Genomic DNA, 51,648 nt, shown 5'->3' with positions numbered 1-51,648 from the left:
AACCCCGCGCGAAGGGGCAGAGAAACGGAGCCGTTTGGTGTTTTGCCGAGTCGGAATCGGAGAAGGCCATTTTGGGGAAGGCAAACAGCAAAAGCAGGTTCTGGATAAGTACGCGGGACCCGCGGGAGGACCAAAGGCCCTGACCCCGGGGAGGTCCAAGCAAATCTTTTCTTGTGGTCGCAGGGCAGCAGCCAAATAAGGATCGGTTATGTCTGTGTCCATATCCAGACCGGATTGGACGTGCAGGATCCCGATCTGAACATATTGGCACGTGTGTGCAAGAAAAAACGGAAAAAACCAAACTAACATCATTGACAAGTAAAAATATAAAATTTAATTAATATAACTTAATTCCAAAATATTTGTATTATTATGATACAATTTATTTATTTGGATCTCCGTCTAAAAAAATCTATTTACTTGGGCCTTTGTTTGTAATGCAAAACCTTCTTGCTATCTCCGGAAGGAGACTGTTCCATTGGCCGAGTTATGTACAATACTGGAAGGACTGAATTATGCTATTCTGACTCCGAAGATAACCCATATTTATTTGGAGGAAGATTCAATTATAGTTATTAGATGACTTTCAAAATCATCGTTTAATGAAACTAATTTCTATCATCTTCTTTAAAATTATTGGCGAATGATGCGCACATTCTATTATATTAAGATTTTTCATGCTTACAGAGAAGTTAATAGTACAATTGACTGAGTAGTGTCTTATATAAGGGGAGTCTTAATCTCCTTCTCCTTTCTTTCCTTGTTCACTAGCCTCACCTCCGGCCGAGTTTTCGCCAGAAAAATTCGAAAATAAGGGGCTCTATTTTTAGATTCGACAAACCCCTATTTTTTTCGATTTGAAATGCCTTTTTTTCGGCCTCCTCCGCTACCGGAGCTTGTTGTCGGAGATGGGGACTTGTCCTCTATGCCACTCTGGGCTATCACACGAGGCCCATCATTGAGGAATCATGAAGGAAAGGAAAAGGACTGAAATCCTTGCTTTCGGCCATCTCTTTCCTTTTTTTCATTGTCGACCGCCCTGTCGTCAGTCGCCCTACTGGCGGGTGCCGATTTTCTGGCTGTCAACCACCTCGGCCACCTAAACGTGGTCATCTCCCTCTTTCTCTTTCTTCTCTTCTTATTCCCCTTCTTCCTCTATTTCCTCTTCTTTCCTTCTTCCTTTCTTCTTATTTTTCTATATTATTTCTCATTCCTCTTATTCTTTGTAAGCACTCCTAGGGATCTTAATGTAATCCCTATCTTCCTTTTTGTTCAGATCCTAATTGACCCCAATGTGGAGGCCTCGAATTGCCCCGGTACCCAGGTAGTAGGCCGACTCGTTATCTCAGCCTTTGTCAAGTTCTTTTGAAATTCGGTTATTATTAACCAACATTGAGTCACTCAAATCATATCTGATCTTGACTAGTTCAGTTCATCTTGTTCAGATCGATTGTCACGCCTCGAACCCAACATCCGGGTCCGGAATGCGATACGACCGCACACTTCCTAGGGCAAAGCCCTAGAGAATATGCTAAGCTTGAAAAATTTATCACAACCTCAATATCCGTGAACAGTAATGATCTCAATTCATAACGAACAATAAAACTGATCCAATTACCGAATTTAATCATGCAACCAATATCGGTGATGCTCTATCTATTCATTCTTTTCACTTGTGATCTCAACCATAGCTAAGTACTACGCAACCTGCAATTTAAAAAAAAAAAAGATGAATGGGGCTGTGAGCTTTACAGCCCAATAAAAATTCCAAACCGCTACACTATAAGTAATAAAAAAAAATCAACTAGCAATATAAAATGAATATCATATCAATACTCGCCAAGTTTATATAAATAACATGCACATATGTTCTCATTATCATTTTTTCGAAGAAGCATACACACACACACATAAATATATATCTCAAATGTAACCAATTATTCAACAATAATTTTTTTTATATTATTTCATCCGTTTCTCATTAATTATGAGGACCTGTGCGGGCATGTGTTTAGTCCCACATCAGTTATTCGTCGAGAAGATCTTGAATATTTATACAGAATTGAGGAACTCAAATAATATCTTTCGGCTAGTATTTTTGGGTAAGATCCTACATTGCTACAAAATAGTATCAGAACGGACTCGGCCTATAGCCTAGATGGACTAGAGAACACTGCAGTATGAATTCATGGAGACTGACCACGAGCTGGTTGCGGTGCTTAATTAGATTTGAATGGATATAGATTTTTAGCCTAACGAGAACGTCAGGGCTTAAACGAAAAGAGTATAAGAGGATCCATGCAAGCGTGTATTTAGTCCTATATTGATTATTTGCCTGAAAGATCTTGGATACTTATACAAGACTAAGGAATCCAGAAAATATCTTCCGACTAGCCTTTTTGGGTGAGGTCCTGCATTGTTACACCAACCCATGCAGTCGGGTATTGCCGGCTGACCGACCTTGCTTTTTTTTTAACCCTAATTTGGGCATGAGACTGTACCCCCAATATTATCTTAATTTTTAATTTTGTTTGGCTTCTAAGATAATGATAAAATTAATTATATTTTAATGATAATAACGTAGGTGAACCTGATTCATCTAAGTGAAGTAAAATTTTGAAGCAAGAAGATGTAAGTAACTTAATGCTTCAAAGTGTGTTTTCGAATTTTTGGTAAAATGATAATTAGTTTATTAAATTTGATTGTGATATCTGTTAAACGGGTCAGGCATGCTATTATTACAATAGTAATTATTTTAAAACATGTTATGTTATGAAATTTGGAAAATATGTTTGGACAAATTATGAAATTTGTTTTATATGTATATATTCTTAGCACACTTTGATCTAGCCCCACCAATAGGAATTATTTGTTGGCCTTGTCAACTTATAATCTGAGAAATTAGTTTCGACATTGAGCTATTAGTGATTAGAATAGTGGTATCTATTATCTGGCACTTTGTGCATCCTATATCTGCAATTTGACCCATGCTACTAGGTTATGTGGCCATAGCCTGATGTTGGATTTATAGCATCAGTTTATGAAAAATAAATTTTGAAAGAAATATATGTATTATTCGAGATTTGATTTATTCCTAGTCAGTATGATGTTATTCGATTATTTATTTGCTTAGCATGCTTAAACCCTACTTGGATGTGTTGTTACCGGACTAGTATAGCTCATTATTCTGTCTTTTTTCTATTTTTCAGATCTTGACCAATGATTGCTCGAGATTTGAAGGAGTATGCTAGATCTTCTGAAGATATTCACAATTATTGGAGTTCCGGTTAGACTAGCTAGACTAGTTTAGTTTGAACATTTTATTCAAATTAAATCATAATAATTAGTCAGCATAATTTGACTTATGGAACAATTGATTATGAGGATGATTTGTTTAGATCTTAATTAAATTAATTTTCAAGAATCAAAGAATTACTATTATTCCTTTGAAATTATATGATTTGTAGCTTTGCATGTTTGTATGGTCCACCATGCAGGTATTCTGTTGTGCTTTGGATTCGAGACATGACATAAAGTCACTGTGTTCTCTTCCGGCATGAAAAGGGGCTCATACTTAATGGGTAGGCAAGGACTGTATCCTCGGGGAGGTGGTGGCTTAAGTAACCCGAAGCTTTTGAAGGACCTCTGGTGATTTAGAGATGTGATAAAGAGCCCACATTGTGGCAAGGGCAGTAGATTTATACCCAGCAATGACAAACTTGATCATATTATCTACCACCTCATCATCACTAAGTTACACCTCTTTCACCTTGGAATCTTATCCATAAATCCCTTTTTCAACTATAAGAATTATTGACTAAAGGGAGATTGCACGATGAAACAACTTCTTAAAAACTGACTTTATCGACTTATAAGTATGTGAATAAAAGTGGAGAATCTATACCCCCGACTTACCTAACAGAGGGACGAGGGCTTTCTCTCTCTGCTTCACCTCCGGGCAGAAGTGGCAGTTGTTCCGGACAATGACAGAGCAGATGGAGATATAGTAAATTCAGCAGGCTTAGCAAGGGCTGACGATTCTGCTAATTCAAAAAAGGAAGAGGCCGCCTCTGAAGAAAGAAAAACATTATTTCCAGAAAAACATTACATTGGGATTTTGGCATATCCTCGTTGCTTTGCCTTTCGAGAGGGGGGGAATATAGTATTCTAAATAAGTATCATTGTTTTCCTCAGTTTCACACTTACTTTGCTTTCTCTCCTCCAATTCTACCTTCAACGGAGGTCAGCTTCATCTGACACTGCCGGACAGCAAAACAGGTAATTCGTGTCCTTTAAATGTAATAGTAAGATGAATACATGCAACAAGGGGGGGAAGGATGAAATCTGAATGTTTCCAAACCGAAGAGCATGGTGAAATGGTGTTCCAGGGAAATTGACTGGATATGCTCTGAAACCTGCAACTAGGTCTTCAAAATACTTGTGGATCTCATCCAAGCGTGGCCCAGGTTCCATACTCACAGACATGCTGCATATGTTCTCGAATGTCACCTGAAATATATACCACAGGTCTTAACATTTAGTATCTGTCTTTTTCAAAACTTTAGAGCTATGTTTTTCTTAAGAGCCGGACCATAATATATTTAAGCAATTTGCTAATCAAGAATGCATTACGAAAACTAGCGCAGACCAAACCAACTTGCACTGCAGTCCAGTGCTAGTTAGGAGTAAAAGTAGATTGGATAATATCCGTTCAGATCTATTTTCGTATTTGAAACTATCAGAATGTGGATAGAAATTTAAGCATCCAGCTGATATCCTTGATTGCATTCATATCCATCAAAGAATAAGGGCTCGTTTGGTTCGCGGGAAAAGAAGGGGGGAAAGTGTGGTCAACGGAAAAGTAATGAGATGCCTCTTGTTTGGTTGGAGTTTTCAAAGGAGAGAGAAGGGAAAGTTGAATTCCCATGGGAATATGATTCCCACATTTTATGGGAAAGTCTTTCCCATGAGAAACATGGGAAAGTTACTTTTCCATGAGGCAGGAATTACTCCATTTTTACTTTTTCCCAAAAAGTCCCTTCAGCATTAAAGAAGCATTAAAGAGACATTAAAAACCTAATTTTTATTAAGGGCATAATAGGAATTATACATAACTTTCCTAGGACAGTGGATGGCCAACCAAACATAAGCACTTTGAAAATTTGTCACTTTCCCATGGTCAACCAAACATGCCAAAAGTACTTTCCTAGACATCCTTTTCCTAGGAATTTGTTTCCCAGGAATCATATTCCTAGGAGGGAAAATGCTTCCTGCGAACCAAACGAGCCCTAAGATGTGAATATGGATGGACAACTATACAATCCGTATCCGAATATCCGATTCCATTTGTAACCCTATTTAATTTTATGTAGCACTCATAAATCCACTTAGTAATATTTTTGAGTTTGTGGTCATAAAGTTTAATTATCCGATTATATCCGTATTTATATGCATACTTTTAGTATCCGAATTGCATCCGTATCCGTTTAAACTAAATATGGATACAAATTTTTGCATCCTACTAACATCCGTATCTATATGTATATTAGTTAATCAAAATAAATATAGATATTGATATACTAGTATTCGATCCGATTTCAACCTTAGCACCGGTGCCTTACGAAAAGATGACCAAACCACTACTTCTGCAAGACGCTTTCATCAACTAGTTCCTCGAAGATATAAACTTGTATGATAGCTTTATTTAATCATCCCAATAAATTCAAATCATCTTATGAACAATTTTTCATAAGTCAATATGATGGGGAACCTAGCTAATTCATTGACAAAGAACGAACTCTGAAATACAAATCGGAGTGCAACAGGCAGACTCTGCTGGTTTCTAACAGTGCATTAACGGTGCGCTTCTCTGCCCAGCACTGAAGCGCGGAGACCATCCGCGGCTGCACCATTCTGGCAATCCGCCGGAGTGAGTCGGGCTGGTTGATGGCATCGAGCATAAATTCCCTGAGCCTCGCATGCTGTTTCCCCTCCATATATTGATGATAGAATCATGGACAGCAAGCTCAGGTGCCGGCCATCTGATGCGAAAAACCTCAGATGACTGCAGCACAAACTTGTTGCTAGCTGGAGAGCATGCGATGATGGTGGGAGACCCCAAACAGATATAGTTCTTATGCATCCCCACTCCCTCCCCACACCTACGTACAAGTGGGTACATAAACTAACAGCAACAGTGACGATAGGAGGGTGGTGACGGAGAACTTGCCAACCTGCTTTTTTTTTTTTTTTTTTTTTGGTACAATGGTGGTTCACAAGTATCGGGTGTGAGTGTAGCCCATAAAGTCAAAAAGGATAAGAGCATACAACAAAGACAGAACTAAGACATAGTTGTTCCAAATAAAATTTCTGGAGTACTGAGCCACAAAGAAAGCCACCCCGCACTGTTCGCCTCTCGGTAGACATGAGTGATCTGGTAGGAGACGCACTCATCCAATAGTCTGCGGATGTCGTAAATCAACCGCATCCCACCGGCCCCATGGCCCAACTCCTGAATCGACTCGATTACCTGGTTGAGTCTCCCTCAAGGACGATGCAGTCCGTGCCTAGCATACGCTTCACATAGGAGACTCCCTCCTACGCGGCTCTGGCCTCGGCACCAACTACAATTTGATTGGAAATCCGTCAGCCCCTAATTGCTACCAATTTGGCCTCTTGATCTCCGATGACAAATCTGGCGCCACCACTGCCACCTCTCTCATTGACACCGCCATCGAAGTTCATCTTGAGAAGTCATCGGGCCGGCGAAGGATCTTGTAGTACCGGAGGAAGCTGAGGGTCTTTCCAAGGAAGGGCTTTCCTTCACCTTGTTTGATGTTATTACCACAGCCTGATCTCAGTTTCAGGGAAGCTCAGAAACGAACGTCGTTCCAATACCAGATGGCCTGGACCAGTAACGGAGTGGCGCCCGGCAGCAGGCCAAGCCACCAAGCAAGCACTGAGACGTACATCGCCGGTTACTCCTTCCTTCCTCTCTCTTCTCGCTACTCTCGTCAGCGTTTGATTCCTTCTCTACGATTATCGAGGTGCTCGCAGGGAGAGCTGGGATTTATGCAATGGGAACAGGTTGGGGACAGCTTGGGGTCAACTGGTTGGCGATCGAGGTTGGCCGGATTAAGCCATGGGGAATGGACGATGTATAAAAAAATGACCACACTTGCAAGACCCGATCTCATGCACCACCTTAGTTTAAGTGGAGCCACCCCTGATCTTACGTTACTTGTTAGCGGAGCACAGAAAAATGTGCCAATTATCATGCAGTGCTAATGACCGATTGATGTACTTGACTGCGGATCTAAAAAATTTACAAACAAGCATAAATTGAACCCAAGTTTGACATTATCGAAAGTGTTCACGAGTTCAAATGCATGACCTAAAGACACAACATCAGATTTTAAGTTCAGCTTTGACTTAGGAAATAGAGCAGCTGGAACGAGGACCAAGAAGAAATGTTGTCGTGGCAGGTGAATCATGGGCACGGTAAGCCTGATACATTGTTCCATCTATTTTTAATGATCTTGAGCTTATGAGATTGAGTGCTGTCTATGTTTTGGTTGAGAGGGTTTCAGGTCACCAAAGGAGCTAGGGCTGTGCAAGGAGGCCTCATCTACCAAAAAATTAAATGAAAAGAAAGAAAGAAGGAAGACAGAGAGAGAGAGAGAGCAGGGGGGTAAGGAAAGCTTACCTTGCATAATGATTTTTATTCAATCATCAACAACTAAGTTTATACACATCAAGACGAACTAGCGTTCAATCTCCATACAAATCCACGTACATAAGAAGCTCGACCCTAGATCTTACTTACTGGTGAAGGAAACCATCATATGATAAGAACCTAATCAACTTTCTTGGTATTGCCCATCTTAGAACTTCCCTATTCTCGAATCAGAACAGCTGAAACGGGCTACTCAATTTGCAGTAGATATGGCTCAGTAGAGAAGGCGTTCTCAAAGCGAGCTGAATGCCATGGCGGCCCCATCAACTGGACTTTGATGAGGAAGGTATGTCATCTTTGCATAAGGATTCAGTAACTCCCACCTAAAAAAATCGACAGCAAAAAATGTCGAGGTACCACCGATAGGAATTAAGCATTTTGATATCTTTTTGGTTGTTCTCATGAAACTGAGTTGTATAAAGCATTACCTATAGCCCAGAGAGAGATGGTGAAGAATTACTGCAAGCTGTACTCGCGCAAGCATATTCCCAGCACAGATCCTATGCCCCCCTCCAAACACTTGGAATGTTCCAGGCTTTGCAGGTTGCTTCAAGTGTTAAAAGCTCCAATTAGTCACAATTAAAACAGCTTTCTTGTTTGTAAACTAAAAACTGGTGCGTTCTTGGTTATGCCAACTTACATTCCAGCGGTCGGGATTGAAACTCAGTGGATTGTCAAAATTCTTTGGATCTGTATGAAGGGATCGGAGCCAGACAACAACTTGCCAATCCTTTGGTATTCTATAACCTGCACCCCTTATTTGTTTAATTGCATTCCAAGATGAAACATTATAGCACACATATCCAATACAGGGCAGGGGGAGGTAAAAAATCTCATTTTCATTTACCTCCGTATTCAACATCTCTGTTGGTGACGCGGTAAAGAGTGGCAACAATATTCGCCAATCTTATTGTTTCTTCCACTACCTATTTTTTTGAAAAAAAAAAGGAATAGTTAACCTATTTTTATGTTTAGATTTGCACGAAATATGATCCATAGTGAATCCCAGACCTTAGCTGTGTACTTCATTTGTGATATATCATCCAAAGTAATGAACTCCCCTTGCTTCCCCTTGCTTATTATCCTGTTCTCTTCCTGCATGAAAAGAAACAACTACGTGCCTGATTTAGAAGTTCAGCAATAAGTAGAAGAGGAATATTTCTCAGGAAGTGTCTTCAATTACCCGAAGCTTTTGAAGAACCTCTGGTGATTTAGAGATGTGATAAAGAGCCCACATTGAAGCGAGCGCTGTAGACTTATACCCTCCGACGACTAAAGAGACTATGTTATCTACCACCTCATCATCAGTCAGCGGCTTCCCCTCCTCATCCTTAATTTGCATCAGACCATCCATTAAGTCACTGTTTTCATGGATCTCATTCTTTCTTCCCTTCCTCCTCTCCAGTTCTTCTCTGAACACTGCGGTCAGCTTTCTCCGACACTGTCACACGCAAATTCAATTCATCATACCACGACCAGTACCGGTCTTTGAAAAAACAGAAGAAAAATTGAAGAGCATATGTGGTAGTCGAATTAATAACTAGAAAATAGCAATGAGAGTATCCAACCTTGAGAGCATGGTGCAATGCTGACCCTGGAAAATTTATCGGGTATGCTCTCAAGCCTTTGAGTAGGCCGTCAAACAACTGATCTATCTCATCTGTGACCGGGCTGGGATCCATGCTTACAAACATCTTACATATATTCTCGAATGTCACCTGAAATCTATGCCATAAATTTTACCATATGTTTCATGTCAGAACTATGAGTATCATGGCTTTTTCCATTGCTAAGAAGATCAAACCTTTTTGGTTTCGAGCTCGGCATTGATGGTGCCCTTCTCTGCCCAAGAGCGGAGCGCAGAAACGACACGTGGCTGCACCATGCGGGCGATTCGCCGGAGTGCTTGGGGCTCATTGATCGCATTAACTACGAAGCTCCTCAGCCTTGCATGCTGCTTTCCCTCCACGTTGACGATGGACGAGAAGCCGACGAGCTCAGGCTCCGGCCAGCAGATACGGAAGTCCTCAGCGGACTTCAGCACAAACTTGTTGCTGGCCGGAGAGCATGTGAGGATGGTGGGAGATCCAAAGAGATGGGTCCTATACATCCCCACTCCTTCCCCATATCTACCAACAAATCGTTACATATATCAATAGCAGCAAAAGCAGTGGTGGTTTGGACCAGCTGAGATTTGTGCAGCCTCGTCTTTAAAAAGTTTTGTAGTGCCATCAGGAATCATTTCCATACATTAATAATCAATTTCCATTAATCACAATTTGTTCTGCTTTAAAAGTAGCAATCTAACCAAGATTTCTTTGATTTGTTTTCTCCTTTCTTTTTTTTAATTTTGGAAGACCAAGAAATCGGTAAGTTGGCTTGGCCTATAATGACACTAATGGGGATACAACCGCACGTAGAAGCCTGGAGAGTACATCCTGTTTCTCAAATTAAGGGTGTGACATGAATAAATCTGGAGTGAAAAATTTTCCATTCATCATTTAGGATCTTCTCTCATAGAGATATTTTATTGTAAATATATTTGTTTATCTTTCTATCATAAAAAAATGAAAGAGAGACCTTAGATAAAAAAAAAAAGCTTACTACTGCATGTTCTGGAGGGAGAACAAAGAAAATGGATTATTTTGATTAGTGGTTTTAAGTACTCCGAGGTTTCTTGCATGACATCCACAAGTTGTTAATCTCTAACTTAATAATGCTGTACAATAACAAGCAATCTTCCCATGTAATTCTTATAAAACAGGCTCAGCTTTTTTGAGAATTCTGCAGGCAGTTCCTAACCGCAAATGCCAGGGCGCTTATCGTGTTGTCCATGAGAGTTGTCTACTTTGGCATTATTGTCCAATCAAGGAGATTAAAACATAAAAAAATCTATAAAAATAAACTACAATAATCAAAACGTACCTTGAGAGCCCCAACAGCTATTGATCATGGTGGGATCTCCTGAAAGAAGAAAGTACAAAAAAAAAAAAGGGATAGAGTTTCCTCTCCTTCTCCTCCTAAATGCTTGTCTCTCAATGGGACAGGTGCCTTTAGAGACGTAGAGATCTTTTATGCCCTAGAGATTCTCAACAAACATATATATATATATATATATATATATATATATATATATATATATATATATATATATATATATATATATATATATATGGATTGGAGCATTAGACTAATTAGTAATATTAATTGGTCCACCTATTATAGAGCCCATTAACTAAATCAGGCATACACTAATACTTAGTATACCACATAGCTAAGACAATGTGGCCCAAACTAAACATATGATCATAAATCAATTATGGCTCCTTAAATATTCATTCAGACGACAACTTAGTCTTTTTTTTATGTAATAAATCAAAATAAAATCAGTCCATTATCAATAGAAGCCCACTTTATGGGAAATTCCAATGTTCTCCCACTTGGGCAACATTAATTAAGACTTTAACTTTTTTAAAACATTATTTATTACATATATATAGTTTGAAAATAACTCTGAAGCTAAGTTCATCTTATGCAGCCACATATGTAAATGTCCTGAATGAACAACATCTTAAGTCCGGTCCAACAAAACTACTGACATCGAGTAATAGCAGTCTTCATATCATTTATTGACATAAGGCCCTTCTATGGTTATAGATGTTAATAATTTCATTGACATGGATCTCAATGATGTTGCATGTGTACCCTTAGGTGATCAAAACAAAAAATATAAAGTTCATCGTCAGTCCACTTTATGGTCTCAAATGAAATCTCTTTATGCTTTCAAATAAAGGTTGCTATAATTATAACATTTCAAGCTTATGTCACAATTTCATCTTTATGTCTCAAGACGACTCATGATGTCAGTTATAACATAAGTAATACCTTCATGCTTATGCAATACCTGTACGCTTAAAACTTTCATTTATCGCGGTCCACGCTCAGAGGAGGACCACGATGTTGCGGTCCACGTTGAGAGTTGGACTGCGATGTCGCAGTCCTCCATCACCCAATCTCTCCCTCTTTATCCTTTTCTCTTTATTTTTCTAAATGCTGACCTCTTAGTGTGGACCACAGCATTAGAGATGAAGAGAAAGTTTTGGAAGGAGAGAAAGAGAGATCGATGGAAGAGAGGGACGATGACGAGACTTCATCACGGATTGTTTTAGAAAAAATGGAGAACAAAGCTATTTTTTTTCTCAAACAAAAATCAAAATGATGGATAAATAAATAGAAAAAAAAGGAATACCTTAATCACGTGAAAACCAAAGCCGATTAAGGCTCCTTGTTTTCTTTGTTGGGACTCCTACAAGATTTCTATAATATAAAGGGATATTTTCTATAATTATAATATTTTATCATTGGTATTTTAGTTCAAAAAAATTTATAAATCAAAATAGCTTTTCGACTCATGCTAAAAGTGCTTTTCCAAAGCAGCTCCATTTTAGAGCTTCTCCCAAGAAGCTATTTTAGATTTCTAGCAAAGCTAAAATATCTTTCCGATTATTTTTACCAAATATCCCTATGCCATCTAAAAGTACTTTTGGAGGGTCAGAAAGTGCTTTTTAACCCACCAAAAGCTCTGCCAGACGTAGCCCTAATCCAATTAGTAATACTACTGGATCAATTCATTATAAAGTCCATTAACCAAATCAGGCCTATATTGATAGTTACTACACCAATAGAGCCCAAGCTAATCATATGATTACAAATTAATTATGGACTCTTTGAATATTTATTCAGATAACAACTTAGCCTGTATTACATAATAAATCAAAGTAAAATCAGTCATCTAAAAATTCCAATAAGGTGCTCATCCCGTTATCCACGAGAGTTGTTATACTTTTACGTCATTCTCGGATCAAATTAGTCCTATTTTTAAGTGCTAGCATTTTAATTAACTGGAATGTGAAACAACGGAGAGATCCTTTTAAAGAGCCGGCAGGATGTTACCACTGTTGCTAACGTTCCAACATGAAACATGGGAGATATCGAGTTCGATCTAGTAGTTCAAGCTTCTCATGAAACATGGGTGGATCCCTCTCGAGAGGAGAAAATTTTTATGAAAAAGAAAGGAAAGAAGAAAAAAGGAAGGAGAGTCTGTACAAACTTTTGCTTTTTGGCTTTGATGAAGTCGTCGGGCCGGCGAAGGATCTTGAAGTACCAGAGAAAGGCGAGGGTCTCCCCAAGGAACGGCAGCCCCATGTGACCCGGTGGAAGCTTAGCCCAGCCTTGTTTGCCATTGCTACGGGTTGGTCTCAGCCTGAGGGAAGCCAAGAAGAAGGCATCGTTCAAGTACCACAATGCTTGTAGCAGCAGCGGGACTGCACCCATAACCAGGCCACACCACCAAGCCAACGCCAAGACATCCATGCCTGAAAAACTAGTAGCTCGCCCTCTCCTCTCTTGTGGATCTAAGGAGAGGTCTCTCTATATTAAGGGATGCCTTTGATTCCTCACAGTGGATTCCTTGGGCGTTGCTGTCCACAAACAGACAAGATGGCAAGATTTGGAAAGAAGGACCCAAGCTGGTCGGCAAGGCGTCCTACTCGATGTTACCCTCAGAGTTACAATCCAACGTAGTGCTTGTCACGCCCCCGCCTGCACCCGGCACGTGCGGCAGTGCCCACGTAGGGGCCACATGAGGGAGGAACACGGGGCTCTCCTGCCAGATATTGTCCGATTCCGGGGGTTGACGCAAGCGTCCTTCATCCCTCTCCGGTTTTGTTTTCCTCCCAAAATGCGTCTGCGGGATTAGGAGACACCCGCCTCATATGCCCAGACTTTGGAATGAGTCTTTCCGATGCGGGACTATTGGGCCTTACATCCTTCCCACCATCGGATAAGGTGACGATTTGAGGCTCAATAGTCCCACATCGGAAAGACTCGTTACAGAGCTTGGTCATATGAGGCGGGTGTCTCCAAATCCTGCAGGCGCATTTTAAGAAAAAAATAAAACCGGAAAGGGGTGGAGGACGCTTGCGTGAAGCTCCGGAATCGGACAATATCCGGCAGAAAAGCCCATGTTTCTCCCCTCATGTGGTCCCCACGTGGGCACTGGGTGCCTCTCGTGCTCCACGAATGCGGAGGCATGACAGTGTTGATGTGTCACCCAGTGGTTGCACGAACCTCATGAATTGCACCGATCTGCTCCTGCCACGGTGAATTGGCAAGGGGCCGGGGTATTAAAGAGTGGTGGCACTGGAGCTTCATTAGCTCGCCAGGAGTTGGATCCTCCTGCACCGTATCTGACTTTGCTCCAAAACAGCATGGCAATGTCTTCATCTGGAGATCGATACCTCACACCAACTCTACTAGCCATGTGTCATGCACCAGACACGACAGTGATCTCACTTATACTGATGGCGTTGGGTTATGGTATGCATCTGAACAAAATAAAGGAAAAGGCAAGCCATGTAAGTAGGAGCAGAGGAGGTGAGGTTTTATGACGCCATGGAATTACATGTTTTAAAATACTGGGTTTCTCCAATACTCGGTCGGTCATTGCAAGCGCTGAGACGGTTGCTAGCTTCAATCTACTTTGGCCAAGATTAATCCAGGCGTTAGCTAGTCTTCAACGTACTCTGTTTTGATCCTTGCTCATGTCTTGCTTTCTTTCATTAGAATAAAACACTAGTCGTATCCTTGGATAAATCCTAATATTTTTGGTTGTCAATCCCTTCCTTTGTTTCAGGAAAATAAGAAAGAAAGGAGGAAAATAAAAGAAATACTAATTTCTAAAAAGTTGATAATTGCTAGAGTAAGTTTCGTTGCCTGTAGAACGAAAAATTATACATAAATTGCCATGTTTTTCACTAAATTTGTAACTGTAATGCCCAAAAAAAATAATTTATTCTGAAAATTCTTTTTTTGACTTTAAAAAATAAAAACTTTAACTGAAACCAAAAATTTGAAAACCATTAATTTCTTATTCATTTCAAAATTTTCATATATAAATAACCAAATTAAAGGTATGATTCATAATTTTTATAATATATTCAATAATCTAACCAAATTTATAATATAACTTTTTGGGATTTACACAAAGTATAAAAGAAGTTAATGGTATTAAATATCAGATATGTTCGGTTTTAGTTTTGGTTTTGGATTCTGCGTTAGATTTAGTTTTAGGTTGGAGAATCATCAAAACCTTAATTGAAACGAAAACCAGATAATTTTTAATTTTTAAATCCATCACCGAAACCATCCTCGTCTAATTTTGGTTAAAACCATTCCGATGGGTAAAATACTCAGATATCCATCCCCATTGGCATCCTCAGGTCTGTATTGCATCCTTAGAACTGAGTGCTATTTCATTTGTGCCTCTCTTCCTTGCTTATAGATTGTTTTTTTCCTGCATGAAAAATGTAAATTGAGATTGCTGAGGGGAAGACAGAGTATATTCTAGAGCAGCACTTTAAATTACCCCAAGCATTCGAAGAACCTCTAATGATCTAAAGATGTGATATAGAGCCCACATTGCAGCAAGGGCAGTAAATTTCATGCCCTGCAATGACGGATATTATATTATCCACCACCTCATGATCACTGGCTTCCCCTCCTTATCCTTAATCTGCATCAAACCATCCACTAAATTACCGTTCTGATGGTTCTCATTCTTTCTTTCCTTCCTCTTCTCCACTTCTTCTCTAACCACCGCTGTCAGCACAAATATGTTGACGGCCGAATAGCATGTGAGGATTGTCGAAGACCCAGAAAGGTGGAAGCTTAGTTCTGCCTTGTTTGCTGTTACTACTACTGGTTGGTCTTACTTAGATTTGAGGGAAGCAAAGAAGAACGCATCGTTTTGCACCAGAATGCTTGTAATAGAAGTGGGATGCACTGAGAGTCCACATCTTACCAGTAGATTTATTGCTCTGGTGGTAGACCTTGCAAGGTTGTGAGGTCTATGTACAATTTACAGGCAAGCAAGTTTAGTGATACGCCAAAACTGCACTCTTCTATTATAAGCACTCATTCGTGGTGCTAAGAGGACCCATGCAGGCATATATTTAGTCCCACATCGGCTATACAATATGTAGATTTTGGATATTTATGCAGAACTAAGAAATCCAAATAACATCTTCTAGTTAGGCTTTTTTTGAATGAGATCTTAGATTGTTGTAATGGAATCAAAGCAGACCAAGCCTATGCGATATATATGGACTAAAGAATATCGCAGCATGGACTCATCTGGGTTGACCATGGGAAATCATGGTATTTGACTTAAATGGAGGAAGTATGTAAGGCCTTGTTGCTATGCAATGGGTAAATTTTGGGTAGTTATATAGGACCGAGGAGGACCAAAGAGTCCAAATTACATCTTCCATCTAGCTTTTTTTAACTGAGATCATGGGTTGTTATAGATGCCCAATTCCATTATTCAACTCTTTTTCTCTTTTTTTTGGGTTTTTTAAAGGGTTAAGAAGACTATAAGCCCACCAATTTATTAAAAACAACCAACAAATACAATCTGAGACTGCCAGAAGTTACAAATCTGAAAGAGATTACCTCAGCCAGACCTTAAACAGTATAAACAACAGTATGCAACTCTCTCACAACTACTAGAAACTTTGCTGGTGCAGCACACCTTTCAGTCATTGATGAGAATCAAAATTTGATTCAATAATCCACTTGGCAAAGAAGACGCGTCAAGGAAGACTTATTTCTTTCCCCCTGCAAGCACCAGCAAACTGCAAGCATCTGTGGATCTCAACCAGCTCGCAGAGCGAATGAAGCTCTCTTCCTACGCCATTGTCACGCCCCAAGCCAAGCTCGGAGCACGGCAGATGCCGCAAGCCCGCACAGCAAACCATACAAGCATGTAAGACTGCAGATCATATCAAAACAATGACAAATTTTTAAATTTTCTTTTTCTTTAATCAATAATTTATTTCAAAGCAATCTTCCAAAGTTTCACAATAACATGACAACATAAATCAATTACTCTAACTAATCTAACTAAAATACCAATAATCGAATAAAATCTTCAAAATCTAATGCACTCCCCATGTCCCGTGAGATTATGTATCTTCATCTGAAAATTAAAAAATTATGATAATGAGCTACACTAGCCTAGTAAGCAACATAATACCCCAGAGTGAGGTCAAAACATACTAGATCTTTAATTAAAATACAAAATAATGACTGAAAAATAAATCATAAATAACATTTTTTTTTGTAATTTATTAAGCATTTTCTTAAAAACTTTGATACCAAAATTCCAACATCAATAGGCTATGGCCACGTAACCCAGTAGCATGGGCTATATAAAGTACCAAATCCACTATTATTAACTATCGATGGCAACGGTGTCCAAATCTACTATTATTAACCACCTGTGGCAACGGTGTCCAAATCCACTATTCTAACCACTGGTGGCGTAGTATCAAAACCAGTTTCTCAAAGAATAGAACCATGATACAAGATACAGCTGTAGTAAACTTCAGCATGGCAAAAAATATAAAAGCTGCAGTACAAAATTTAACACATCCACTGTAAAAATATAGACCTGTATCTTTTGCAAAACAAGGGAGATGTTCTGGGACTTGTTAAGGCCTTCGAGCGATTTAAGCCTTTCCTTTCTGAATGCAGAAATGTTTCCAGATACCCGTTTATTAGTGCATCCATCTCCTAACTCATTGCAGCTAGCTCATGATATGGGGGATCCTAAAGCTAATTTCAGTCGATGTGTCCTGTTTATGAGCCATCTTACTGTACCACATGCTATCTTTAATATCATCAAGACAACATTATTTCATTGGATGTGTGTATGCATGCTTGAGAGAGTACTCCATAAGTCATTTATATAAAATAATTATAAGAACCAAAATTTCATAACAGAAGCTGACACTGATACTTGAACCATAGAGTTACAGAATGAAAACAAATTTTCGGAATATCTTTAGTCTACTTTCGCCACAATAGTAAATCCACTGCCACAGTAAATCCCTAGTTGAGCAGAAGCACTTGATCCCTTGTAGTCTATATTAACTCTCTGGGGGCAAGTTTGATCATACGTGTTCCCCAGTCCAAGCTGGCCATGTTCTCCCCAGCCCCATGTCATGATTGTTCCTTTCTCTGAAAATAAATAATTTCCAAGTGAAAAATCACAACTTAGACTGTTTTTAGCAGAATAAATATAATATCTACTGTATTAGCTTACCTGTTATAAGAGCGGAATGCTCGGCACCAGCTGCAATGCGCACAACATTTTCATCAAGACAAGGTACCCTCTCCAGAGTCCGTGCTGTAAAAATGCCAAGTCAAATACACCTTAGATGACTTAGTAGGGTAAAATAAGTACTGAATAGACACAAAGAGAAGGTACCAAATAACTTGCCTCACAAAATATTCCATTTTGTGTTACACATTTGCAAACTTCTATAACCAAATAAATTGCATGAGGTGTTGGAAAAGTTACTATTTTAGCCTTTTTTTACTCATGCCAACATGAATGATCCAAAGAACTTTCATCATGACATGTCCCCCTCCCTAAGGAAGAAAAAAAACATGCATGCACCACAAAAAAAAAAGGGGGGGGAAAAAGAGAAGAAAAAAAACCACCTTGGAACAGACATCAAATATGCTTCCAATAGTGCTTCAGTTCTTGCTCATTATTAGAATTTTAATATTCATGCATACAATTTCCCTTACCAATGCATTTTTTTCCCAAGAAGCTTATGAATATACCTTCCATTTGTCAGAAAATAATTATGTAAAAAAAACCAATTTGGCATTCCATTTTCAGACCTTTAAGTCTGCTGCTTAGTGGCAAATTTGAGGTCTAGGAATAAAAAAAATTTGAGCAGGATACATATAATATATGTTTATTGGCAGTCAAGACAGTTTTCTTTCTTTTTTTCTTCTTCTAAAAGACAGATATCCGTTGGCCTTAGAAGAAACAGTTAACAATAATCAGAGACGACTTGATGACAACAAATTGCCTCTTCTTGCACTAAAAGGCACAAGCTTCAATCTCGCAGCATTTCATAGTTCTAGTTTTGGTCAGAGACCAGAAATTGAAAATACCAGAGAGTTGCCATCTGAGCTAATACCTTGAGCACATGGAACCAGTGTCTGCTGCATTGGGCTCATCTGGGGAGAACCACTGAGCATCCCATGGCGATACCCACCAAACATATACAGTTCATTATCTGCACCATAATCAAGAAAGTTCAGACATGCCACATGCTACAATATAGAGCTTAATAATATCGATTTTTCTTGACTTATGTACCAGTTAATACTAAAGCATGATTCCATCCCAGAGCAACTTGAGTGATCCTCGAAGGTGAAGGCGAAATTTGAGGAGTGTGATCATCCGATCTTCCACTGAATCTTCTGCCCCAAATGTATAACCGACCATCAGCTGATACAAAAGCAGAATAATTTCAAGTAATACCACAAGAAAAATATATGAATATTATACAAACAAAAACAATCTGCAGAATTTACCAGACAATGCAGCACTATGGTCTCCATTGGCATATATACTAACAACTTCACAATTCTCAAATCCTTCAATAACTTTGGGAAAATTATGTGATCTCTGGGTTCCAGATTCAAACATACCGATCTGCCCATGTCTCCCAGAACCAAAACCGTAGATTGAACTGCCCGATGATCCTGCATCTGATTACCACATGCTGTAAGTACGTACAAATCCACAGAATCAATTTCTGATTCTTGAGATACAGCACTTATGGTCAAAGATCCAAAAATTATGTAATCTCAATTCAGCCAAATAGCTGTTCCTGCTGTAAATATAGCAGAACAATATTAGAAGTTTGAATTATGACTAGACTTTTGGAAACTAATTTACACAAATCTTTAAATGATGAAGTCATCTAGTTTACTCTCATAAAACCAAGCATCCACAATTTGAGTTACAGCATTTTCAGAAATGCCAATCATGAAATTATATGCTCTAGTCAATATTTTCTAAGTCACTAGTTTGTGTGTGTTTCCATGCCACCATCTGAAACTTGGGTCGAGATTTATATCCACATGATAATCTGACATTCTTTTTGGATGTATCATCCACATATACAGCATTACAGTTGCCGTCAAGGAAAGGTAACTGAACTGAGGGCATTACAACACATGCACATAAGCTAGCAATGAATTGGAGTTCTCAAGCACACAAACTCAGGTTTAGTCTTTCAACAAGCTTTATCCCATTTACATGTGATCTACTTTCAGGATCAAAGTGTTTTTAGCCAGGACTTGATATAACATCCACCCTCACAATGACTTGGTGTCTTATTCTTGGCCAAGGCAACTTTGGTAAGAGAGAGAGGAATGCCATGAAATTCCCAAGGTAAGTCGGTGAGTACAGAGATATGAGATTATTAACATAATACAAGGGTTGCCTTAACAAAGAATGAGACAATGATTCGTGGCATGCCTCGTTATTTAGTATTTTCGGTGCAAGGTTTTAGGTACTAAGACCGCTACACATACTAGCACTCAACCGGTACAGGTGTACCAAGAGTTAATACAACACACCCATCTGGATTCCAAGTCAGTACAGGGGGCATACCAAGTATTGGTTCCTTATCAGTCTGGAATGGTCCCTTCAGGTTTGAATCAGTACATGGTTAGTAAACAAAAGATCGAGGAATTGGAGGAAAAAGCTAAGGTTGGGGAGTCTCTCTCTGGCACAAGAATCCACAATTTAGGGGTCTGGTGGTCCTGCTTCTTTATAAAAAATCATAAAAACTTTATTTTCTCTGTATACACTCGTTGAGTATCACAAGGCCCTAGGTCCAAGTCTCGCTGCTACCTCTCTTGTGATAGTTGACATATGACCTATCCATGTTTGAACAGCTTCAGTTAAACCTATCTTTCTTTGATAAGAAGATCTCTATAGGGTTCCCCCTCTGAATGAAATTCAATGGGGTCCATAGAGACCATATCTTCATCCATAAGATCTCAAGTCCCGGATCAATCGAAAGTTCGATTCTATCTGAGTTGTTCATTTTCAAATGATATCCACACTGTTCACAAATATTCCAGTACCTAAAACCTTGGGTTTGTTCTTCTAATTACTAGAACAAGAGAGAGGCATGCCATTATCCTGCCAAACCTTTGACAACCACAAGCACTATGTGCAAAACTTTAAACTTTGATTTTAATAGTGTTTCCCCCTTGGTTGTAGTCTACTAATAATTACATAGCATAAAACAGTCTAACTGACACTCTTTTGGCAATATACTAATTGACACTTTAATCCTCAATTTATATAGAGCATTGCATCTAAGCGTTTTAGCCAAATCGAAGCAACATCCAATGTCCATCAGATCAGAACTCAAATGATTAATGTGTTACTTACGTTTTAACATAATTGATACTCATGGAACTCCATCCGGATGTGAAATTACAACTACTTTCTCAATGATCTAGTGCTTGGGCTTATGCTAGTAACATTGAAATACTCCAATCTAATCTTACGTGAGGAAACTAATTAATCATTCTATGTGGCATGATAGATTTTGACTATTCCCCATTTAATGTTACTTTTCAATATCACCAATTTGTTCTGTCCTCGCATATAATCGTTTTGAGTTTAGCATGTGACATATGAGAATGCATATATAGCATTTGTTTCAGTTTAGCATATATTACATACGTGTATGCATGTGCATGATAGAATCATGTCAGCTGTGTCATTTCTTTGTTTTGAAATTTTGAAACTCTTCCATTTGTGACATATAAGTTTATTTAGTTTTATGATGTTAAAGTATCAACCAGGAACATGATATATCGATGGATGGTTATCAGATTATTATAATTAAATACAGAACAAGGATGAAGTGTAACTTGTACTCGACACAAGTTACATTACAACTTTTTTGTAGTGGTATGGTATGAAAAGCTATATTTGAAGCTCAAAATGGAAACTGGGGGAAAAAACAGCTTATGTGAGGCTAAATATATGTTAAAATAGACATTGGTGCCAAAATCACTAATCAATGTCCAGATACATCCATATCAGACAATCGTGACAAGATAGACAGACATGTAGGATTTCATGAAAATAAATCTTGAATATTGCTTCTTCAAGTTCATTTTCTCAAACTTCTGCCAGAAAAAAAAATGAATTTAATAAAAGAATAATTTAGTATCCATTGAATTTCGTGGCTTTCTTTTCAGGCTTTGCAAGGGAAGCTGATAAATAAAGCAAATTAAGCTTGTCAACATTCAACTGAAACAGAATTAGCATTATCAATTTTAAATTCATGAATAGGCATAAATCATTAATATTTTTACCAGACACCAGTGCAAGAGAATGGCGCATCCCACATGCTATTTGCTCAACATGCTTTGAAGAAAAAAATAAGACTTCAACAGGGGAACCATGTGATTGATGATCTCCATTTCCAAGCTGCCCAAATGAGCCATCCCCACACATAAAGAGTTGTCCTGTATCTGAGAAGCAGGAAAAAGAAACAGAGGGAGAACCATCACGGCAAAGATCAAAAGCAACATTGAAAGTGGGCAGACAACATGCACTGATGACACAGTAACATACTAACAGTAAGAATGAAAAGCTGCCTTATCAAATGCACATTCAGCATTAAAAATAGCACATGATATACCAGAGCTGAGAATTGAACTTCAATATGATGGCTTTATACTTTACCGCCACATGAATATGCACCAGTAATCAGTATCCTAGTAATAGTATCTTGCCAGTCGTATCTGTAGTGCATATAATGCTAACTTCTAAAATTTTACGTTTTCTGTCTAATTTATATTTTTTAATTTCATATTCCCTTTGTCACATTAAAGCATCAAAATAAAACTGAACTTTAATCTCTGTATCAGGTAAAGAAGAGTAAGTAATTGTTCCAGCATTTAGAAACCTGTAACAAAGCCAGAGTGATTCCATCCAGCAGAGACATAGGTTATAGTAAAGCTTTCAAGGAACTTTACAGGCTTTGGCAGCAAGCAGTTTGACAGCTCTTGGTGACCGAGTTGACCACATGTACCCCTCCCCCATGTCAGTGCCCTACCATCACCTATAAAACTGTCAGTGAAGTAGACACCATTTCATTTTAGCATAAAACATATTATTTTTCATCCATATCAAAGTGTTATGGTAATTATGAGGGAAATGCCAAGCAGCATTCCAAGATTATAAACATGAAAGGAAATACTGAAGGATCACTACAAGTAGAAAAATCAATCTGATGAAGTTTCTCAACATAAAAACATGGCCATATAAATTGAATGCAGAGCTTATAAAAGGTGATCCAAAGTCACTAGCAGAGTTTCAAAGTGACTAAGCAGTAACAGCCAGATGGAAACTTGAAATCATAAAGTCGGCATCATTAACAAGTTGTGGCACTTCAATAACAAAAACATTCTTCCCCAAAAAAAAAATGAATAACATTCAGCGACGAATTTTAAGAACGAAGAAGAAACTAGCCATAAAATCAAATTCATTGTAAGGAAATAATTATAACTTCCAAAACAATTTAAATATATCTGCATATGTCATTAAAGGGCATTCATCCTCTAATTACAGAAGGTAGCTTTCTTGCCCACACTTGATCATAATCTGAAATCAATTTCAGACAAAGTTTATAGTCAAGGTGGACTAGAGATTTGCACATAGAACAAGGCAGTAACTTTCCCAAAAAAAACCAAAAGTGTCTCACAGATGATTCTATGCGTTCCTGAATATATCCTATATACATCAGAGATGATTGTATTTGTACTGCATGCTATCTGAAAGTAATTTATAACAAAATGCAAGGTCCTATTAGAACAAAAGTTTTAATTGCCATACGTTAAATAACTGATACGCTGAATTACGTCTAACAAGGTTAGTTTAAAATTACTTGCTGACTAAAATAGACATGTTTTGAACCCTCTGACATACATACGCTCTGATGCATCTAAACAATTTAGCAATCTAGATTACCCATATATGTGTATTGCCAAAATCCTTAATACATCGACAATGCAGTCTACTGGCATTCCACCTTTAAATCTAAGCTTTCCATGATAAAAAGTGTTAGCCTACAGGAAGATATCCACCAAAACCCTAGCTAATCCACCCCACCCTGCTTCTAAACTAAGCAAAGATAATCTCATATCAAGACGGGAAAATCACTAAGACCAACAGTTCCAAACCCTCGAAACACTTAAAGATTCAATTTTTAGCTAAAAGCTGAGAGCTTGTGTGTGATTAACACACAACAGTATCGAATTCCGAGTTGAAGTGGTGAAGATGGAATCTTGGAGCGAAGGATTTCTTGGTCGTTACCGGTTAAGGCGATTGAATGGGCGCCACCGCAAGCTATTTGGGCGATGCGACGTGCGGCGGCGGCGGAGGAGAGGGGTGGGAAGTTGAGGAGGGGCTGGGGGAAAAGCTGGTCCTCGAGGGTGCCCGTCCCGAGCTGGCCATCGGAGGCCGCGCCCCAGCTCCAGGCTCGGACCTCCTCGTCGTACCTGTCCTCTTCCCCCATGGCCACGGCCGCCTTCTCTTCCAAGAAGTCTCCTTCCATGCTCAACTTCCCACCCGATATAAATCTCCTCCGCTGCAAACTAGGCTGCATTAATAGCTAGGATTGTGGCTTTCTGCCGATTTTTTCTTTTCTTTTTAATTACCCTTTTCCTTTTCTTTTACGCCAACCAAAACTTGTCACGTGCCATGCACGTGATAGATGGATCATTATGGCTTGGTTTGATTGAGGATTTTAGTTCTTCCATACCACCTGAATAGCTAAATTCACTTTATTTTTCATGGTGCATTTATCTTTGTTCTATTTTTAATAAAGAGAGATATTTGAATAGAAATGTTTTTTTCCATCTTAAGAAAAGTATATTTGCAGATGAAAGCGACGGATGGCTCTAGGGCTTTTGCGTAATAGTTAACAAGAATGATATCTATGCTATGTGCAAGGAGATAATGAAAAGTATTATTTGATAGAAAGGTGAAGGTATGAATCGGCTCCATATTAACAATTCCTATGCTAATAAATTATATATTAATTATATATTTAACCTCTTTATTAAATAAGTATTAATATGAATAAGTTATATATTAATTTTATATTAATAATAATATTAATTTGTTCATAAATACTAAATATTTTTGAGTACAATTTGAACATTAAATTAACTTCTATTAATAGTAAATATTAATATTTATTAAATTTTGATAATAAATTAAGTATTTAATATTTATATAAACCTAAATATTAAGTAAATCTTTATATATAAATCTTTATTAAAATTTAAAGAGAAAGATTTTTGACCAAAGCATGAAGCCCAATAAGTAGCGGGCTCACACTTCCGGATCCAAGCCTAAAAAAAATGAAGGGACACCTTAGGCTGAGCAAACTGCCCAACTCGCCCGTTGAGCAGGTCTACTGGCCCTTATTGTTGATTTGATCGCCTATGCACGGCTGCCAATTCAATTGTAGAAAGAAATAGAGGCAAGGTTAACAAAGCAAAATGAAATTAGATTTAGTCTTTGATACATAAGACTACTATTATATTAAGATATTATAGTGGATTAGTTACCTTGATTAATATCCCTTTCTTATCGTAGGTTTGATAGTTCACCAAATTCTCCTACAATTCTTGGAAACGGATTCGGTCTGAATTCACCTACTTCATATCATTTAGGCAAATTAATGTTGCTATTATTAATACAGTATCGTGATCATCAATATCGAATATACGAGGATTAACCTCAGAATAGACAATAAGAGTTATGTCCACTTTTACCCATCACATCTTTTCTTTTCCTCTTTATCTCTTTGCTCAACAACTAATGGCAACGAATAATTGAAGAAATTACAAGAAGAGAAAAATAAAATTTATTTTTATAAAATAAAAAATTTAAGATAAAGTTAAAATAATAGAAATAATCAATGGAGTAATTTGAAAAAATTGTAGTACTAACCAAGAGGCAAGATTTTTTTTTTTTGATTTTCTGTTACTTTCTATTGCTATAATACTAAATGCGAGGTTGCAATTCGAACACTACCTTTATATAATAAAAAAGAAACAAACAAAAGAATTACATATTAATAGAAGTTAATATTTATTAAATTTTAATGGATGTGTATGCATAAATTAATATAACTAGAATAATCAAAGAAGTAATCCAAAGGATTAATGGATGTTAATATTTAATTAAAAAATAATATAAAAATACTGAAAGAAATACTGGGAAATGCTGATTTTTTGTGTGAATACTGAAAGAAAACTCTTTGAGGTCGTATGTAGCACAAAGGACACCAAAGCAATCCCTTACTATTCGCAGCATCAGCTTGGTCTTGGCTGCCAAATAACAACCAAAAATTATAAGTCACATGCAAGATAAACATAGAAAGAAACAAACCATCAGCAAAAGAACAATACAGAGGACGTCTCATTTTATTGCTATGGAATAGAGGATTTGGAGCATCCGGCATGGTGGATGCTTCATCCTCAACTAAGTTTTGAAAATCTATTCATTGATTGGAGGATGAACCATTTTACAAAATATGCACAGTCTGTCATTCTCATGTTGATTGCGAGTATATATTGGACCTGTTAGAAGGAGCGGAACACAAGAATGTTCCTAAAAAAAAGATCTTTAGTTGCCTCAAATACGGCAAAGAGACTTAATTTTTTTAATGCTTGGTTGGGGCTATGCGATTCTATTATGCAGATAGAGCTAAGAAATATTTGGTCCAAAAAAGTGAAGAATACTGCCTTTAAGCTCGTGGATGACTAATGCAATTGATTTTTTTTTTCTATTTTTTTCAAGAAATGCTCTTATTTTAGATTGCTTGAGCAGTGGATCATGTTTTTCCTTGTCAGCATGGTTCTGCCTTGGTTACATATGTTGGAGTTTCAGCCAACTACATCTGCTCTGAGGCCTTTCAGTAGATTGTATTATACTTCAAAGGAGGTACCAGACATATCTCATTCGGATGTGGGAAGGAGTACAACAGCTTAATCTTTTGAGATAAACAAAACAGAGCTCTTCATGTTCAAAAGAAGATGGTATAGCAGGAAAGTGTTGGACTGAAATTTTTTGAGAAATTGTTTGAAACTTTCAGGCAATGAATGCTCCTACTTATAGGTCCGAATGAGATCCTTTCCTTCATTGCTTCTTCTTACGAGGATCAACATTTTCTATCCTGATTATTAGATACTTGGTTTGGGGCCATTTAGCTTCTTTTTCTAGCATTTGTTCCTTTATTCCCTCGATAATGTAACTCATTTCTATTGTGAATATAATTAATCTTCAATAAAAGTTGGGCCGCTTCTTTTTGCCTCCTTTTATACAAAAAAAAAAAAATCAGTGAAGAGGTTTTCAGATCTTAGAAAAGAGATAGGAGGTGGGAAAATGCTGGGATTTTCTTTGGGGTGATTCTTAGTTAGAAAACTAACTCCATTGGTTTTCTTTAATTCCGGAATTTCTGTCAAATTTTATAGCGGAATAAATAGATGCATGAAAAAATATACAAATTTCGCTGATTTTCCTTGCTTTTAATGATTTTTTTTTTCTACTTAGGATTCGTGATGTATACGAATAAATAGAAAAGAAAAAAAAAAACGTACCAATGTAAACAATTGTGGGGTTTGCCATGGAATCAAAGATTGGATGGTTTCAGGAATGTGGAAAAAGGATATCCTATCAAAAAGAGAGAGAGAGCGAGCGAGCGAGCGAGAGAGATTGACCGCTTTGGTCAGAATGGCGTTGCTGAGAAGCATACGTTTTCCTTGCGACATGCTGAGCTCATGATTTCTTCCCCTTTATCCCCATCTCTCGCATGGCTTCACGCTGCACCCCCGAGAAAGGTTAGCCCGGAAAGAAATATTTCTATTTTCATTTTTTAACTGTAGCCGAGAGGCAACAAATTTGGTCAGGATGAAAACAAAAGGAAACCAGTTCGAGAAGGATAAAAAGAAAAGGAAACCAATTCGAATATTTTTTTCTTCCACCTAGGAGTCAGCATTTTTTTTTTTCTCTCCCATGGATTTTCTTAAGTTTGAAGATCAAATATTTTTTTTTTTCAGTAGAGTCTTTTATTTTCTTTTTTTTTGATTTTTTCTATGATTTTTTTAATTTTATTTTGGAATTTTGAAGAGGGTTTTGACATTCCCTTTTCTTTCCATGTAATAAGTATAGAGATTATATTGAGATTTTTTTGGATCTATAATCCTATCTACTATATTATCTCTCTATTTCTATCTATATATATAGGGCTCGTTTGGTTCATGGAGAAAAAAGAAAAAAAAGTATGGTCAACGGAAAATAATGAGATGTCTCTTGTTTGGTTGGAGTTTTCAAATGAGAGAGAAGAGAAAGTTGTATTTACATGGGAATCATTGAAAAGTCTTTTCCATGAGAAACATGGAAAAGTTACTTTTCCATGAGCCGAGAATTATTTCGTTTTTATTTTTTTCCAAAAAAGTCCTTTAGCATTAAAGAGGCATTAAAGACCTAATTTTTATTAAGAGTATAATAGGAATACACATAAATTTTTCAGGAAAGTGGATGGTCAACCAAACATAAGCAAAATCTGTCATTTTTTCATTGTCAACCAAACATGCCAAAAGTATTTTTTCAGGCATCCTCTTACAAGGAATCTGCTTCGTAGAAATCATATTCTTAGAAGAAAAAATGCTTCTCGCGAACCAAACGAGCATATATATAATTTTTTTGAAGAGTTCAAATATATATTTTTTCAATAGAGTCTTTTTTTGATTTTTTTATGATTTTTTTAAATTTTATTTTGGAGTTTTGAAGAGGGTTTTGACATTCTCTTTACTTTCCTTGTAATAAGTATAGAGGTTATACCGAGATTTTTTTGGATCTATAATCCTATCTACTATATTATCTACAGCACTGTCTCTATTTCTATCTATATATATATAAAGACAAGTTCAAAAGTTTAGATAACACCAATGCCCAACTCCATGATAGGGAAACTCTAACATGATCATTGTGTTTTATATTTCTTAAAGGGGTCTATATTAATAAAAAGAAAGGGGGGATGACAAGTAGAAGCCAATAGTTTGCTTCAAGTTTTGAGTTTATCATAGATATCGCATTTCTCATATGCATTACACGTGGCAAGATACTGATAACAAGATTCTTAAAGTTAGACGCACCAAGTTACTCTAAAAGATAAAATCTTTACCAGAAGAAAATTGTGGGCCTTGTGCTCAAGATACGTAAGAGAAAAAAATCAATGATACATTTCATCATATTTCTCCTCTTTTCTTGTTTTGTGAGCATAGCATATGGGAGAAAGTTTCCAATCCTAGCTCCCCAACTGAAGTAGCACCCTTTGCATACTAAGAAATATAGAAATGCATGAGTGGAGTGCCTGCCCTATAATTTGCCATTAAAAAGATCAAGTAGCATGTTGCTAGTCAAGTTTTAAGGGGTGAGCGCAGGATGTTGCTCCTTGTCCTTTTATAAATTATAATTCAACAAGCATTACTAAACGTGTTATGTCGGCAAATTTGTTCAAAATCTTATAGTTATAGCCAAATAATTAAGTGGTTCAAAGGTACAGAATTTACATTTGACACTCTTAGGATCTGGGGCTTCTAACGAAGGTGATGATGCGACATAGGGCAAGGTTTTACGATCTCATGGAAAGGAATCCAAGTAGTTGATTTTAGAATTAGAGATTTGTTTAATATTTAAAATATATTATTCCATGTATATATATACACACACACATATTTTGTTGCAGTAAGAGCGATTTTTTTAAAAATTGATTCTTATTTTTGAAGTTGTAACATAGCTCTTGCTTAGTTAGCTATTGTCACGCCCTCGCCTCCTCGGGGCACGTGAGGCACCCAGTGCTCATGTGGGGGCCACATGAGGAGGGACCGCGGAACTCCCCTGCCAGATATTGTCCGATTCCGGGGCTTCACGCAAGCGTCCTTCACCCCTCCCCGGTTTTGTTTTCCTCCCAAAATACGTCTGTAGGATTAGGAGACACCCGCCTCATATGCCCAGGCTCTAGAACGAGTCTTTCCGATGTGGGACTATTGGGCCTCACACCCTTTCCACCATCGAACAAGAGTCGTCCTCGGCTCTGATACCAAATGTCAAGCCCCCGCCTCCTTGGGGCATGTGAGGCACCCAGTGCCCACGTGGGGGCCACATGAGGAGGGACCGCGGAGCTCCCCTGCCAGATATTGTTCGGTTTCGGAGCTTCATGCAAGCGTCCCTCACTCCTCCCCGGTTTTGTTTTCCTTCCAAAACGCGTCTGCGGGATTAGGAGATACCCACCTCATATGCCCAGGCTCTAAAACGAGTCTTTTCGATGTGGAACTATTGGGCTTCCGATGCGGTGCCGCCAGCCTTGGGGTCGGCCCCTCCCGAGAACTCCATCACCCTCTCTTGATTGCGGGAGAAGATGGGGAAGGGAAAGCTTCGGGAAGGAGATGAAAAGAAGAGAAGAAGAATAAGAAAGAAGAGAGAAGGAGAAGAAGTTTCGGGAAGGAAAAAAAAAAGGAGAAAGAGAAGAAAAGAAACAGGGGAGAAAAGAAAAAGAAAAGAAAAAGAAAGAAAAAAAAAGAAAAAAAAGAAAAGACCCTAACGGATCTGGCCTAACAGGTTGGATCTGGGTTCGGATCCGAAACTAGTTAAGCCCAAATTGATTTGAGTCCGAACCCAATTAAGCTGGGTTAGTTCCAGCAGATCCAATTGAATATGAATCAGGCCCAATTCAAGCCCAATTCAACTAATTTGAGACTAAATTGGCCTCGGGCTGATCCTGACTCAAGCCTAATCCTTTAATTAAAAGCCCAATTGACATACGTGAACCCAATTTGGTTCTAAATCGAGCCCAAGGGCTCCAAATTGGGTAAATTGGACTTGAGATCTAGCAAGTAAATTTATGTTATGATAAATTAGAAAATTATGAAATAAATAGGGATTAATGTGACCCTTATGTGATTAATTTAGGTGATCAAGAATTTGTCACCCGGACGTAAGAAATTGGAAAGCAAATTGCAGTAAGTAACCCTGGCACAATCTTATTGATTTCAAATTGTTTAATTGTAAGTATGAAATTATGAAATTGTATTTGATATGATGTATTTTCTCAAAATTAGGATCAAGTATATGATTGCATATGATCCATGAATTTGATTAAAGAGCATCCTTCATGAATATTTGATGGTGTATGAGTTATGAAATTATGATTATGATAAACTGCATGAAAAATGATATTTGAGGCATATTTATGCATTTTAAATTATATGATGTCATTTATCATTTTCCAACCTATTATGATGATTATGATTTATGAAAAAAAAGAATAATGATTTATGAACTCTCAGATTGCTATGTACGGCCCTCGCCAGCGGGTTATAATAGCTCGGCAGATGGCCCTTGCCAGCGGGTTATAATAGCTCGGCATACGGCCCTCGCCAGCGGGTTTAATAGCTTGGTGTAGACCCTGCCAATGGGGAATAATACTTGGCAAAGATTATGGCCCTCGCCAGCGGGTTATAATAGCTCGGCATATGGCCCCGCCAACTAGTAATAGTAGTTGGTAAAATTACGGCCCTGTCATGGGTAATAATAGTGACCATAGCTGAACTACCATCTGAGAGCATGGTTTTCAAAGCATGAATAATGGCAATTATGGATTTCAAAGCATGAATAATGGCAAGAATTTTATATGATGCATATTCATATTTATGAACTTTCATTGATAGAACATGCATTGCTTTATAACCTGATTTGTGTATATCATCTATAAAATGCTTTATTTTGCCATAACTGTTAGCTTCTTAAACACTGCATTGGCATAATTATGCTTGATCCAATAAGATAGTACTTGGTTACTTACTGAGCTGTGTAGCTCATATCTTTTTATTTACTTTTTCTACAGAGGAATAAGACTACTAGGAGCAGGAAGCTTGGTGTTATTCAGGGTTGGGGTAACTGAAAACGTTATGTAATAATTAAATTTTAGAAGCTCTGTATTGTTCCAACTTCATGAATAATGTTATAACATTAGTAAATGAAACTATTTATTTTTATTATGAAATTTTAAGTGGCTTCGTGTTATTGTGTGCATAAGATTGCAATAGCACGACCGTGTCATGATCCGGATTTGGGGCGTGACATTTAGTGGTATCAGAGCCGAAGACGGCTCTTGTCCGATGGTGAAAAAGGTATGAGGCTCAATAGTCTCACATCGGAAAGACTCGTTCTAGAGCCTGGGCATATGAGGCGGGTGTCTCCTAATCCTGCAGACGCGTTTTTGGGAGGAAAACAAAATCGAAGAGGGGTGAAGGACGCTTGCGTGAAGCTCCGGAACCGGACAATATCTGGCAAGGGAGCACCGCGGTCCCTCATCATGTGGCCCCCACATGGGCACTGCGTGCCTCACGTGCCCCGAGGAGGCGGGGGCGTGACATTTGGTATCAGAGCCGAGGACGACTCTTGTCCGATGGTGGAAAGGGTGTGAGGCCCAATAGTCCCACATCGGAAAGACTCGTTCTAGAGCCTGGGCATATGAGGCGGGTGTCTCCTAATCCTGCAGACGTATTTTGGGAGGAAAACAAAACCGAAAGGGTGAAGGACGCTTGCGTGAAGCTCCGGAACCGGACAATATCTGGCAGGGGAGCCCCGCGATCCCTCCTCATGGGGCTCCCACATGGGCACTGAGGAGGCGGGGGCGTGACAGCTATGACATAGAAAAGTTTGGGTGGAAGAAAACCAATAGGAGTGCGACAAAATTGTTAAACTATCCAAGTATAATTATCGCAAAGAAGAATCTTATCAAGCATACATAACTGAAGGAGACAAGCTGCCTCATTTTCTGCTAGGGATAGAAAAGTTTGGCAAGCATTAGGCTTCCAAGAATCTATTTCTCCAAATCCAGCAATTAAAATAAATTTATTTTTATGAGAAAATAAAAAGGAGAACTAGTAAATGCAGCTTTGTTTATCCAAATGCAAAATAAAACTGAATTTATCAACTCTCTTTATTAGATAATTGCAATGTTTGTGAGTCAAAATGATACATGACTAAAGAGGAGAGAGCAATTATAAAATGCTACTGAAGTCTCGAGTCCTGCTCACCATGATGCATATCAATTATGCAAGACCATGGCTCTTCATCATCCACATGCGCGCGGTCCATCATTCCGGTGCTAGTTACAACGAGACATTATTTTCTCACGTGCAGGGCACGTGCCTCCGAGTAGAGACGGCACTAGCCGGCAGAACCCCTGATCTCCGGCTCTACCCCTTGGTCCCTTCCCACGGGCGAGTGCTGGAGGGGTGGGAGACTCTTTTGAAATCTTTAATGCAACGGCTACTTCTTTCAGATAAAACCGCACGCTTGCCGAGAAATGCCTCCCCTGTCCCTTTATACCCCTCTCTCTCTCTCTCTCTCTCTCTCTCTCTCTCTCTAACCCCTCTCTCTCTCTCTCTCTCTCTCTCTCTCTCGTGTTCGTCTTCATAATTAAAGGACAATTCCCGTAACCCCCACCATTATAGCTCTTATCTGTTCCTCTTTTCCTCCTCCTCTCTCTCTCTCTCTCTCTCTCTCCCCCTTTGTTCTACATTGCTCATCTCTACCTCTGGCCTCCCCTGCAAGCAAGAAGAGTCCGTGGTGAGGGAGACAAATGTCTTTGCGGATTTGGGCTCTCTCTGCATCGCTTTGCTTCGTTCTTCTGGTCTCTTCCGCTTCGGCCTTGACTCCTGATGGTACCAAAATATTTCAATCTTGGGCAAAGATCTTTCCTTTTGCCTCCTCTATTCACTGTAGTTAATCCATTGCCTTCTGGGAAACTTAGGAGAAGCACTGCTGGAGCTAAAGGCGGCGTTCAATGACACGAAGCGGATCCTGCGGAGCTGGCGGCGGGCTGACCCAAACCCCTGTGGCTGGACCGGCATCACCTGCCATTTCCCCGACCTTAGAGTTCGGTCCATGTCTGTAATCCTAGCTCTTTCTTCTCTTCCTCTACTCTCCTTTTCTCTTCGTCTCTTATATCAACTCTACTCCGCCGCAGAAATCTACCTTACATGCAGCTCGGAGGCATCATCTCGCCAAGCATCGGCAAGCTCCAGAGGCTGCAGAGACTGTAAGACTTTAAGCCTTTCCAATTTTTCCCTCCGTCTCCCGAGCATGCCTGGATGGTTGAAGGAAGAGATGGTTAAAATACTTAAAGGTCTCATCTTTCTTGTGAAAATGAGCTAAAGGCCTCATCTTTCTACTGGTTTTGTTAACGAGACTTTGCAGAGCTCTTCATCAGAATAGCTTGCATGGACCTATTCCGGCTGAGATCAGAAACTGCACCGAGCTAAGAGCACTGTATTTTTTTTCTATCTCTTTCCTATTTTTGTAGTATTTATTTGCGCTTAGTATTTCTCATTTGATTGTTTGCAAAAACTGTATTCCCCTGTTTGTGAAGGTATCTGAGAGCTAATTACCTACAAGGCAGTATTCCTCCGGAGATTGGAGAGCTTACTCATCTTTCCATCATGTATGTTCTCTAACTTCTGGGCCCTTTTTTTTGTTCTGCTTTAATATCTTTTCTCTTAATTTCTGTTGATTGGATGTTAAATGCAGGGATTTGTCGAGCAATCTACTGAGGGGAACAATACCTCCCTCAATCGGTCGTCTCACCCATTTGCGTTTTCTGTAAGTTTAGAAAACGATCTCATTTAATCTTATTCTATGTTAGCCGATCTAGAATAATACTATATGTGCTAGCTTTGCATTTTGATTGTGGAATCTTGTGGTTCCTTCTGTTGCAGAAACTTATCCACCAACTTCTTTTCTGGCGAAATTCCAGATGTTGGAATACTAGGCACTTTCAGGAATACCTCGTAAGTTGCATCCCTGCTCTCCCACTTGCCTAGCAACATAGATGATGAGTGCCTTTTTATGCATTCATATAAGATTGATCATCATTTTCAATAGGTCATAAAGTAATTTCGATATGCGAGGGATTGGATGTATGTTAGTCCTTAATACCTCCTTGGAGTTGTTATAATGGTGCAAAGTTGATGCAGGTTCGTTGGAAATTTAGAGCTATGTGGCTTGCCAATCCAGAAACTATGTCGTGGTTCAATGGGCTTTCCTGCAGTGCTTCCGCACCCGGATTCTTTTGCTTCACCAGGCAAGTTTTGATTTGGAGTTTATTAACAGTTGAGAATGACGATAGAGAACGGTTCTAACTTTATTATGAGTAGAGAAGGATGAAGTACCTTGTTATTTAATATACTGATTGCAGTTTCCGATCTTTCTTGGAGTTAAATCATCAGGGATCCCACAGATTGCTCCAAAACGAACGACACATTTTCTTAATGGGATTATAATAGGTGCTATGTCTACAATGGCCCTGGCATTAGTTGCAGTCCTTGGTTTCCTTTGGATCTGTTTACTGTCAAGAAAGGGAAAGGTAGGAGGCAAATACTCAAAAGTGGATAAACAACTTGTTCAAGATATTGGTAAGCTATATAATCTCCTCTGTCCCTTCTTCCCTCAGTCTCCTACGAGCTCCCTAAGTTATTTGATATTCTTTCAAAGTAGGTACCAAGCTTATCACTTTCCATGGAAACCTTCCATATTCATCCGGGGAGATCATAAAAAAGCTGGAGCTACTCGATGAAGAGGATATTGTTGGATCAGGTGGATTTGGTACTGTCTACAAGATGGTGATGGATGATAATAATGTATTTGCTGTCAAGAGGATTGATCGGAACCGTGATGGATCTGATCAGATTTTTGAGAGGGAACTCGAGATTCTGGGCAGCATCAAACACATCAACCTTGCTAATCTGCGAGGCTATTGCAGGCTCCCTTCAGCCAAACTCCTCATATATGATTATTTGGCTTTGGGCAGCTTAGACCACTATCTGCATGGTAGGTTCCATGACTGAAGCATTAGTTTTATTTTTCAGAACAATTACCTGTTTTTAGTTATTTTTAGTGTAAAAGTAATACTAATAGACAACCTGAGATTACTATACATGCATCAGTAACTATATACATTTTCCATTGGTGATCAAAACCTTCATAATATTTATATCACTTCCACCTATCCTCTATTACCTATGTCTGCATGAAAATCAGCAGTCAACCATATAGAGAGCTTGGCGAAATTTATTCCCTTCTATTACTAACTTGTGCTTTACATTTCTATACATTCAGAACATGGGCAAGATGAACAGCCCTTGAACTGGAATGCACGGATGAAAATTGCCCTTGGCTCCGCCAGAGGGCTGGAATATTTGCACCATGATTGCTCTCCTGGGATAGTGCATAGAGACATAAAATCCAGCAATATTCTACTAGATAGAAGCCTGGAGCCTCATGTGTCAGATTTTGGTCTTTCCAAGCTTCTTGTAGACGATGATGCACACATTACGACGGTTGTGGCTGGTACTTTTGGCTATCTGGCACCAGGTTTGTTAACAACTTTCATAAATTTATCTACCTGCACCATTACTCTGTCTCACATATCAAATTTTGCCGGTGATGTCAAGTTCTCAAAACAATCTACTTAGTACATCCAAAATTATTATTGAACCTATGGACATTAAAAAAAAAAAAGCTCCTATCTCACTGATCAGTTCGTAGGTTCATCTAGTGATTGTGGACATTCATATTACATTATGTGCAACAGAATACCTGCAAAATGGACATGCAACGGAGAAATCAGATGTCTATAGCTTTGGCGTGCTCTTGTTAGAGTTAGTCACTGGAAGGAGGCCTATAGATCCATCCTTCGTCAGAAGGGGCCTGAATATTGTTGGCTGGGTGAGTAATCCCTACATTTCTCATATATTTTTTTTCCATTGTATTTCTTTCTTTCTTCCATCTTTTAATGTTCCAAGTGTTGCAGCTGAACACGTTATCAGGAGAGCATCGGTTGGAAGAAATTGTTGACGAGAGGTGTGGTAATGTGGATGCCGAAGCAGTCGAAGCAATTCTCGATATAGCTGCAATGTGCACCGAGGCAAATCCAGATGATCGACCTTCTATGAACAGGGTATTAAAAATGCTGGAGGAGGAGATTATGTCGCCCTGCCTGAGTGATTACTACGAGCCTCACTTGGACATTTAAGCCGGTGGAGCGGGGTTCTGTAGATATACACCGCTTGTGAATTAAGGCCATTTCCTTCCCATCCCACCTAGGGGGAGTTTTGTACTTCGGGGATGTGTTTCTTCTTCCCAGAACTGTGGTTGTTAAGCAGGGTATATTGTTTTGGGTGCATGCATAGATGACAAACATTGCAGTTGTCTTCCTGTCTGCGTTGATTGCAGACTATTTCAGTTTATCAAGCTTGGCCTGATGAAAAAGAATGGTTTTTTGGTAACAAGAAATCAGAAGTGCTTGTCATGCGACCTTCAATATCAGATACTACTAGCATTCTCAACAAAACACAAATACCAGTAGGAAGTGCTATGCTGAGTTCAACTAGAATTCCTGGAAAGGGCGTTTAGGCCTTTAAGGCTGAGGTATAATGTGACGTGGAACTGTTTTACATCATAAGCCTAGGTCCTTAAAACTATTCTAGATCTTGCTTTACCAAGGTGCAGTTTATAGTAGTTTCGAGCATCATCTTTGCTTTGTTATGAGTAGTAAGATGACTCACCTTTACACTTTTCATCACCAGCATTTTATTCCTTTCTTCAGAAGCATTGATTCTAATTTAGTGGTGGCTTTATTATGTTGGCCCTGGGTCACCTTGTTACAGCACACCCACTTCATTTCTGAAGCATGATTAAGATGGGGTACCTTAGTCTGGGACGAACTCAACCATGGAAACAAACCAAAACAAGAGAGGACCGCAGTATCCATCACCGAACCTCACCCAAAATGGCTAGTCGGAAGTTATTATTTGAGTTCGTTGATCCTATATAAGTACCCAAAATCTATCCAGTAAATAACCGATGTGGGACTAAATACACGTCCGCACGGATCCTCACATATACTCTCTTTTTAAGTCTTGGCGTCCTCGTCAAGCTAAAAGTCAAATCCATTCAAATCTAATCACAAATACCACGATCGGCTCATGATCAGCCCTCATGGATTCATGCTGCAGTGTTTCTTAATCCACATAGGTTATGAGTCGGGTTCGCTCTGATACTATTTGTAACAATTCAGGACCTTATCCAAAATGACTAGCCAAAAGGTATTATTTGAATTCATTGATTCTATATAAGTATCCAAGATCTACCCAGCAAATAATCGATGTGGAACTAAAAATATATTTGTACGAGTTCTCACAAAAATGACGAGCCAATGACCAACCCCACCATCCAAGGCCTTGGATGCCTGGAAATTGGGTCCGAGCTTGTTTCTCCGTGCCTTGTGCAAAGCCAAGATGGTACAACCCACATCCCAATAAATAGTTTTTATAGCTAGAGCATAGGGAAGGCCCACTTCGTCACACCAAGCTTGTGAGTCTCGGTTGGACGGGCCCTGCCCATTTAAACGTTTTAAGGCAGTACGGAGGCTAAAAAAGGACAAGCCCCACCACACTCTTGTAGCCACGCCTGCGACTCTCATGTGCCCAGATCACTGGCAGACTGGTAACGGACACATTGCAATGTGCCAAGATTCCGCTGGATCGTAGCCACAGTTTCAGCTAATGAACCAAATGATCAACTTGAATAAGACGGGGCAAACTCTTATGCAGCGAAAATTCAGGCGTGGAGCTTTGGGGCTCATCATGGACACTGTTTTCGAGCTTCCCTAGAATGCAAAGCCTGAAATAGATAAGAGTTAAATGAAGAGCAGGCTGCCCATGCACTTTTCGTAAAACTATTTTTGCACAAAATCAGGCTTTATGGTGGTCTCTAAATTGAACTAATCCCACCAAATAGCCCCTCAAGGGTGCCAAAGATATTGAAAGCTCCAGCACTGTTCAAAAAATTTTGAGTGTTTGTGCAATAACCTAGGACCTCACGCAAAATGGTTAGTCGAAAGATATTATTTAGATTACTTGATCCTATATAATTACTTAAGATATACGCAGTGAATAACCGATGTGGGACTAAACACACGTCTGCGCGAGTCGCCTAATCCACATAGGTTATGGGTCGAATCCATACTATTTGTAATAATTCAAAACATCATCCAAAATGACTAACCGGAAGATATTATTTGAGTTCCTTGATCCTGTATAAATACCCAAGATTCTGTACAAGTACCAAGATCTATCTAGCGAATAACCGATGTGGGACTAAACACACGCCTGCACAAATTCTTACAATTTGATTGCAGCAAAGAGCACGAGAATGGTGATTGAATGAAGCTTGAATGTTCCTATGGTTGATCCTGATGCATCATTCATGGATGAGTTGAAAACTTTGAGGTGCATCACTGCAGGTGCAGAAGCACCGCCGCATGATGTATCGATGGCTAGAACTGCGCTGGATGCGCTAAAGACAGTAGTGGAATCTTTGAGGCCAAGACTTGGACTTTTAAGAAAAATAATGACATGATTGCAATCTTAATATTAATTCCAATATATCAAAAGGATTAGCTATCAAAAGTGCAGTATTCCACACATTAAATTCTTATACAAAAGTTGGTCGAACAAAGCATGTCTGCTAACTTCCCAAAGTATCACCCAGCCCTGCCCATGACACTGAAACTACAGACAAGAAAACTACAGTGACAATAATTTCATGGCAACAGGCGAAAGGCCCATTAGATGCCTCTCTCCAAGCAGCTAGTAGGGTAAATGCCAAACATAAGGGGTTTCTCTAAAACATCCAACCAGGCATAGCATATCCACTAATTACTACAAGACGGATGCTGCAGTTGCAAATTCCTGGCGCCAATGCTTCAAGTAATTTTCCTCCGAGAGCTAACAGACTTGCACCCTATTAACTTCTCTTGATTCATACACAATACATCGGAATCCCATGAACTGATTCCATTCACTATCATAAACTATCAAAAAAGATCATCATCGGCAGATCTGATCCAGAGTTGGTGCTTGTGTAGTTGTGCCTGCAACATGCTTCTTATTACTTCGACCATGCCTACATGGGTATTTCTGCTCGAAGAAGCTTCGACTGGGGAAAAACCCTAACTCCTATTCTACATTCTGGCAGAGGATCTCTTGCCCAAACAACTAGAACCTGCTTTTTGCCCTGTAGACAGAGACCAAGGAAAAGATGACCACTTCAACATGGGCTCAACTTCTAATAGGATTCATGTGCTTCAACTTTCATGACTAAGCTTCAAATCTTGCGTTTTGGTTAGAACCGATATGAAAAAGTTTAAAAGTTTGGGGAGTTTCAACAGTTTTGTGATTCTAGTCAGACTAAGATTGGTTAGATGTGTTAACTTTAATGAATATTTAGGTAATTCAGTTATAATTGCACCTCTGACAAGCTTTAACTTGGATTCTGTAAGTCCAACAAGAACTGGATGCACTTCATCCTTTCTTAAGAAATGCAGCCGAAGAGGTACATTTTTTACCAGTATTTTATATTGCTGATTAAACTTGCACAAAGTAAGAAAGATCTTGTATGTATCTCATCAAATCTTCATAGTTAGAAATTAGAAAAAAATAATTTTCCAAAAATTGAAAAATTTGGATGTCTTACATTTCAAAGCCATACACAAGCAAGATCCTGTTACGTTTCATTATTTGCCCAGACTTAGGTAGCAAAGTATCTAGGAAGCTCAAGAAGACAACTTTACAATGCCATCTTGTATTTGAGAAAAGTAGAAACAGGGAATGTTCTAAGATCTAAATTTATATTTTAGTTCTTCAGATGAAAATATTGAATCTGCAAAGTTGATAATTTAAAGTTCATTCCTCATAGGCGCATGCTTTCATAAATAAGTCGATTGTTGTGTGTTAGACGGCTGCGAGGGAAACTGTTGCTGCTGGGAAGCAGCAGATGATCTTAAGAGTGCTTAAGCAATGCCTAACCTGTATGATGCAAGGGCTGCTGTGCCTATTGGCATGTGCATCTCACCGGGGTGTCATCATCATCCACAAAATTTTTACCAGGTTGTCACCTATTGGGTGTGGATGCACAGGTGTGCATCTACATGTAAGCATATATGTAATTCAATTATTTGTTTCATTGTGTCCTCATATATAACACAATCTAGTTTTCCTTTGAAGTCCAATCTAATATATCCCACTCCACATGAGCATCCCAAAAGTTTTCATCCAAAACCTTAAACCCAAGCTGTATTCTCCAGGAAGTTGGAAGATAAGCATTTTGCTCAACAAATTCTTCACCTTCTTTTTTGAGTACAAAACCAGGATATTTATCAGGAGCACCTATCGCTTCAGCCTGGGCTATGGAATAATACAAGTTGCTATAAACTTCTAAGTATGGCTCAGGGCTGCAATCATCCATCAAAGCATAGCATTAAGTTCATTAATTAAAATTGTGTATCAAACTGATTGAATACTTGCAGAAATGGAGTCAGATGTTAGACAAACCTGGCAACTGATTTTTTACTGATAATTTCTTGAATGTTTCAGGGTCTCTTCCATTGCTGAACAAATTCAAGACAGACTCCTGACTTCCATTGGATTCATATTTCCAGAGCTTATTCTGACATAACTCAGGACCATCTAAGAGGTTATCAATCGCATTGTCAGCTTATTGTCAGGTGGCTGCGGGAAGTGTTTGCATATAGCCCTCAGCGCCCTTCGGAGTTTAACCAATCCAGCTCTATGAGACAGATGAAAGAATTTGAGGCCAAAAGCACAAAAGATATAATATTAATTCATATGCGTCTGATGTCATATATATACATAAGAGTTAACAAAGGAACACAGGAATTCAGCTACTCACTGATAGAGCTCTTGCATATGGTAAAATGTATTGAAATACATCAGCACATTGCTCATTGGTTTGGTAATCTCCAGGACTAGCATTTTTATGTATGGCTAGGTCATCTTCGCTGGATGAATCTGGATTTATTTGGAGACCATATAAGCAGAAAAAGCTCTGGCCCAAAGCATTATCAATACCCAACTCCATTTACTCTATTTCTACAACCACCACAAGACTACCAACATCAGCAAGAGTTTTGTTTTTGCGTTGCCCTCTAGATGAATCAGACTTACCATCTGTAGCATTCTTCCCAGTTTCTTGTTCCTCCTCAACCTTATCTTGTTCTTCATGACCACAGAGATGATAAGGAATCATGTCTTCTAGGGCATTCTTGTATGGAGATGCAATTTCTTCCTTACTGTTTGTACCTAAAAAAAATGCAGAATTCAGCTTTGACTCAGTCAGAGATGGTTTTCAATGTTACCATGAGAATCCAACTTATCCCTTTTGCCTGATTTCCAAATAAAACTTACCATTCAGCAAGTTCAGTTTTACATCTAAGGCCAATAGATGCTTTATTGCAAACTTGAGAAATGTCCCATCCTCCCCTTCACCATCCTTACCAGCACAGCAGACCCCATACTCCGCAAGCAAGTCATGGACTGCCACAATTAGGTCAACCTGTGACGTTACATACATCGCAAATTGATACAAATAAAATGCAAAAATGAGAAAAAACTCAAACAATAAGCTATTTATACCACAAAGAATAGATATTACCGAAATTTTGACAGAAACTGTAGGGTCGCTGTGTTGAAGTTTGCAGAAAGCAGTGGCTGCATCTACAAGGCACAAATATTCAAGCTGAACTGTTTGAGCTGAAGTTCCTGAACTGGATGATTTTTGGCCGGATCATACCTACTGCACTACACATAACTGTCAGAGGCAGAGAATGAATATCGACAGTTATACAAACAAGAGAACTAAAGCCATCCTGCAAGTATGGAAACACATCGAACAGATCTTCAACTTAAGATGTTATGCATTCATGAAATAAACTTTGCAAGTTAATCATTTTCCTTAAAAAGGACATCCTATACATGTTCTGCTGAGAGGGCTTCTCTTTTCCTTTTTCTTTTTTTACACATCTGTGTTTCTGTGTGTGCGTGAGAGAGAGAGAGAGAGAGAGTGAGTGAGTGAGTGTGTGTGTGTGTGAGAGAGAGAGAGTTAAATGGAAGAGAAACCACCTAAGACTTATTAAGTAAATTCAAATTTGAGGACATTGTTAATGGTGGTAGGAAGCCAAACAATAAGGACTATTGGATTAAAACCTTAAGAACCAGTTTAAGGTGAAAAAAGATACTCCCACTGACGAGATACAAATTGCAAAAGATTTGCAGATATAAAAATCAAGCAGCAATTCGTGGGCCCAGTATACACAGAACTCTTGAAGACTTGATTGAACCTTTAGCCTTAATGTGGGATGATAGTAGGTCTCCTAATGATCAACTTAGAGGACAGAAGGAAACGTAGAATAGCAAATTATTGCCCTCAAAACAGATCCTCCAAGGCCAGCATTTCAAAAAGATCTCTGTAAGCAAGATTTGTCTTTCAGGCAAGTTGGGCTTCCTGGCAGGGTATGCAGCATCATAAGTTAAAAGCTTTGTTGTGAAGCAGCAGCCAGATGAGATATTGTATTTCGAACCCTTATCTTTAGTAGATAGAAAAGTTTATTTTCCCGTGATTATGAAGTCATAAAGACACATAACTGTAAAAACTAAAGAGGCACGATAAAACTCATCACCAACTTCTATACTCAGAGCAACAATATTAGTTAGTCTGAAATCTTCTACCTAGGGTGCTGCTCACCCACTTTAGAATCTTTGGCATCTCACCCTAGCATCCATTTCATTAGTGCTTCCTTACTTAAAAGATTTTCTTTTGAGTAGTCTGGCTCCTTGATCTCGTACCCACTCCCAATTCATGTAACCAAGCTCATAGTAACAAGAATGCACAACCTCTACTTGTAAAGTCGGAGTATAGAAGGCAGAGGAAGATATAAATGGAGAAGATCAGGATGGACTGTCAATCCTTCAATCCTGATATCTTTAGGATACTGGAATAAAACTAAATGATTTCCAATAACTTTAAACTTTTGGCACTGTAACACCAACAACCTCTCAATCTCTTAATCTTCTCCATTATCTCTGAAGGCCCTTCTTCGACCTGTGTGAGAGACGTCACACAATATGTTAGCAGCAAAACATAAATAAGCCCTACACCAAGCTAAAGAGATGTCATAGGTCACTAGACTCCTCCAAATTCCACTACCGAAGTGATCATGATTTTGTTAAACCATAACATGATTGAATCCATTTGCTCCTTTCTAAGTAAAGGGCATATTATCACATTGGTTAAATTACTGTCCCACCAATGGCTGCTTTCTGATATTTCACTTTGACAAGAGCCTCGTGGAATTGGTCACCCTGTTCATCCAGATTTTAGATCCATTAATCTAAAGGTGTTCTATTTCAAATTTTTATCAATCTAAAAATAGAGAAGGGAAGCCCTCAAGTATCTTTCGGTATGCAAAAACTTTGCCCAATTATCGGTTAAAGTTATTGTTGCTACAAGTATTAAGATTATGCATGGTGGCTTGAATGTAAAATAGAAAAGATATCATCAAACTCAAGTTAAGAGTACATGAATCTATAATTAAATGTTACAATCATAAATGCCATACTTTGATAAAATGCATATAATTCATAAGCTTAAATTTCATTTTCCAAATGATGCAGACTAATAAACACAAAGAGGCTAACATATATTCAAGCTAAAAACTAAAACAAAAAATAACTTACATAAATATCATTTTGATCAATAAAGTTCTTCACTTGAGTTGCACTTCGAGATATATCCTCAAGTTCTTTGACCACCATATGTATCCAGTGCCTGCTTATGGGTTCTGATATATCCAAATCAGATGCATCACTAGTTTTTGGCAATAAACTTTGGTCCTTTTGTGATGCAGGAGGACCTACCATACCAGCTGCAACAGTTAAGACCTGCAGTTTACGCCAGTAACAGTCCAGATATGCCTGAATATCCATATATTCTGCCTTTTCACATGATGACACTAGGATATTAATGTTGGTAGTTCAATGCGACTCTTTCACTTTCTTTAATGCCACCGGATACTATGTCAAGCTAGACATCTTTAGTAGAAAGAAGAAGTGGAACAAGCACCTTTATAAACTCTGTGTGCGTTCCTTCATCATTTCATCTGTGAACTTCCAAGTAATGAATCAAGTTTTAACAAGTTAATCTCATGAAGAACCCTACCAACGGTTAGCAAATTGACAAGCTCGCAATGAGGTAGAAAGATAAGATCCTTAGTCTCCGTCAATTTCTTGTTCTTTCTCAGAAGCGATAAGCAAATGGAGAACTCATTGTAAGCTTTTGCCTTAGTACCAGAAAAAAGGGACAGACGACCACTTAGCCAGAAGAAGCGAACCCAAAATGCACTGTTATTGGTTAAAATAGAATTTTGCTCAGAACTTTCTTCGCAGTCAGAGTCCCCAGTCATCATTATACTTGCATTTTGAGAAGAAACAGTTGGCGGCATATTTTCTTCCTCTGCTGTGCAGTGTACAAGCTCGGCCGTTCCATTAGGATCTTTTGTCTCTGTTGCGATATTAGGACCGGTGACATGGTTACCTAGATCAACCAAGTCATAGGGAGAATCCAAAGCTACCAACTCAATGACTTTGCAAAGATGATAAGATGCCTCCAAGAAAAACTCTGGCTGTTTTGATTTGTTAGCAGACCACGATCCTTGGTCATAGTATAGCTCAGCAAGAAATAAACTACAAAGTGGTGACCTATCCTGACCTGAGTGTCTAGTCAGTTTTTCTAATTCCAGAAGTTTGATGAAGCTTTCTTGAAAGGGAATACCTTTTTGGGCAACCTCTTCTAGTAACAAATGACCTATATGATAGGCACCATAATTTTTTGAAGCTTTAGATATAAATTGTAGAACATCATTATGCTCAAGAATTGGTGTGTATGTGGGAATGTTAGAAAGAGAACCATCACAGCTACTGGAACAATCGTGATTTCCAGTATTTTGCCTTTTGAGAATGTAAGGTTCTCGAAATCGAAAGTCAACTTCTGCCAGATCCTTGCCACCAGCTTCCAATTCTTCTTTCCCTGACTTGCAACTTCTAAGCCTTTCAAGACATGTACTCCGCCTTTCCTGAGGATGGGCTTTGTCTGTACAGATTTCTTTTCCCTTCACTTCACTTGATTTCTCAAATCCATGAGAACTTAGTGACGTGTAATCACCAAAAGAACAAATACCATGTGTTCCTCCTTCTGCAGAGTCCAGAATAATTTCTGAAGCTGTAGCTAAGTGCATGTCTATCTTGGTGCAGGTAAAACTTCCCATATTTTCAGAAATCCAAATTCCTGAGCTCCCCTTATCAGGGCTTGTATCGCCCGAAAAAACTTCTCCTTGCCTGTCAGTTAAGCTTTCACTTATTGCATCATCATGATTGTCTGCAATCCCTGGCTCAGAAATCTTCCCATCTTTTGGGAGGAAAATGCCAAGGATCCCATCCACAAGGGTTGACCATGTTGCTCCAGTCAACTGCAGCTCTATGTTATGATTGCTTCTTTTTGACAGGCTATTATTGTCTATCTCATCATCTGTTCGTTTTCTTCTGTCAGGAAACTTAAGCTTAACATGCTTCGGTTCCAGTTTATCTATACCATGAGGTGCAAATGGTACTCGTTCAGCATCCTCAATGGTGTTCTTGACATGCAAAGCACGAGAATGTGATGGCCAGTGCCTAATTAGTAGATTTGCCACAGAGAGGCATGCAACCTCATCCCCTATAGCAATAAGTACCTCCAAGAGTTTTTCCATGCAATTCCCTGCACAACAACAACAATAGTAGTTTAATTTTAGAATCTAGTATGAATATCAACAGCAAATTAGACAGGAACAATCTTATAACATACTACATGGACATCAATTGGGGCTTGTCCTAATCGTAACACCCCTCTGCTTAGCAGACAAAGGTTCTGGGTTCAGGTCCTGGATGCTGCATCCCCAAGCATTTGGGTGTAGGTAATTATAGCATCTCTCTCCCTCTCTCACCCCCCCCCCCCCTCCCTTTTCCCCCACAAAAAAAAAGGGACTACAAGGACATGTAAGTAAGAAACGTACAGTTGTTAGGGCTGCATAAAAGCCCTTGCTCAAATGCCCATCTTGAGGTGCTTATTAAGCCCATTGTGCATGACAGTGTTCCCAACTGATTCCAAACAACCGAGTCATTTGTATCAATCTCTACAGCTTGAAGATAGCACTGTAGAGCACTCTCATAATGCATGGAGCCTTGTTGAAGGAAAACGGCGGCCAGATTCTTCAGCGACAAAAATCTGTTCAAACAATAGAAAGGAGAACAGTGTTTCTCCCAAGTTTATATACCAAAAAAAAAAAAAAGAATGAATGAAAGAAAGAAAATAGAAGGTTGCAGGCAGCGAACCTCAGCTGTAAGAGATGGCGATCACGAGCATTATCATCGATCTAAAGAAAACAACAGAATCAATCATTGGCAGGAATGTAAGAATAAACCTAAAAATTGTTTGGCAGCTGAGTCTACCTGAGCATTTGATACAAGAGGATCCTTTAAAACAGCCTCTAAAAGTTCACGAGCTTTTGCATAATCTTTAGCTTGAAACATCAGAAGTCCCTCATGGTAAGTTTGAGAAAGATGAAACTCCTGGAAAAGATACTCAGAATTTGTCAAGCAAGAGTTCATACAAAGTAGTAGTTCCATCTGAGGAAAGTGTGCAATAACAGTATATCATGCCCTTGTAATAAAAGCAAGCTGACACAATAAGCATGTCCCTGCACTAGCAGTGAACATGATGCTTTGTGAAAAACATATGTAGGAATTCATAGACACAGCTGAGTGTGGTTCGTGAGTACACTGGTAACCATTGGCCAGGTGGTGAGGATTAATAATTACATTTGAGCGCAAAATGGTGGAAATCTGGGGTGACATCAATGGGGATTTTTCAATCACTGTAGCTCCTATTCTAGAGGAGATGCAGCAGTAACAAAGGAAAGAATTCAGGCAACAAAGTGATACAACAGAACATGCACGCGGTTCTTTCACCATCCTCTCTCCTTTTCTTCCTTCCCCTATAATTTCATAGTGCATGGTGATTGTCATGAATTTTACATAGTACTAGAGCATTTTATCCTTACTTCTCTACAGAAGGTTTCCATCTTTTTCCCCCACTCAAACCTGCATACATATTAATTTTCAACATATCCATACACGAATAACAATGAAGATGAATTCAAGTTTGTGAAGCTTGTTGATGTCCATTTGATTGCATGCCTGTTGGAGATCTTTATCCAAATCAAAGAAAGACTTATATGTAGAATCCTGGTCTTAAAGTTACTACAGGATGATGATGGCATGATTCTAACAAGTTCTAGATACTGTTTGCTCACTTTATTTTGCTTGCCGCTCTAGTTCAGTTCCGTTGCATAGCTGTAGTGCAAGAGAACCATTTGTTGCATTCCTTCATTCAGATGCCAAACTTGCAGCACAAGATGATATAGGGAAGACCCATTCATCCTAAACAAGTTAATTGAGCAATTTCAGCATCAATCTATCAAACTGATCCAAGCTGGGCATTGGAAAAATATTTGTTCTAACCTAGGAGTGGAAGTTAGAGAGAGTTTCATGTTTAAACAGTCACTACAGACTGAAAGTAGGTCCATATGTAATGCAATACATTAATATCAGAAGAATTCCTGTAATTTTGGTTCTCATAGGTATCAAACAACATCCAGTCTCAAATAAACAAGGTTTTTAAGGTTATGCATTGATGCATCACAGTTTATACAACATCCATAGTTTGAGCTGTAAACGAGTTTAGATAATATTGCATGCTAATAAAAGTTCTTCATTACATCCATGTTTTATTTTAAGTAGTAAAAGAAAATTACATAAAAATAAAATTAAAAAGAATTTTTACAAAGACTTGAAATATGTACCCTCATTCATAATCAGATTCATCATTATCTAATATATCAAGAAAACCATTAACGGTACATGAGCTATCTCGAAACTTTTTAGTACTAATTATAGTATGCCATGGAAACCCTAGTCCACTCCAGTAAATGACAAATCTAGAAACCTTTAAATGTCTGTCTCATCTATTAATTTCCTCGCTCGTGGCTCAAAACGCCAACAAATCACCACCTTTTCAAAATTCTGCACACGGCTACACACAGGTTGCTTTCCCTAATAAGATTCTCCGATGGATTCTCCCCATCATAAAGATTAAAAAGAAAGAAAGAGAAGAAATGAATAAACCCTAAGCCAGGCGACATCCCAATATATCCGCAGAAAACACTATAAGAAAAGTGAATTCTTGAATTGAGCTACAAGGGCACCACGGCAACGATCAATTCATTTTCCCCCTCAAGATTCGATCTTCCAACACGGGAAATAAACAGAAAATTAAAAGAACAAGATAAAATCAAGAAACTGTAGCGCATAATTCCTAGCAAGTGGAAGAAAACAGAAAAATTTCGATGGCAGAGCACCAAATAAGACCAGAATTCAAACGAAGATGAAAGAGGAGGGAAAGGGGAGGGCCGTGCCTGGGCTTCTTTGGTGGGGGCGAGGGCCTCCCACTGGCCGCTGGAATCGGTGTCGTTGATCGCTGCAATGGAGAACTGGAGAAGATGCCACCGAAGCCAATTAGACAAAGACGAGGAGGGAAAGGTCGGCGAGACAGGGGTGGAGCGAGAAGGGAAGGGAGTGGAGATGGCGCTCACCATGGCGAGAGGCGGTTTGGGCTGTTCGAACCTGGGACTCGTTGCAGCCCTCTCGGAGGTTATCCAACTTCAAATCCCGAACAGAAAAGCTGAAAGAGTCTCAAGCTCGGTAGGGCTAATGTTATGCCGGCACGCATATATACCCTACGTTCTCGAACGCACGCCAAATGTCTGTGGAATTGCATAGCTAAAAATACGCTTAATACCGTTGGATTAATAAACAATTGTAGAGTTGCATCATCCATAATGATTGATAAATTTAACTAATCTAGAAGTTAGGAGTAAATTTGATCGCATAATTCTGTATTAAATCTGTAAAGAAAATTAGATTATACTAATTACACTTGTATAGTACATACACATGTAGATTGAAAATACTAATATCTTCGCCAGCTTTATTATTTTAGAGGATGACTCGGCTATAGTGATAGGTTGGATACAAGAGGTCCGAGTGGGACGGAGAAACCACCCTCTGATTCGAAATTTCTAGGCTATGGAGAGGGGCGGCAAAACCTTCCAAGCCCGACATGTGTTTAGAGAGACCAACGGGGCCGTAGATTGGGTGACTGCTTATGTGGCTAACTATTCGGACAATACTCTATAGATCTGAGAGACAGAGCTGTTTTGGGCACTCCGTGATGTTTTGTTTTCCGATTTTATTGGCATATTCGTACTCGTGTAGTATAACGTGCCCGCGCTAGCGGAAAAAAAAAATCTAATTACCTTGATGACATGTTTGTTTCTGTCATCATGTGGGAGGGAGCAAGTTTTAGTGGTGGGGATGTTGATAATTTTCCTTCAAAAACTTTGTCAATGTTACTTTTATTCTTGCACACAAAATATTTTAATGTTTTGCATCTATGATAGTATTAATCTGCTAGTACTCTCCGATGGTGATATCATCCAAGATAGGAGAGTGGATATATATAAATATCAATTAATGAATTCTTTCAATACCTTTATAGAGTTGTCTAACATAAGATAAAAGTAGAGTTAAACTTTATCATATATTATCATTTTATGTATTATATTACAAGCATGGTGTGATAGAACCATCAAATATGCTTTCCAATTTAATTGGTAATAGCCTAAGATTGCCAAACAAGTGAATTGTTCATAAGCAACAGAAGATAAATGAGCTGAACTAGAGCTAGGTTTAGCTCATTCAAGCTCAACTTGACTTAGTATAAAATATGAGTATATATATATACATATACATATATATATATATATATATATATATATATATATATATATATATATATATATATATGTATATGTATATATATATATATATATATATGTATATGTATATATATATATGTATGTATATGTATATATATATATATGTATGTATATGTGTATATATATATATATATATATGTATATGTATATATATATATGTATATATATATATTATTTTAATTATTATTCTATACTTTATTTTTATATTTATTTACTATATGTAAATTGTGTAGAATAAAATGTATTCTAATTACAAAGTCAAATTATGAATGAAATTATTAGTTTCAACTATATAAAAGAAAGTTCTTAAGTAGGGGACCGCAATTTCTAACTTGACCCAAACTCGATTTGCTTAACCTGGCATGCCAAGTTCATAAATTAGATTCAAGACAAGGCTCCTAAATCTGTCGGGCCATAAAGAAAGGTTATTTATATATATATATATAATATTTATATCTACATTAATATTTATATATAGAAAATGTAAATGGTAAGCTATTGGTCATTGATGTAATGGCTTAGAACTAAAATAATAGATGAATTGTAGCAAAAATAGTACAAAATATTAAAAAAAAATAGCTTACCCATTTAATATAAAGCCCAAAAGTAGAGTTGTGTTTGGAAACTGGCTAAAAAATGGATAACATAAATTTATCCAGATAGCTAACCAAAACTACTCAAAAAGTGGTGAATAAATTTATTCTACCAATGGCTGAAAAAGGATATTTAATTATGTTAAAAGTATTCAGGGAAGAAGTTGAAGTAACTTTAACCATCCCAAGCTTTCTCTCTGCCTCTTTTTTTTCTCACTTTTCCCAATTTTATTACACTAATCATGGGAGACCAACCAAATGGCAAATAAAGTTGTTAACCGGATAGCTGGTTAGAGGGCGGAATATCAATAGCTAAAATTATTTAGAGATAGTTATTTGTTATCCAAATAGCCGAAATAGGCTTGGGTCTTAAATTGGTTGAGTAGTCAACTGTTGGTTGATGGGTTAACAATGGATTGAGTTCAGA

The 51,648-nt window shown here is 38.5% G+C and overlaps 4 protein-coding genes across 8 annotated transcripts; 1 reads left to right on the top strand and 3 right to left on the bottom strand.

Moving 5' to 3' along the window:
* Nucleotides 1-7,923: 7,923 nt before the first annotated feature.
* Nucleotides 7,924-13,124, bottom strand: LOC103720107 (ent-kaurenoic acid oxidase 2-like). The gene is made up of 9 exons (XM_008809667.3): nucleotides 12,846-13,124; nucleotides 9,540-9,864; nucleotides 9,304-9,453; nucleotides 8,919-9,176; nucleotides 8,747-8,830; nucleotides 8,583-8,661; nucleotides 8,376-8,482; nucleotides 8,164-8,282; nucleotides 7,924-8,058 (listed from the first exon to the last, which is right to left on the bottom strand). The coding sequence occupies exons 1-9, from the start codon at nucleotides 13,106-13,108 to the stop codon at nucleotides 7,968-7,970; spliced, it is 1,476 nt and encodes a 491-aa protein (XP_008807889.3). The 5' UTR covers nucleotides 13,109-13,124; the 3' UTR covers nucleotides 7,924-7,967.
* Nucleotides 13,125-17,515: 4,391 nt separating this feature from the next.
* LOC103720092 (ultraviolet-B receptor UVR8) lies at nucleotides 17,516-24,316 on the bottom strand. Of its 4 annotated transcripts, none has more exons than XM_008809631.3 (8): nucleotides 24,015-24,315; nucleotides 22,606-22,761; nucleotides 22,010-22,168; nucleotides 19,193-19,369; nucleotides 18,975-19,106; nucleotides 18,793-18,891; nucleotides 17,901-17,984; nucleotides 17,516-17,815 (listed from the first exon to the last, which is right to left on the bottom strand). In XM_008809631.3, the coding sequence occupies exons 1-8, from the start codon at nucleotides 24,304-24,306 to the stop codon at nucleotides 17,640-17,642; spliced, it is 1,275 nt and encodes a 424-aa protein (XP_008807853.2). In that variant the 5' UTR covers nucleotides 24,307-24,315; the 3' UTR covers nucleotides 17,516-17,639. The 4 variants fall into 4 exon arrangements, with proteins under 4 accessions (XP_008807853.2, XP_026665411.2, XP_026665412.2 ...); XM_026809610.2 differs by having other exon boundaries at nucleotides 22,676-22,761; nucleotides 24,015-24,314; XM_026809611.2 differs by having other exon boundaries at nucleotides 22,676-22,751; nucleotides 24,015-24,314.
* An 8,904-nt stretch (nucleotides 24,317-33,220) lies between these two features.
* On the top strand, nucleotides 33,221-37,281 carry LOC103722252 (LRR receptor-like serine/threonine-protein kinase FEI 1). Of its 2 annotated transcripts, none has more exons than XM_008812727.2 (13): nucleotides 33,221-33,448; nucleotides 33,538-33,673; nucleotides 33,754-33,825; nucleotides 33,984-34,055; nucleotides 34,156-34,227; nucleotides 34,314-34,385; nucleotides 34,502-34,573; nucleotides 34,760-34,866; nucleotides 35,012-35,197; nucleotides 35,277-35,612; nucleotides 35,901-36,155; nucleotides 36,376-36,509; nucleotides 36,595-37,281. In XM_008812727.2, exons 1-13 carry the CDS (start codon nucleotides 33,367-33,369, stop codon nucleotides 36,814-36,816), a joined length of 1,818 nt encoding a protein of 605 aa, XP_008810949.2. In that variant the 5' UTR covers nucleotides 33,221-33,366; the 3' UTR covers nucleotides 36,817-37,281. The 2 variants fall into 2 exon arrangements, with proteins under 2 accessions (XP_008810949.2, XP_008810950.2); XM_008812728.2 differs by having other exon boundaries at nucleotides 33,224-33,448; nucleotides 35,280-35,612.
* Nucleotides 37,282-39,223: 1,942 nt separating this feature from the next.
* Nucleotides 39,224-49,539, bottom strand: LOC103722259 (calcineurin-binding protein 1-like). The gene is made up of 12 exons (XM_039134521.1): nucleotides 49,384-49,539; nucleotides 49,207-49,281; nucleotides 47,183-47,302; nucleotides 47,066-47,106; nucleotides 46,747-46,958; nucleotides 44,378-46,451; nucleotides 42,297-42,437; nucleotides 42,050-42,197; nucleotides 41,810-41,944; nucleotides 41,535-41,734; nucleotides 41,177-41,411; nucleotides 39,224-41,076 (listed from the first exon to the last, which is right to left on the bottom strand). The coding sequence occupies exons 1-6, from the start codon at nucleotides 49,384-49,386 to the stop codon at nucleotides 44,791-44,793; spliced, it is 2,112 nt and encodes a 703-aa protein (XP_038990449.1). The 5' UTR covers nucleotides 49,387-49,539; the 3' UTR covers nucleotides 39,224-41,076; nucleotides 41,177-41,411; nucleotides 41,535-41,734; nucleotides 41,810-41,944; nucleotides 42,050-42,197; nucleotides 42,297-42,437; nucleotides 44,378-44,790.
* Between the last annotated feature and the right edge of the window lie 2,109 nt (nucleotides 49,540-51,648).

The sequence above is a fragment of the Phoenix dactylifera genome, chromosome 16 (genome assembly GCF_009389715.1).
Source record: "Phoenix dactylifera cultivar Barhee BC4 chromosome 16, palm_55x_up_171113_PBpolish2nd_filt_p, whole genome shotgun sequence".
Taxonomy (NCBI): Eukaryota; Viridiplantae; Streptophyta; class Magnoliopsida; order Arecales; family Arecaceae; genus Phoenix; species Phoenix dactylifera.
The sequence above is the reverse complement of the archived record's forward strand: the minus strand, read 5'-3'. Positions and strand labels throughout refer to the sequence as shown.

Bases quoted from the DNA above. Each gene is read 5' to 3' on its own strand.
- LOC103720107 (XM_008809667.3), bottom strand. From the start codon at position 13,108: ATGGATGTCTTGGCGTTGGCTTGGTGGTGTGGCCTGGTTATGGGTGCA. The intron at 9,454-9,539 runs GTTTGATCTTCT...CATAGATTTCAG, and splicing joins CCGAGCTCGAAACCAAAAAG to GTGACATTCGAGAATATATG. The intron at 8,283-8,375 runs GTAAGTTGGCAT...TAACACTTGAAG, and splicing joins TCAATCCCGACCGCTGGAAT to CAACCTGCAAAGCCTGGAAC.
- LOC103720092 (XM_008809631.3), bottom strand. From the start codon at position 24,306: ATGCAGCCTAGTTTGCAGCGGAGGAGATTTATATCGGGTGGGAAGTTG. The intron at 19,107-19,192 runs GTAAATTCTGCA...CTTTTGTATCAG, and splicing joins CCATAGTGCTGCATTGTCTG to CTGATGGTCGGTTATACATT. The intron at 17,985-18,792 runs GTATTAGCTCAG...GCATTTTTACAG, and splicing joins ACTGGTTCCATGTGCTCAAG to CACGGACTCTGGAGAGGGTA.
- LOC103722252 (XM_008812727.2), top strand. From the start codon at position 33,367: ATGTCTTTGCGGATTTGGGCTCTCTCTGCATCGCTTTGCTTCGTTCTT. The intron at 33,449-33,537 runs GTACCAAAATAT...TGGGAAACTTAG, and splicing joins TTCGGCCTTGACTCCTGATG to GAGAAGCACTGCTGGAGCTA. The intron at 36,156-36,375 runs GTTTGTTAACAA...TATGTGCAACAG, and splicing joins TTTTGGCTATCTGGCACCAG to AATACCTGCAAAATGGACAT.
- LOC103722259 (XM_039134521.1), bottom strand. The intron at 47,303-49,206 runs GCACGGCCCTCC...TATCTTTTCCAG, and splicing joins CCCCCACCAAAGAAGCCCAG to GAGTTTCATCTTTCTCAAAC. The intron at 46,959-47,065 runs GTTCGCTGCCTG...TTGTTTGAACAG, and splicing joins CGCCATCTCTTACAGCTGAG to ATTTTTGTCGCTGAAGAATC.